This window comes from Lactuca serriola, chromosome 1 (assembly GCF_051521515.1).
Source record: "Lactuca serriola cultivar US96UC23 chromosome 1, Lser_US96UC23_V15, whole genome shotgun sequence".
NCBI lineage: Eukaryota > Viridiplantae > Streptophyta > Magnoliopsida > Asterales > Asteraceae > Lactuca > Lactuca serriola.
Window position 1 is genome coordinate 111,778,587 of NC_136408.1, and position 72,089 is coordinate 111,850,675.

The window sequence follows — 72,089 nt, forward strand, 5'->3', positions numbered from 1 at the left end:
TAAGATTTTCCCAAATTAATAGTAGATCGGTGTGTGGTGGAATGTCTGGTGAATAATGCCCCAGGAAATTTTGGAATTGTGTGGTAGGTGGTGTCGGAATCAGGCCTTAATAGTTTTTCCGGCAAGGTTGATAATGGTGGCGTTGAGCGGTTTACCGGCGAATAGATGGGTAGGGTTTGGTTGGAATTAGGTGGGGAGTAGAGCCGGGGTAGAGCGCCGGCAAAACAAGCAGTGTTGAGGCGGTGTTTGTTGATTTGCAATTTTTCCGGCGGCGATGTGAGGATCGGCGAAATCGGGGAGCAGATGGAGTGTCGTTGTAGGAGAAGGGGCAACCGGTGGTGGGGCTTGGAAGCGGTGGCAGCGGAGGAAGCTGATCGGAAACGGCAGCGACATGAGGAGTTCGTCGGAGTTTGTGGATGAGAGGCACAAGGGGGAAGGGGTGTCCAACGAGTTAAGGGGTTATAAGGGTGGATTAGAAATGGGTCGGATAGCGGGTCTGGAGCAGGTATGGAGCGGATACCGGGTGGGTTTTTGTGCAATTTGGGTGATATTGGCAGGCCGCGCAAAGAAAAGGTAGCATTTGGTTCTTGGCTGCACAAACATCTGCGAGGGTGGATTTCGGCCACGCGCAACTTACAGTTTGCATCCCATGTTGGTGCAATTTGGAACTCGGAACCTGCGCGGTTGGGGTCGGTCGCGCAGAGGTTGCGCGGGTACCTGCTTAAGAGTCAAATTTTTGGAATTTTTCAAACTTCACCATAATCACTGGAAGACTTCTATATGCTTATTTTTAGGCCAACTTCAAGTTTAGAAACACCCAAAACTTCAAGCGGAGATTATTTATTCACAATGCATTTATTTAACGTCTTTGCCAAGACATAGCCCCGCCTCCGTCAATCTTTGTAATTCGGGTTTTCTAATGTTATGTTGTCAAATTCTCCCGTGTCAAAGCCTTCATCAAAAGGTTTCAAGCGGTGTCCATTCACTTTGAATATTTGATTCGTGTCCAAACTCTTAATTTTAACCGCACCATGATCAAACACTTTTATAACAATAAAAGGTCCGTGCCATCGAGATCGCAACTTTCCCGGGAATAGCTTTAAGCGTGAATGATAAAGAAGAAGTTTTTGGCCCGGAATAAAATGCTTACGAGTGATGTGTTTGTCGTGAAACGCTTTTGTCTTATCTTTGTAGATGCTTGCATTTTCATAAGACTCGTTCCTCAACTCCTCGATTTCTTGAAGTTGCATTTTTCAGTGCTTTCTACTTTCTTCAAGATTGAAATTGCATTTTTTTAACCGCCCAATATGCCTTGTGTTCCAATTCCACCGATAAATGACAAGACTTTCCATAGACGAGGCGGAATGGAGACATACCAATTGGAGTTTTGTAGGCGGTCCGATACACCCATAATGCATCTTCTAACTTCAAGCTCCAATATTTCGTGTAGTGTTGACCGTCTTCTCAAGAATTTGTTTGACTTATCGATTTGACACTTCGGCTTGGCCGTTTGTTTGTGGATGATAAGCGGTCGATATCCTGTGTGTGACACCATATCTCTTTGTCATGGCTTCCATCATTTTATTGCAAAAATGAGTGCCCCTATCACTCACCAAAGCTCTTGGTACACCATATCTTGCGAAAATGTTGGATTTCAAGAAGTCAATTACCATTTTAGAATCATCATGCCTTGTAGCTTTTGCTTCAACCCATTTTGAGACGTAATCAACTGCCAAGAGTATATAAGTATATCCAACAGAAATGGGGAATGGGCCCATGAAATCAATTCCCCATACATCAAAGATCTCACAAATGAGGATGGGGTTTTGAGTCATTTCAATCTTCATGGATATTGTTCCCATTCTTTGACATCTATCACAACTCTTGCAAAATAGATAAGTATCTCTTGACATTGTGGGCCAAAAGAGTCCGTATTCGAGCACCTTTCGCATGGTTTTGTTTTGACCAAAATGTCCTCCGCATGCATACTCGTTGTTACGACGAAAATTTTTAAACAAATTTTTCATTTCAAAATAAAGTGTTTTTATCCAAAACAAGGCATAACATTCAACGTGTCATATCATAATACAAATCATATAAATTCCAAGATCATAAATCATCTATCAGTGTATACAGATCACGTCGGCGCCTTCCCACGGTCCTCGCTAGTACCTGAAACACATACACAACAACTGTAAGCATAATTGCTTAGTGAGTTCCCAAAAATACAACTTACGCACATATGTCTTTCCAGACCCTGACCTTCCGGTCCATGTGTCTCAGGGGACTTCCGTCCCTGCTGGGTAAACCTTCCGGTCCTACCCACGCCGACCCTTCGGTCCACATTACAACGCCTTCCGGCCCATAACATAATGCCTTCCGGCCCACATTAAGCATATCATACATAGCACATATAACAATTAAATTATCACATATAGCACATATGTCTCATATCATATCCGACCTTCCGGTCACACAGTCAAACCCTTCCGGGTACAGTATAGTGAGAAGACTCACCTCGTGAATATCGATAGCTAGCAAATCCCGAAATCACTCGTGCTCGATCCACCAGGCTACAATCTCCCTATATCATCATACATCTCTTATTAACACTTTTACCACTAAGGTTGACTTCCCTATTTAAGTCAACACTAGTCAACTCTTGGTCAACGGTCAACGGTCAACTTTGACCGGACTCGGCGAGTGCACTAGGCGACTCGGCGAGTCTAGACGTTTTCACCAACTCTCTAGAATTCCCTTCTTACACGTCGAGTACTTCCCCTGACTCGACGAGTTCCACCTGGGAGAATCGCGGGGCCACCCCGACTCAACTCGCCGAGTCTCAAGAACAACTCGGCGAGTCCCAGCTCGACTCAATCCACTTGACAACCCTCTCTAACTTGCCCTGACTCACTGAGTCGACCCATGACTCGACTGGACCACTCACTGGCCGGTTCAAGGAAATCTTCAAGCTACTCGCCGAGTCTGCTCATCGGACTCGACGAGTCCATGCCATGCAATCACTCAAACTCGCTTCTAAGGTCAGATCTGCTCCAACAATTCATAGATCTGGCCTTTCTAGACTGATTCATCACGTAAAACCCTCATCTTGGTGTTCACAAAACACACCATGTCTCATAAATGGCATTTTGGCCCAAGGCATAAGGATTCCAATCCAAAACCTCCATAGATTCACAGAAAGCTTGGGCAAAGGGACACTCTGGACCCCCAAGGGTCCAGATCTATGGTCTAAAACGCTTAAGGGACCAAGGAAGCACTAGATCTAACCACATGAGGCCTCAATAAGCCCTAAATCAAAGAAAACATCAACATAGAAGAGGATAGCTCGAAGATATTACCACAATAACGATGCTCTGGACTCCAAACCCTCAGAAATGGCTCCTCTTGCTTTCCCCTTAGCTGATCCTCCCTTTCCTTTGCAAGATGACACTTCCAAGATCAATAATGGCCTCCTTCTTTGTTCCAAACGCTCACACTCGATTAGGGTTTCACTCAAGGGACTGGTGAGCACAAATGACGGCCATAAGGCCCCTTAAATAGGTCCTAAACCCGAGCAATTAGGGTTTCATTAAACAGCGCGGACTCGCCGAGTCCAGACGAATCCCGCGTCCAGAATCGCGACCCTACTCGGCGAGTCTGAGCTCCAACTCGCCGAGTCCCCTCTCAAAACACCAAAAAAAATCAAAGCAATAAAGGTACCTGGAAATTCGGGCTGTTACAATTCTCCCCCACTAGAACTAGACTTCGCCCTCGAAGTCTCGCTCTGAAAATAGCTCCGGATGCTGCTCCCGCATCTCGCGCTCCGGCTCCCAGGTCATCTCCGATCCTTTCCGGTGTTGCCACTGAACCAACACCAGAGGTACCTCCTTGTTCCTCAGAACCTTGATCTTCCGATCCCTGATGGCCACTGGCCTCTCGGCATAATTCAGGCTCGCATCCACCTGAATATCCTCTAATGGAACCACTGTCGACTCATCGGCTATACACTTCCTCAACTGTGACACATGAAAAGTGTTGTGGATCTGCCCCAACTCTGCTGGCAACTCCAAACGATAGGCTACCCGGCCTACCCTCGCAATCACACGAAATGGTCCAATATACCGGGGCCCCAACTTGCCCCTCTTCCTGAATCGAATCACTCCTTTCCAAGGAGAGACCTTCAGGAGAACGAAGTCGCCGACCTGAAACTCAAGCTCGGACCGACGTCTGTCTGCATAACTCTTCTGTCGGCTCTGGGCGGTCAATAGCCTCTGTCTGACCTGCTGAATTTGCTCTGTCGTCTGAAGCACGATCTCTGTACTGCCCATCACTCTCTGCCCAACCTCTCCCCAGCAAATGGGGGTCCGACACCTCCTACCATACAACAGCTCAAAGGGTGGCATACCAATGCTCGAATGATGGCTGTTGTTGTAGGAAAACTCTGCCAAGGGTAAATACGCATCCCAGCTACGACTGAAATCTAACACACATGCTCGAAGCATGTCCTCAAGCGTCTGAATCGTCCTCTCGCTCTGGCCGTCTGTCTGGGGATGATATGCGGCACTAAAATGCAACCTAGTACCTAACTCCTCATGAAATTTCTTCCAGAATCTGGAAGTGAAACGCACATCACGGTCCGAAACAATCGAGATCGGCACCCCATGTCGAGATACCACTTCTCTCACATAAATCTCCTCCAACTTCTCCGCTGAAGAACTCTCACTGATGGTAAGGAAGTGAGCGCTCTTCGTCAACCTATCCACAATCACCCAAATGGCATCAGCTCCTCTGGCAGTTCTCGGCAATTTGGTGATGAAATCCATAGTGATCTGTTCCCACTTCCATTCAGGAACCTCCAATGGCTGCAACTTGCCATGCGGTCTCTGGTGCTCGGCCTTAACCCTGCGGCAGGTCAAACACCTCTCAACAAACCAGGCTACGTCCCTCTTCATACAGGGCCACCAATACTCTCTCCTCAAATCCAAATACATCTTCGTGCCCCCCGGATGGATCGAAAATTTCGACCGATGAGCCTCCTCCATCAAAGTAGTACGCGTATTGCCCACAAAACGGTACCCAAATCCGACCCTGAAAAGTCATAAGCCCTCGACCATCCATAACGAACTCTGAAACCAAACCAACGACCCGTTCCCTCTTCTGCATCTCCGGTCGCACAGCCTCGGCCTGTGCCCCACGAATGGCATCCAATACCGGAGCTATCACGGTCAATCTCAAACATACATCCCGCAGTGGAGTGCTCTCCGCCCTGCGGCTCAACGCATCAACTACCACATTAGCCTTGCCTGGGTGGTACAGGATCTCACAATCATAATCCTTGACCACATCCAACCACCTCCTCTGCCGCATATTTAGGTTGGGTTGATCCATCAAGTACCTCAAACTCTTATGGCCCGTGTATATTGTACATCGAACCCCATACAAGTAGTGACGCCAAATCTAGAGAGCGAACACTACTGCCCCCAACTCTAGATCATGCGTGGGATATCTCGTCTCATGAGGCTTCAGCTGCCTCGATGCATATGCTATCACATGACCCCTCTGCATCAACACCGCACCCAGCCCCAAAATCGATGCATCACAATATACCACAAAATCCTCCATCCCTTCCGGGAGAGCTAATACCGAGGCTTCGCACAACCTTTGGCGAAGTGTCTCAAAGGAGGTCTGCTGCTCGGGACCCCATGAGAATGCGACACCCTTCCGGGTCAATCTGGTGAGCGGCACTGCGATCTTGGAGAAATCCTTGATAAATCTCCGATAATACCCTGCCAACCCAAGGAAGCTCCTGATCTCAGATGGTGACTTCGGCACTTCCCAACTCATCACCGCCTCAACCTTGGCCGGATCGACCAATATCCCTTCCTGATTAACAAGATGTCCTAGGAACTGGACCTCTCGCAACCAGAAATCACACTTGGAGAACTTTGCATAAAGCTTCTCCGATCTCAAAACTCCAAGGACCTCCCTCAAATGCTCCTCATGCTGCTCTCTAGATCTCGAATACACCAGAATATCATCGACCAATACAATCACCGACTGATCCAACATCGGCCTGCATACCCTGTTCATGAGATCCATGAACACAGCCGGGGCATTGGTGAGCCCAAAAGGCATCACCACAAACTCATAATGCCCATATCGCGTCCTGAACGCTGTCTTCTGGACGTCCTCATCCCGCACTCTCACCTGATGATATCCCGACCTCAAATCGATCTTGGAAAACCAAGATGCTCCCTGCAACTGATCGAATAAATCGTCGATCCTCGGTAACGGGTAACGGTTCTTGACCGTCAGCTTGTTCAACTCCCGGTAATCAATGCACATCCGGTGTGAACCATCCTTCTTCTTGACGAACAGAATAGGTGCTCCCCACGGCGAGCTGCTCGGCCGAATAAATCCCTTCCCCAGCAACTCCTGGAGCTGCGAGGACAACTCTTGCATCTCTGGAGGTGGAAGGCGATAAGGCACCTTAGCGATAGGCGCGGCCCCCGGAATCAAATCAATACCAAACTCCACTTGCCTCACAGGAGGCACACCCGACAATTCCTCGGGAAAGACATCTGGAAACTCACGCACCACCGGTACCTCCTCAACTGAACTCGGTCTCTCGGAAGTCGCTCGCGTATCCATCACATACGCCACAAAACCCTTACAGCCCTGCTGTAGACACTGCCTCGCCCTAGCGGCCGAACAAAAAGCGGATCCCGAACGTGTACCCTCGCCGTACACTGAAATAACTTCCCCACTAGTGTCTCGTATAGTCACCAGCTGACGCTCACAGTCGATGACTGCGCCGAATCGGCTCAACCAGTCCATGCCCACAATGACACAGATATCACCCATCGCAATAGGAATCAGATCAATTGGAAACTCAACCCCGAAAATCTCTAACACACATCCCCGGAGAACCTCCATGGCACAAATCACTCTCTCGTCAGCTATAGAAACTCTCAGAGGCCGACTCAACGGCTCACGACTAACACTGATATGCTGACTAAAGGCCAAAGATACAAAAGACCGACTCGCACGCAAGTCAAATAACACTAAAGCAGGTACAGAGTTCATAAGGAAAGTACCTACGCATAACATAACATAAGCATAATATCTCAACATCAAAATAAATACATGAAATAAAGCATACCTGCCACAACATCGGGCGCAACGCGGACCTCCTCCGCAGTCAGCTGAAAGGCTCTCCCACGAGCCCTCAGGGCCTCGGCCTTCACTGGTCGAGTCTCAGTAGCCCTGGCAGCAGGTGCAGATCCCTGATGAAGCTGAGGGCACTCGGCCTTCCGATGGTCGGTCTGGTTGCAATGGAAGCAAACCATAAAACCCTTGGGGCAATCCCTAGCGATGTGCCCCTCCTTGCCACACTTGTAGCAAGCACCTGATCGACATGTCCCCTCGTGACCCTTGCCGCACTTTCCGCAAGTGCGGCCCTTCGGACCTCCCGTCCTCGAATCGGCGGACTTAGTCCGCTTGGCTGCCGGCTAAGACTGAGTCGGCCGCCGATCCACCCGTTGAGACTCGGCCTCCTCCCTGGCCTGGGTCTCTAACTCGATCTCGTGCTTCCTGGCATTTGCCTGAAGCTCAGCAAAGGTATGATATGTGGAGTTTGACACGAACTCCCGGATATCCCTCCTCAACACACCCAAATACCGGCTCATCCGAGCCTGCTCTGTGGACACCTGCTCGGGGCAGAACATCGCCCTCTCATGAAACTTCCGCGTGATCACCGTAACCGAATCAGTACCCTGCTTGAGGGTCAAGAACTCCTGAACCAACCGTTCCCTCTCCACTGGGGGAACGTACTCGTGTCTGAACATAGATGTAAACCTCCCCCACGTCACAGCTGAAATCTCTGCCAAAGTGAAGTTCGCCGTCACGAACTTCCACCAATCCTTCGCTCCCAGACGGAGCTGGTTCAAAGCGAACCGTACCCTCAGATGCTCCGGACATGAGCAAGTGTAGAAGCATCCCTCGATATCAGCAATCCACCTCCTCGCAGCGATCAGATCCTGCGTCCCGTCAAACTCAGGTGGCTTCGTGTTGCTGAACTCCTGAAACAGAAACGAGTCACCTCCCTGCGGTCTGGCAGCGGCCACAGCTGCGGTAGCTGCAGCGGTTGCAGCCTCAGTCAATGCGGCGTACCGCTCATCAAAAGTCTCCATCAAAGTGGTCTTAATAGACCCAAACATCTCCGGAATCTCAGCCCGGATCGCCGCAGCCACCTCCTCATGAATCATCTGACGAATCTCCTCGTCACTCACACTGCTCGTACTCGGTCTGTGGCGTGGTCCAACCATGATGCCTCTGAAATACAACATAAAACTATCAGAGACTCTATCGAGTATAATCGTACTCGATAACGCAACCCTACTCAGTCTCCGATATCTAGGGATTCTTACTTGGGTTGCCCACTGACCCGGTGTCTTCGGTAGTACGGGCCCAATACTACCGACCACACCGCATCAGCATTCATCCCAAGTCTTCCTCCCCAAACCCGGATCGTGAGTACTCTACTCTTGTTATGCACTAACTACCCACTCGCTCTCAAAGCATCTCATAGCAACAGACTTCCCTAGACTAAGGCATCACAAATCAGGCCACTCTAGTCCTATCATGAATACCTAGTCTTCTAGCATGCATAACAATTCATATCATATCATATCTCTTAACACAACATTGTAAGGGTACTTTGGGGATCTTTGCCGTTCGGACGCTGGCTGATCGTACACACTGCTTCATTCTTGTTTACCATAAAATCCTTTATAAAAATTTTATGCCTTTGTTTTTAAAAGTTTTCCTCAAATCCTCGGTTTGAGTTCAGTTACGCCCGAAGGTGTACCCGAATCCCTCAAACCAAGGCTCTGATACCAATTTGTTACGACGGAAATTTTTAAACAAAATTTTCATTTCAAAATAAAGTGTTTTTATCCAAAACAAGGCATAACATTCAACGTGTCATATCATAATACAAATCATATAAATCCCAAGATCATAAATCATCTATCAGTGTATACAGATCACGCCGGCGCCTTCCCACGGTCCTCGCTAGTACCTGAAACACATACACAACAACTGTAAGCATAATTGCTTAGTGAGTTCCCCAAAATACAACTTACGCACATATGTCTTTCCAGACCCTGACCTTCCAGTCCATGTGTCTCAGGGGACTTCCGTCCCTGCTGGGTAAACCTTCCGGTCCTACCCACGTCGACCCTTCGGTCCACATTACAACGCCTTCCGGCCCATAACATAATGCCTTCCGGCCCACATTAAGCATATCATACATAACACATATAACAATTAAATTATCACATATAGCACATATGTCTCATATCATATCCGACCTTCCGGTCACACAGTCAAACCCTTCCGGGTACAGTATAGTGAGAAGACTCACCTCGTGAATATCGATAGCTAGCAAAGCCCGAAATCACTCGTGCTCGATCCACCAGGCTACAATCTCCCTATATCATCATACATCTCTTATTAACACTTTTACCACTAAGGTTGACTTCCCTATTTAAGTCAACACTAGTCAACTCTTGGTCAACGGTCAACGGTCAACTTTGACCGGACTCGGCGAGTGCACTAGGCGACTCGGCGAGTCTAGACGTTTTCACCAACTCTCTAGAATTCCCTTCTTACACGTCGAGTACTTCCCCTGACTCGACGAGTTCCACCTGGGAGAATCACGGGGCCACCCCGACTCAACTCGCCGAGTCTCAAGAACAACTCGGCGAGTCCCAGCTCGACTCAATCCACTTGACAACCCTCTCTAACTTGCCCTGACTCACTGAGTCGACCCATGACTCGACTGGACCACTCACTGGCCGGTTCAAGGAAATCTTCAAGCTACTCGCCGAGTCTGCTCATCGGACTCGACGAGTCCATGCCATGCAATCACTCAAACTCGCTTCTAAGGTCAGATCTGCTCCAACAATTCATAGATCTGGCCTTTCTAGACTGATTCATCACGTAAAGCCCTCATCTTGGTGTTCACAAAACACACCATGTCTCATAAATGGCAATTTGGCCCAAGGCATAAGGATTCCAATCCAAAACCTCCATAGATTCACAGAAAGCTTGGGCAAAGGGACACTCTGGATCCCCAAGGGTCCAGATCTATGGTCTAAAACGCTTAAGGGACCAAGGAAGCACTAGATCTAACCACATGAGGCCTCAATAAGCCCTAAATCAAAGAAAACATCAACATAGAAGAGGATAGCTCGAAGATATTACCACAATAACGATGCTCTGGACTCCAAACCCTCAGAAATGGCTCCTCTTGCTTTCCCCTTAGCTGATCCTCCCTTTCCTTTGCAAGATGACACTTCCAAGATCAATAATGGCCTCCTTCTTTGTTCCAAACGCTCACACTCGATTAGGGTTTCACTCAAGGGACTGGTGAGCACAAATGACGGCCATAAGGCCCCTTAAATAGGTCCCAAACCCGAGCAATTAGGGTTTCATTAAACAGCGCGGACTCGCCGAGTCCATATCCTGGACTCGCCGAGTCCAGACGAATCCCGCGTCCAGAATCGCGACCCTACTCGGCGAGTCTGAGCTCCAACTCGCCGAGTCCCCTCTCAAAACACCAAAAAAAATCAAAGCAATAAAGGTACCTGGAAATCCGGGCAGTTACACTCGTGACAAAACTTCAAGATAGACTCGACCTCATTTTGGTGAACACACCTCCGTATTAGTTGAGCCAGACAATGTTTCCAAAGATAAGGGTCGTCCCATACGTAGTATTTGGAATCACTCTTTAACTTGGCCTTTTGGTGCTTGCTAAACGAGTGGGGAATTTCTTTCGCAACCAAGTAATTCATAATATCCGCATACCATGGAATAGTGTTTGAAATGTAGAGGAGGTGTTCATCCGGGAATTCATCAAGGATGGGAGAAGAATAATCACCAATATTCAACCGACTTAAGTGATCCGCAACTAAGTTTTCGGCACCACTTTTGTCTTTTATCTCAAGATCGAATTCTTGTAAGAGAAAAATCCACCGAATCAACCGTGGCTTGGCATCTTTCTTGGTCATGAGGTATTTCAAGGCGGCATGATTGGAGTACACAATTACTTTTGTCCCTAGAAGGTATTGCCAGAATTTCTCCAATGCAAAAACAATATCTAGGAGTTCTTTCTTGGTGGTGGAATACTTGGCTTGAGCATTATCCAAGGTTTTGGAGGCATAGTAGATGATATGTGATGCTTTGCCCTCCTTTTGACCTAAGACCGCTCCAATGGCGAAATTGCTCGCATCGCACATAATTTCAAATGGAAGCTCCCAATTTGGAGGTTGGATTATAGGGGCAGAGGTGAGCAAGTATTTTAGTTTGTCAAAGGCTTCTTGGCATGCAACATTAAAGTCAAAGTCAACATCCTTTTGGAGAAGGAGGCACATCGGTCGAGTGATCTTCGAGAAATCTTTGATAAATCTTCTATAGAATCCCGCATGGCCCAAGAAAGATTGCACTTCTCTAACACATGTTGGGTAAGGAAGGGTTTGGATGACATCAATTTTGGATTTATTAACTTAAATTCCCTTTTTGGAGACAATATGACCCAAGATGATGCCTTGATTGACCATAAAGTGACACTTCTCAAAGTTTAACACTAACTTTTTCTCAATGCACCTTTTCAAAATCTTCTTAAGATTATCCAAGCATTCGTCAAACGAATTTCCATACACTGTGAAGTCGTCCATAAATACCTCAATTATATTCTCTACATACTCGGAAAAAATGCTCACCATGTATCTTTGGAATGTGGCGGGGGCATTGCATAATCCAAATGGCATCCGCTTGTAGGCAAACGTACCAAAGGGACATGTGAAGGTCGTCTTGTCTTGATCTTCGGGTGCAACGGGTATTTGATGAAAACCCGAGTATCCATCGAGGCAACAATAATGTGATTTTCCCACCAATCTCTCGAGCATTTGGTCGATGAAAGGAAGAGGGAAATGATCTTTTCGTGTGCTTGAATTTAACTTTCTATAATCAATGCATACCCTCCATCTGTTTTGAACTCGAGTGGGTACCATTACGCCCTTGTTAGTCTCTACAACTGTGATTCCCGTTTTCATGGGAACCACTTGGACCGGACTAACCCATTTGGAGTCGGAAATCGGGTAAATCATGTCCGCATCAAGGAGTTTGATGATTTCTTTCTTAAAAACTTCCATCATGGGAGGATTTAATCGTCTTTGAGCTTCTCTTCTAGGTTTACAATCATCTTCCATGAGGATCTTGTGAGTGCAAATATTAGGACTTATCCCCTTGATATCCGCTATCGTCCATCCCATTGCCTCTTTATGTTCCTTCAATACTTCAACCAATTGATTTTCTTCAAATTCTTTCAATTGAGAGGAGATGATCACCGGAAGGGATTTGTCTTGACCTAGATAAACATACTTTAAATGGCTAGGCAAAACTTTCAATTCAAGTGTGGGTGGTTGGATTATTGAAGGGGGCATCTTGTTTGGAGAATGAGATAAGGAAACTTGAGAAACATTCTTCTTTGTGGAACTTTTAACTTATAAAATCTTCACAATCTCTTCAAATCCGGAGTCCAATGTGTACATTGATGGGTTTTAGCCATAAGAACTTTCCTATGTGCGCATGCAAAACCCTAATGCTTGGATCTAGGTTTTCTAATAAACATGCTTTGAATCCAAGTCTTCTAATGACTAATTAGGTTAAATAACAACATTGAAACAGATCTAGAATCATACCTTTGAGTTCCTTGTTGATCTTAAGGTCTTGGAGCTTCTAGAGTCACAAATGTCACTCCTCTAATGGCTTACAAACACCAATAGCAAGGAAGATGATTTAGGAGAGAGGAGAGGGGAGGAAATCGGCCAGGGTTCTCTTGCTTTAGGAGAGGTGCCGATTTCCTTATGCCATGGGGTCTATTTATACTTGTAGACTCCTTAAGGGTTACAACCTAAACCCTAATTGGATAATCTTCTCTTAAGGCTATCCAAATCCATTCCTTAGATATCTATATGGACGATTTTAGCTATCCTAAAACTCTTAGAATTCGTCCATACCATATCCAAATGGATTTACAGTCTAAAGCTTAACTATCAAACAATTGACAGTTTATACCCCTTTATTTAATTAATCTCTTTAAGTCACCAAATTAATTCTAATTAATTCTATGACTTATACTAATCAAATAACAAATATATTATTCATTATATTATTCTCATAATATATTAATAATATTTACTCTCTTGTAATAAATCATCCTATCGAGTTGCTATGGTGAAGGCAACCCAAAAGGACCATGCACAACCGGGTCAAATACTTGCCTAATATAGTTGCAGCCTTAGACACTATTCCAACAGTCTCCCACTTGGATAAGTCTAGTAACTATATTCACAAGTACAATTCGGTTTGCAATTGTAGTTCTCAAAGACGCTGTCAACTCTGATCTAATCAATCTTGTCCTTTAGATAAGGGAACGTACAATCCTCTGTTAGATATCATGCTGACAATCCTATGGAATGGTTAGTCAAGCATTTAGGTTTCTCGATCTCTGATTTATTTGACATAGAACTTAATCGAACACATCAATTCAGTTCTGACCGGGCCCGGCACATAAGTCAAATCAAATCATCGAGCGGCCGAGATATCACTTTTACCTTCTTAGATAAAAGTTACAGATAAACTTCGACTTATATGCATTTACTTATTCATTAACCAACTATACACAACAATACATTTTATAACACCAAGTTACTGATGCGTTTTCGTATTATCAATGTACAATCAATTAACAAATAACAAACCATATATCTAGGTTTTAAGACTATATGATATTATCGTCTTGCGACCACCTTTTATATCGTATTCCATAAGGTGATTCCAGCAAGCACGGGTTTATTCCAATGCTCAAAACTAGTTCATAAGCACTCATGAACGTTGCAGCAATCCTTTGCTATGTCTAACACCATTTAGACATTCTACACACCAATTCATGACAATCTTCATTCATATCTACTCCCAACATATGAACGATTGTGGACCATTTGAACAATTTCTATTATTCTTAATAATCTTAATTATTCTGGAAGTCAAAACATGCAAAATGAAACAATAGTTAAACAATTAACATAAGATAGTAACATTACTCATAAATAAAACTCCTTTATTTAATCATCAAATGTCAATTACATTTATCTATTACACGTTTCTAATACTATCTAATCTATGCTAATATCATCCTTCAGCCCAATACTCCTAGCATGCTGCAAGTGCTTAACCCTACTCAGTCCCTTCGTAAGCGGATCTGCTGGGTTATCTTCTGATGATATCCTCTTTACTACGAGTTGTCCTTCTTCTACACGATGTCTAATGAAGTGATACTTTCTGTCGATATGTCTTGATCTACCATGATCCCTCGGTTCCTTGGTCAAGGCAACCGCACCTTCGTTATCACAGAAAATCTCCATTGGCTCCTTTATGGCAGGTACAACTCCAAGATCACCGATGAAGTTCTTTAGCCATATCGCCTCCTTCGACGCTTCGCTCGCTGTAATGTACTCTGATTCGCACGTTGAATCAGCTACGGTTTCCTGCTTGGAACTCTTCCATGTCACTGCTCCTCCATTTAGGGTAAAGACCCAGCCCGACTGCGAACGGTAGTTGTCCCTGTCGGTCTGAAAACTGGCGTCACTATACCCTCGCACCTTCAAGTCATCACTCCCTCCGAGGACTAAGAACCATTCCTTCGTCCTCCAAAGGTACTTAAGGATGTTTTTCACCGCAATCCAATGTGCCTTGCCAGGATTCCCCTGATATCTGCTAACCATGCTCAAAGCGAAGGCTACATCAGGGCGAGTACAAGTCATAGCGTACATGATTGAGCCAACTGCGGAAGCGTATGGTACTCGGCTCATTTCTGCTATCTCAGCTTCGGTACTCGGACTTTGAGTCTTACTCAATTTGGCATTACTTTGTATCGGTAGTTCTCCCTTCTTTGAGTTTTCCATACTAAAACGTTTTAGTACCTTCTCTAAGTAAGTATTTTGACTAAGTCCAATTAGTCTCTTACTTCTTTCTCTTACTATCCTTATTCCCAAAATGTAAGAAGCCTCTCCGAGGTCCTTCATAGCGAAGCACTTCCCGAGCCAGGACTTAACCTCCTGCAGAGTCGGGATGTCGTTTCCTATGAGTAATATGTCATCGACATATAGAACGAGGAAGCTTACTATACTCCCACTGGCTTTGACATATACACAAGATTCGTCTTCGCTTCGTACAAATCCAAAATATTTGACTTTATCATCGAAGCAGAGATTCCATCTGCGAGACGCTTGCTTAAGTCCATAAATGGACTTCTCAAGCTTACACACTCTATTCGGATGCTTCGGATCCACAAACCCCTCTGGCTGAGCCATGTAAACATCCTCAGCCAACTTTCCATTAAGGAAAGCGGTCTTGACATCCATTTGCCAAATCTCATAATCATGAAATGCGGCAATTGCTAGCATCACTCTAATAGATTTAATCTTCGCAACTGGCGAGAAGGTCTCATCATAGTCAACTCCGGGAGTTTGAGTAAAGCCCTTCGCGACCAATCGCGCTTTATATGTGTGTACGTTTCCATCCATGTCGGTCTTCTTCTTGAAGATCCATTTGCACCCAACGGTCTTACGTCCGGGCACGTAATCAACCAAATTCCAAACTTGGTTATCATACATGGATTGGATCTCGCTATCCATTGCCTCTTTCCACTTTACAGACTCCGGGCCTGCCATGGCTTCCTTATAGCTATTAGGTTCATCAAGGTTTACTAGTGTACCATCACTAATATACGTGTCCCCTTTGGTAGTAATATGAAAGCCATAAAACTGGGGATGAACTCTAACTCTATCGGAACGTCTAAGAGGTAAGGATTCGTCAATCGGTTCAACCGGAGTTTCCTCCTCATGTTGAATGCCAGCAGCAGAGGTTCCTTCATCTATCGACTCTTGAATCTCTTCAAGTTCGATTTGCCTCCCACTGTCTCCTTGGCTCATGAGTTCTCGCTCTCGGAAAACTCCTCTCCTCGCAACGAAGACAACATTGTCCTTCGGTCTATAGAAGAGATATCCAAAGGATGTCTGCGGGTAGCCGATGAAAATACATCGCTCACTTCGAGGTTCAAGCTTGTCGTGAGTATCTCGTCTTACGAAAGCCTCGCAACCCCAAACCTTGATATGTGCCAACGAGGGAGGTTTCCCTGTCCACATCTCGTGAGGTGTTTTGGTAACCTTCTTAGTAGGGACTCGGTTAAGGATATGGGCGGCAGTCTCTAAGGCATACCCCCAAAAAGAGATAGGTAGTGAAGCACGACTCATCATAGAGCGAACCATATCCAATAAGGTTCGATTACGCCTTTCTGCCACACCATTTAACTGCGGTGTCCTAGGAGGCGTCAATTGTGAAACTATTTCACACTCCTTGAGATAATCGTGGAATTCAAGACTTAGGTACTCTCGTCCTCGATCGGATCGAAGCATCTTGATTTTCCTGCCCAATTGATTCTCCACTTCATTCTTGAACTCTTTGAACTTTTCAAAGGTGTCTGACTTTTGCTTGATTAAATAGAAATACCCATATCTACTATAGTCATCGGTAAAAGTCACATAGAAGCGGTTCCCATCCTTCGTGGTTGATCTAAACGGTCCACATACATCGGTATGTATTAGGTCCAATAGACCCTCGCCCCTTTCACATGTACTCATGAAGGGTGACTTAGTCATCTTTCCAAGCAAACAAGACTCGCATGTGTCATCTTCCCTAAGGTCGAATGAATCCAACACTCCATCCTTTTGGAGTTGGGCTATGCGTTTCTTGTTGACATGTCCAAGACGACAATGCCACAAGGATGCTTTATCCATACTAGTGGAAGAATCAATATTCAAAACATCATTTCCTAAGTTATCAACAATCATAACGGTTTCATATATTCCATTACATGGTATAACTTCAAAGTAAAAGACACCATTTAGATAAGCCAAAATAGAACCATTCTCATTATTAAAAGAAAATCTAAATCCTTGTCTATATAAACCATGAAATGAAATGATGTTTCTAGCCATTTCTGGCGAATAGCAACAATTGTTCAAATCTAAAACCAAACTATTCCTAAGAACTAAAGAATACACTCCAATCTTGGTCACAGGCGACGATCTTCTGTTCCCCATGATTAGATTTATCCTTCCTTGCTCCACATCCCTACTTCTTCTTAGTCCTTGCACATTAGAACAAATGTGATAACCACAACCGGTATGAAGAACCCAAGAAATAGCATGATTAGAATCATTAGATTTGATTGTGTATATACCTACGAAAGATGGCTTGATCTTTCCTTCTTTGATTGCTTGCAGGTAATCTGGGCAGCTTCTCTTCCAATGTCCTATCTTGTGGCAGTGGTGGCACTCTGCCTCCTTTGGGTTAGAGCAGGGCTTAGCGGGATCAACTTTGGTCCCACTAGAAGAGGCACCATCTCGGGCTTTCACCTTGCGATAGTTCTTCGATGAAGCTTTCCTATTCTTTCCCTTTCCTTGACCAATAGCCAAGACAGGATTAGCGGGCGGATTGGGAGTAGGTGCAACAGACTTGTCCTTGAAGTTGCTCTCAGCGACCCTCAAGAGACCTTGGAGTTTGCTTAGGGTGACCTCTTCTTTGTTCATGTGGTAGGTCATCCTAAATTGGTTGTACATCGGAGGCAAAGAGTGAAGCATCATATCGATCGCCAAGTCTTCACCGAAGTCAACATTTAACTTGCGAAGGCGGTCGACATACCTTTGCATCTTTTGTAGGTGCACGGTAAGAGATTCTCCATGACCCATCTTAGCGGAAATCATGTTAGTGAAAATCTCATAACGCTCTTGTCTCGCGTTTTGATGGTATCTCTCCAATAAGTCTTGGTGCATCTCGTACGGGTACATGTCCTCGTAGGACTTTTGGAATTCGGAGTTCATGGTAGCGATCATGATGCAATGTACCTTCGTTGCATCTCGCTCATGAGTTTCAAAGGCGGTGATTTCGGCGGGAGTAGCAACTTCGGGGTTGATTTTCTCGAGCTTCTCATCGAGGACATACTCCTTATCCTCATAACGAGCAATGGTGCGAATGTATCTTATCCATTCGCTAAAGTTCGTTCCATCGAAGGTGACCTTTTGGCAAAGGCTCATCAACGTGAAAGAACTAGCAGCAGCGTTGTTTGCGTTCGACATCTACAATTAGAAAGGACAAAGATAGATTAGAATAAGAATCCCTAATTATCACCCAATAAGAAAAATTAGGGCTAGGATCCAACAATAACATTTACATACTAGAAAAGGGATGCCGTAATCTAACATGAAAATAAATTGAAGGTAAGTGAATGACGATTCACTAATTCTCCATCACAAAACTTAAACTATTAGTCCTAAGTGTTTTTGAGAATTCCTAGGTTCGGATGAGATTCATTGAAACTATTCAATGGCATGTTTAAATCTCGATATGCCCCTCTTGTTTGTGACTGGGATGCCGAGGATCACAAAGCGGGTGTGAATTACCATGCAAATTCACATGGTGCCTTCATTGTAACGATCACCTATTCGATGTGCCGGTAAACCACACACGCTCCATCGAACTATGATAAACAATGAATCACCCTTTGCCACCTTCGCTTAGAACCAATTAGTGTGCCGGTAAACCACACACGCTCCACTAACTTCTTAGCAAGGTGCAAAGTGTAATTTCATGGGATTGCATCAATTCACTTTTCTTAAAGTTACTAGGATTGGGAAATTTTAAAATATGTGTAGTTACTTTATATTTCTTATTATACTTTTAATGAGAGGATGAGGTTGCCCTATCCTACCCGTTCGGCTAACGACCCTCCACCAATCAAGCAAGCGGTGGGTGTGAGTGTACACCCATTAAGCGCCATTTTATAGGCCGCAACCTTATACCCACCTTATAGATCGGCTTCGTGAATGAGGCCTACTAACGGTAAGACTAGCATTTAGTTATATATATATATATATATATATATATATATATATATATATATATATTAATCTAGTAATATCATATTAGTATAGGGTTGTATTTTAAAACTTTTAAAATCTAGGGTTTGAAATTTAAGTTGTCTAAATTAAAACTTTTAATCACAAAATAAATTTCAAAACTTGTGGGTAAGTTTCAAACATTTAAAACATGAAGGATCAAATAACAAATAATTCCAATTAACAATCAATATCCTAATTATCTATATTTGATTTTATTCAAGATTTCTTTGAAAGATAATTACCAAAATAAATAAAATAATTAATTAATTATCATATAAGGAAATTAAATATTTTATTAGTTGATAAATACCTTTAACTAGATCAAGATAATAGTCATATATATCAAAAAATCGGATTTAGATTGATCTATTATGATTAAGGTAAGTTTCCATAAGATAATTATGAAAAAATCCCGAATCTGGCCATTTCTGACGCCTGGACTCGCCGAGTGCACAAGGGGACTCGCCGAGTCCACCTTGGAACTCGCCGAGTCCATGACTTAGAAACCTAAAAATCGAATTTTGCAGGTTTGTTTCAGTTGATCAAGCAACAATTTAAAGAAAACCAAGCTAGGCTCTGATACCACTGATGGGTTTTAGCCATAAGAACTTTCCTATGTGCGCATGCAAAACCCTAATGCTTGGATCTAGGTTTTCTAATAAACATGCTTTGAATCCGAGTCTTCTAATGACTAATTAGGTTAAATAACAACATTGAAACAGATCTAGAATCATACCTTTGAGTTCCTTGTTGATCTTGAGGTCTTGGAGCTTCTAGAGTCACAAATGTCACTCCTCTAATGGCTTACAAACACCAATAGCAAGGAAGATGATTTAGGAGAGAGGAGAGGGGAGGAAATCGGCCAGGGTTCTCTTGCTTTAGGAGAGGTGCCGATTTCCTTACGCCATGGGTTCTATTTATACTTGTAGACTCCTTAAGGGTTACAACCTAAACCCTAATTGGATAATCTTCTCTTAAGGCTATCCAAATCCATTCCTTAGATATCTATATGGACGATTTTAGCTATCCTAAAACTCTTAGAATTCGTCCATACCATATCCAAATGGATTTACAGTCTAAAGCTTAACTATCAAACAATTGACAGTTTATACCCCTTTATTTAATTAATCTCTTTAAGTCACCAAATTAATTCTAATTAATTCTATGAATTATACTAATCAAATAACAAATATATTATTCATTATATTATTTTCATAATATATTAATAATATTTACTCTCTTGTAATAAATCATCCTATCAAGTTGCTATGGTGAAGGCAACCCAAAAGGACCATGCACAACCGGGTCAAATGCTTGCCTAATATAGTTGCAGCCTTAGACACTATTCCAACATACATATCCAATGTTTTCTTCAAACTTTAACAATCAAGACTCAAGTTGAGCACCATCTTCAAAATGTCTCCATATGATAACTCGAATAGTTGTTGGGTGATTGGTTCAATCACATCGACCCGATACAATGGAGAAATATTGCTAGGATACCTCATGGCTTCAAAGATGTTGACGTGAATGGTCTCGCCATCGAACTGCATGGCGATCTTCCCATTATGAACATCAATAATCGTGTGAGCGGTATTCATGAAGGGTCTTCCAAGGAGAATCATAGATGACTTGGACGGAGTCTTCTCTTCAAGGTCAATGACATAGAAGTCCGCAGAAAATACTAGTTGATTGACTTGCACTAGTACATCTTCTAACACGCCTCTTGGAAATACACTTGACTTGTCCGCTAATTGAATTATCACTCCGGTTTCTTCCAAAGGTCCAACACTGAGAGATTGAAAAACCGAGTAGGGCATCACATTTATTGAAGCTCCAAGATCTATCATTGCACTTTCAACATGTAAATCACCAATTGTGCATGGAATAGCAAACATTCCTGGGTCCTTGCATTTGGGTGGTAACTTCTTTTGGATAACTGCGGACACATTTGCATTGACTTGAATCTTTTCATTCACCTTAAATGTCCTCTTATTGGTGCATAAATCCTTAAGGAATTTGGTATAGCGTGGTATTTGCTTGATTGCATCCAATAAGGGAATGTTGATTTGGACTTTATGGAAGGTTTCAAGAAATTCCTTTTCATCCTCTTTTTTCTTCGATGAAGCCAAACGGGATGAGAATGGTGGTGGTATAACCAATTGCTTGACATTCTTGCTGGAAGAGTCGGGTTGATCAATGTTTGGCACAACCGGTTCCTTTGCAGGAGTTACAACTTTCGAAAGTTCCAATATAATAACTTCATATTCGTCTTCTCTTGAGACTCTCTTAGGGTTACTTTCTCCAAGTGTTTTCCCACTTCACAAAGTTATTGCACTCACATTGGGGTTCTTCTCGGTTTGAGATGGAAGTTTACCCCTTTGTTCCATCTTGTTGAGAGCGGTGGCCAAGTCTCCAATTTGTGCTTGAATGTTGGAGAAAATGTTCTTGGTTTCTTGTTGAAATTGGGTTTGACTTTGAGCAAGAGAAGTAACAAGTTCTTGAAGGCTCATTTGATGGTTACCACTTGATTGGCCTTGTTGTGGAGGTTGTTGGTTGGTTGGAGGGTGAAAAGAAGGTTGTGGATATGGAGGTTTTTGAGAGGGGTATTGTGGGTGTTGAGGTCTCATCAAAATATTTGGTGGGTTTTGCTTTGGTGGATATGGATTGTGTGGGTTGTTCCTCCAATTTGGGTTGAAATTATTTTGAAATCCCATGGGTCTTGGTTGACCTTGATATCCTCCCATTGCATTCACATCTTCCGGTTCGTTACTAAGTGAGGGACACTTATCCGTATAATGCCCCGTCATTGCACAAATGCCACACACCATCAATTGTTGACCACTTCCCACCACCATTTGACTTAGCATATTAGTCAAATCCAAGAGCTTTGATTCCAAGTGTTGAGTGTTGTTAATTTCACCAACCATTTGTGTAGAATTTCTCTTCATGTCATTTCTAGTCCTAAAGTTCCTTTGATTTTGAGAACTGGTTCCAAAAAGTGATCTTATCTCTTGAGGGGTTTTGTTGAAGATGTCACCACCACTTGAAACATCAATCATCCTTCGATCCTTGTCATTCATTCCCTCATAAAATTGTTGAAGAAGTAGTTGTTTGGGAATGTTGTGTTGAGGGCAACTTGTACACAAGTTGTTGAATCGCTCCCAAAAATCATGAAAAGTCTCATTCTCCCCTTGACAAATCCCTAAAATGTCACTTCTTTGACTTGATATCCGGGAGGTAGGATAGAACTTGTTATTGAAGTCCTTGAGTAACTCTTCCCATGTGTGAATAGATCCCGATGGCAAGTTGAATAACCATTCTCTAGCTCTATCTTCCAAGGTGAGTGGGAAGGTGATTAGCTTGAAATCATCCAATGTCACATTTTCGGGCAACATGCTAACACATATAATGTGAAAGGACTTCAAATGCCTTTGAGGATCTTCTCTATCCAAACCATGGAACTTGGAAAGTTGATGTATGAAACTTGACTTCAATTCAATTCCCCGGCGGTTTGCGGGATAAACAATACCAAGAGGTGTGTGAGTAACATCCGTCTCCATCATTTGTCTAAGTGTCAACTCTTGAGGGGGATTGGGTGGGTTGGGGTGATTGGGATATTGTTGCATGTAATTGGGATATTGTTGGTAGGGTGGGTATTGGTGGTTCATTTGTGGTGGATAAGGCTGGTAGTTAGCGTATTGGTGATAAGGGAGTTGTTGTGGTGGATACATTGGGTTTTGGTACATTGGAGGGTGTTGGTAATTGAGTTGATTTGGGTAATGTACTTGTTGAACTTGAAAAGCATTGTTTTGAGGTTGGTTGTTTTGGTGGAAGTGTTGGTTTTGTGGTTGTGTTGGTGGTTGATAATTGGGTTGGTTTTGAGGAGGGGCTTGATTCCAAGGTGGCATATCAATGAGAGGTTCTTGTGGTTGTTGTCTTGGTTGATGGGGTGGGGTATTAGCATCTTGATTATTTGGGTTTGGGTTGGGATTTTGAGGTGGAGTGTGATTCATGGCTATGTAGTTTTCAAAAGGAATGTCTTCAAAGGATTGACCAACAATTGGAGAATTCGGCTCGGTGTCGGTATCACTTGAAGTATGAACTTGATCTTCTATGTTGATTAGTGGAGAAGAGCAATAAGCTTGAACGAGTTGCTTTTTCTTTGCTTGTTTGGCTAACTTTTTCAATCTTTTTGCTTCTTTTTCAATTTCCGGATTGTAGAGTAGTTCACCGGTTCTTGTAGACCCAGGCATAAACAATCAAATAACAATAACCAATTTCCCCGGCAACGGCGCCAAAACTTGATGGGATGTCAAGTCCACCAAGCAAATTACACCATTTGTTTGCAAATAAAATTTAATATAATGGTAAAAAGGGGTATCGATCCTCGGGAAAATGGTTGTATTCAATCACCAATGCAATCCAAAAGAACTAGTGTAATTAAACTAATTAACTACAATTAGACTAAAAAAAGGGGGAGGGGTGTTTGATTCCTTGAAAACTAAAAAAAAAAACTTGAATAATTAAAAATCTTGCAATTAAGCAAGTTGATGAGATGCTCAAATGTTGGGAATAATTGGTTAACTATGGCAATTCAACACAATTAACATTATGTGTTTATCATTAGGATCTAATACAAAGCTTATCCTTCATCTCAAATTGGTTATAGCAATCATGAAGGTTGGGGAAGCCCACAACACACCTTCTTAATTAAGATCAAGGGTTAATTGAAGCAATGGATCCCAAGAAATCAATTAGCCTTAAGAATGAAGGAATCCCCAATTCCTAGAGGATGTCAAATGCTTACACATCCATAAAGGAGTTATGATTCATAAGCTAGAGATGATTTCTACCATCATAAAGCTTTTGTTCTAGATAAATTCAATGATCCAATGCAAAATCAAAGAAACAAATCAACAATTGCTCATTCAATTACTAAGCTCATGATCAAAGCATCAAATAAGCATAAGAATTGCAAACTAGAATCATAAACATGGAATAAATTGATAATCAACATAAATCCTTCAAAACCCACAAACATTCATTGGTTTTCAACCAAAGTCAACCAAATAAGACTATTAGCCAGTCATGGCAACAAAGTAACAAGAACAATAATCTAATTGCATAAAGAAACTACCTAAGATTTGGAAAGATGAAAAGAAATGGTTTCTAGCTCCCAAAATCGCCTCTTGCAAGTCTCCAATGGTGAAAAATCGTCAATGTGCCTCTAGATCTGACCCCCCCAAGAGTTATGGTGAGCCAAATGACCAAAATGCCCAAAACTGGGCAGTTGCGCGGGTACCCGCGCGACGAAAATTCCACCCGTGCAAACGCTGCTGTGTTGCCATTGGTCCACCATTCCATTACTCCACCCTTCCACTACCAAAGATTCCTTTGGTCCCCCCCCCCCTTGTCCATGTAATTTGAATACACCAATCATCATTTAGCTACCAAATGGATGCCCTAAATCCAAAATTAGAAATTTATGATCCACCTTCACAAGCCCAAATAATCCAAGCCATCAACTTTAAAAGCCCAACAATGCCTCGAGAGCCCACTAAACCTGTCTCCAATCAACCCGCAACCGCAACGAATACCGAAAACCTGCAAAATACCTTATGCAAAATAAAAAACACCCGATACGATCCATAATAAAGAAAATAAAGAATATACAATGCAATACTAATAAAAAAAGCTAAAAATCTAAAATAAACTAATAAAAATAAGGAAATAAAATAAGCTATCATTTATTTACCGCCACTATTACATTGTGAGAACTGCTATTTTAATTTGCAGTCTATGACGGTTAATTTATTTGTGTCATTGATAATAGCTTAGATTACAATACAATCAACTTAATAAATCAAATGAAGATCTTTAATCGATTACGATAATGTTATGTTTGTAGACTTTTGGTATCATATCTATATGAGTTTTTTATTTTATTTTTGTTTTAAAATTTTTAATATATTTGTTATTTATATATATTTTAGTTTAATAATATATAAATATAGTCAAAATTAAAATAAAAGCGAAAAATAAAACCAATCGAGGTTCCTTGTGAAACCAAAATCATGGAATTTAGTTTCCAAATTAAGTGGATAAAAATAAAAATTAAAAACAGAAACAAAATCAAAATAAGGTGAAATCAAGTTTGGAGATTTAGTTTTAATGACTGAATTTTAAAGGGCATAAAAGGAAAAAGAAAAAGATCTGGTTTTAATGACTGAATTTTAAAGGACATAAAAGGAAAAAGAAAATTTTAGTAACTGGATAAATAAAAAAACCAAGTGAGATATCAGCTCCTAAATTCAATATCAATAAATTCTATATCCTTCAAAACCAATATAACTATTCCATTAAACTATTTATAGAATACGAACTAATAAATAGATGCGAGTCTTGATATAAAGCTGATTTTTTTAAACCATAAATTTATTCTATTTTTAAATTACTCTTAAATCTATCTATATCTTTAATAAGACTTTACACTCCACCTTGAAAAGAAAGAACAATCCGGATATCGTTGAACTAAAAGTCATTTGGTTATATAAAACTGAATGGTTGTAAATCGATCATATTAAATAACTAAATACTACTTTTCTAGTCATTTGGTGATATAAAACTGAATGGTTGTAAATAGATCATATTAACTAAATACTACTTTTCTTTTTAAGCCATTTGGTAAATTGATCATATTAGATAACTAAACACTACTCTTCTTCTTAATACAATTATATGATTGACCTTTTTAATATTCATTATACATTATAATCAAGTCCTCTCATCCCCCGTCCAACTTTCTTTAATCTTAGGGCCTTCAGGCCCTTCTTCTCCTAGTAACTCAGCAGGGAGCTTATTCAAAATCCTTAAGATAAGTCGCTTGAACTTATCCGGAAAATGATTTGCTATCTTTATCACCTCCTTTGTAAATGTATAACTAAACTTAGGACCCCATCTACCGGTATAATTCAACCATGGTTCCATATATGAAACATTGTAATCAACACAAACAACTTGATAGCTCGATGCAATATCCATCAAGTTGTTGCTTTTCCCAGTATCATCTCTAACACCAAACCCTAAAATCTTTTCCGCCCTGACGACAGGCAACTTGCTTGAATCCATCTTGAGTACCTCCTCTAACAATTTCATGTCATCCGCATCAATCTCAACAGTCGAATGTAGATGATAACTTGGAGTATTGTAGTGTGAATGCCCATGCAAGGATGCATACACAACTGGTCGAGTTCCATTCATGAACTCAAATTCATGAGGTGTCACCCATACTCCAGCAGCATGGCGAGAGAGATAGATTGATTTTAGAATCCCATTGAAGTTATCAACCCTTAACGTTATATGCTCCCAATCACTAACATGTTCTCCAATCATTCCCAAGCTAATGGTGAAAGGTCCTAGCTGAAACCTCCCTCCACCATTAAAAGGGTAATACAACCATATGGCAAGATCAGTAAACGTTGCTCCTAACGCTGATTTTACATGCACATAAACAGTCGCTTCTGGCAAAAACCCTTTCTTCACCCTTTCTTTCTCAGCTTCATCGGATGGGAGGTCTAGATACAAACCATCCACTGAACTATTGCTTGGAAGATTTACACCATCGTTGATCACTGGCCATGGGATCATGCCACTTCGGTGTAGCTCAGCTCCATTTTGAAAGAACCACAAAACCGAAGACGGGAGGTATTCTTCATCAGGATGTAAATACACCATAGGAGCATAAGCTTCGATCATTTTCTTAATTTGTAAAGAATTCGGCATAGCTGAATAAGTATCATTCCTAACCATCTTCAAACATGCTAACTCTTGCATGTCGGATCCATTAACTCGTGCCAAAAACGTACCTGTAGGAACACTTAGCGCTCCACCATTTGGCTTTGTAGTATAGATATTAATGTCAACCATCTTTAGTCCCCATAACCATTCGTCCACTGTGATCCCATCGGTGAAGTCCTTTCGAACACACCTGACCATATCAAGTGAGGGTTTTTCGGGTGAAGTGGTGACGATGTGGCCAATGGCTTTATAAGCAAAAGGCGGAATAGGCATCCAAATGTAGCCATCGACATCTTTGTTGATATCTAAACCTTTGCTTGTCCATATAAGAGTGTAGTCTATGGGACGACGTAGGGAACCCCAATATAGGTTACCTGTGGTGTCTTTAGCAGTAAGAACTGAGGAAAAGATGGACTTTGAGTTGGGATTGCAATAATGGCCAAGCAAACTGAACCCTAATGGAATGGAAGCAGGTTCGAAAAATGATACACCGAAATCATCTGGTCCACCACTCTTTATAGTCCAGATTTTCTTGAAATATAATGCTTCGTGCACTTCTATTCCTCCAAGATCAATGACTCCTTTTCCGAAGTCTCCACCTAACACAAGAAAATGTTTACATTTATTATAATGGAAAATTTCGGTAACTTAGTTTTATGAAAAAGTGTCAAACTTTATTTTTTTAAGAGAAAAATCTTGATTATCGGGCTAAAAATTTAAATCAACTCTTTTGTCCGGTATTGAATATATACCAAGGAATCTGTCATTTTTGTTAAAAAAATGTAATGAGTTTTATGTAAGTTTATTCAAAATATTAGTAATTTTTTGAAAGATTATGGAGAGTGTGTTATTATATTCGAAAACTCATAATATGCTGACCAAAATTACGAAAAAGTCTTTATAATTTTTTAATAGAAAGATATAGGTTACCGGGCAAAATATGTAAAACCGGACAAAAGGGCCGATTAGAATTTTTTTACCTGTCTGGGATTTTTCTGTTAAAATACAGAAACTTTGGGACTTTTTCTCTAAATTAAGACAAACTAAAGAGATTTTTCTAGAATAACCCTATTATGAACTTAATTTTTTTTGGAAATATGTACAGCTAGCGTCATATTAATCAATATTGGCTTTCTTAAAATCAGATAAAGTTTCAATAATATCAACGTTGACTTTTGATGGTTTTAATACCAATCATAAAACAATAATTACAAAATTTGGTATTTGTAAAATTCAAAATATAAACCTTGACTTTTGATGGTTTTAATACCAATCATAAAACAATTAATACCTGTAGGATACGAGGGTGGATATGAAAAATCAAATGATATGACCCCGGTATCTTTTTGTATGTTGTTGTTAGGATTGAGTGTTGTTGAGAAGTCACTCAATGCATGAGATGCATTAGAAACAATCTGGAATATTATCAGAATTGTTTTGGAAATCTGAAATAAGAACCTACAAGAAGATAAACGATTTTATTACTACTCTTGAAATATAGCAATATTGGTAAAGAACGCTATTCTCCTACTAAAATCACGAACGAACAAACTTAATCAGTTTACAAAAAAAAATGATAGTGAGACCAAATATATTGACATTATTTCGTAAAAAGATGTACTATTCATTTTTAAACTTTTGTAAGAGTTGACTTTTAATATTATAATAATGGAGTCATGAATTATGTAATGACAATTGACAAGTAGAACAAATCATTCAAACTAGAACAATGAAAAAGGAAAAAAATCATGAAATTGATTTTTTTGTATGTCAAAAGGTAGAATTAAATGGAGATAATTCTCGCAAACATGCAAATGCAGAAATCGTAAATTCTGTTGAGTTTATATTTCGTTTCATGTCCAGCCATGGGGACCAATGATAGAAGAATTCATTCTTATATGTAGATATCGACAATGAGAATGAACAAACTGAGGGAATTCTACTACGTACTGATGATAATTAACTAGTTTTCAACTACAATACAAGAGAGGAAACATTGTTTCAAATAACGTACACAAATTAGATTTCAGTTGGGTTGTATACGTACCTCAAGCACAAGTATGATTGTGATAAGCATTTCTCCATTAGTGATGTGAGCGACCTGTAAATGAATAGAATATTGTTTGTGATGCTGGGTCGCAAGTGAATCGTTTGTAAGTTATAGCATTATAATTGGTGAAAATTATGGTAATTCAATACTAAATATAGATAACGTTATATCACGAGAATAATATACTAAAATAAAAATATTTTCTAGATAAATTTTAAATATCCGGTCAAACCTTAATAAAATTTAGCATTACACATTACTTACTTGATATTAATATAGTATACCAAAGAGTTTTTCCTCTAATATGTGTACGGAAAAGTATATGTCATTCTTGAAATGGTTGAGAGTTAAAGTCCTATATATATTTAGAGATGAGCGTAGGCGGGTACCTGTGTTAATTATCTGGAACTGGAATTGGAATCGATAGTTCCCAAAATGTTGGAACCAGAACCAAAACCGGCGGGTAGCGGTTCCCCTAGCGGGTACACAGTTCGTTAAATTTGTTGAATTTTAAAATATTTAAAATTATATCTATGAGTTAGCATTCAAAGAATTGAAATCTGTAGCTAAACATATATTTCTATGAATTGGAATTTAATCTTGGTTTAATTTCAAAGTGAAAATTATATACGGATATTTAAAGGTTAAACAAATTATTTAAATATCTAGAATTCTAAAAGATGTTATTCAAGATGATACTTATATATCGGTTCTGGTGGGTATCCAGTGGGTAGCGGTTTCGATTCCGGAAGTTGGTATCGAGTTCCGTTGTTCATCCCTGTATATATTGAAGAAAATGTCTACATACATACATAAGACTTTTTTTTTTGAATCGGCAAATAAGGGAGCAACATAGAGTTAGAATTCCGTTGTTTGTATCGAAATTTAGACCAACTAAACACCATTGTTATGACATTATTAGCCATTTTGATAGGAGAATGTAACATCTTGTTAAACATTTTGTCGTTCCTTGTCTTCCAAACATTCCATAAAAGACCATAAATTATGTTGTGAGCAATTTCCTTTTCTTCATGATTTCATCCACTTGGGAGTAGGAGATAAGAGGGATACCACACCTTTTAAAGATCATTTTATCATATTTTTAGCAAACAAACACTCCATGTAAAACATGAAGCCTTGAGGAGAGGTAAGCTAACCCACTCGATTTGAATACCCGATGAAGTGGTAATCTTTAAATCCAATAATCTCAACAAGACATCAATGTAAAATCGCCTATCTTAAACTAAGTTGTAGAACTCGTTACTCGGTATCTGTTCGGCCAACTACCGAGTAGTCAGTACTCGGGGAGTACTCAGATTTGGTAATTCATGTAGAAATATTTATAGAGAAATTATATATGTCAAAATCATAAGTTAAAACCATAAGTTGATTGAAATATATAACAAAATTATATAAATGTGAATACACAAAAACTGAAAAACACATAATAGTCTCACTTCGTGAGTAATTACTGAATATTTAGGATATATATATATATATATATATATATATATATATATATATATATATATATATAGTAATAATAGCATGTGTTTGTGTTAAATAATAAATCATTAAGTATATTATACATATTAATCATCGAGTTGATCGAGTTTTCAACATTGCTTACTTTAATAAGAGGCCGATCTAGGAGTATTCGAGATTATGTAACTCGCCTCGGTAAGGGGCCGAGTAGTGAGTACCCGGAGGAGTAATCGGCAAACTCGGTGAATTTTACAACACTAATCTTAGGTAAGGCTAAAGCTCCGATGCATTTTTCCTTTCACCACATTCATTTGAAACTCCCATGACTTTTCAATTTCTTTCTAATAATAATTATAAGTTGGTTAATAAGGTTAAATAAATATCAAACTTAAAATGTAATCATATATAAACTAAATTTCAATATTAAAATAATATCTTTACTTCTACTTATAAAGTGATGCTTTTTAACTTTTAACATATTATACTTAATTTATTAGTTTTAACATATTATTGGATGTAAAACATTATCATTTTAAAGATACAATTTTGAAACAATTTGTATAAAATACTTAAATTATTAATTTGAATATAACGTTACCGCGTCAACTCAAATATAAATCTTAGTTTAACTTAAACAACCCAAATAATATTTTGTAAATAGTTAAAAGTGATTAATCGTAGTGTCTTTCTAATAATGATTATAAGTTGGCTAATAAGGTTAAATAAATATTAAACCTAAAGTGTAATTATAAATATACTAAATTTTAATTTTTAAATAATATCTTTACTTCTACTTATAAAGTTATATATTTAACTTTTAACATATTAGATTTAATATGTTGTTCTATTTAAACCATTATCAGTTTAAAGCTAGAATTTTTGAACAGTTTGGATAAAATACTTAAATTGTTAATTTAAATAGAACATTAGAATGTCAACTTAAATATAAATTTCAGTTACACTTAAAAAGCCGAAGAATATTTTCTAAATAGTTAAAAGTGATAAATTGTAATGATAAATGCAAAAACCAAATTGTAATCTCAATTTAACTAAAATATTTCCTAAAGATATTTTTATAATCATTAAAAGTTTTCTAATAAGTAGCTTAAATAATTTACAACAAAAATAGTTAAAAATAATTCTATATAAATGATTATATTGTTACCTTTAAAATAAAAAAACAATGTTTGATGTTTTAAATAATTATAACGATAGAAATTAAAACATTAAGCAAATACATTTAAAAAAAAATAATTAACAATAACAACAACTATAAATAACATTAAATCTAATATTATATTTAATTTTATTGATGTGTAAGTAGTGGGTAAAAGTCATTCAAACGATTGAGATTATACAGTTATAATAGATGTATATATTATCATATAATTCAAAATAATCAATATATTATATCAATTTAGTATACGAATTATTAATCAAATTTAACAATATTATTGATATATTTAAAAAAAACATATATTTGTAAAGACTTTCAACTATACAGGTGTTTCTGCGCAATGCGGAGACATTCACCTAATTATTATTAATAAATGTGTACTTAGCTATTCTAAAAAAAATTAACAAAAGTTAGTAAAATGTGATTTTTTTATGTAAACATCAAAAAATCCATTAAATGACACAGGGCACACCGTTAGAAAAAAAATTCAATTTTTTCATTAAATGTAAAATTATATTTATATGTGGGTATTACATAGATGACTACCGAAACCAATGAAAATTATGGAAACCACTAATTACTGAGCTACTAAGTAGTTATCGCGGTCAAAAATATTATAGTGGTCACCAACCATTATTTGAAATCGTGGTTCTCACAGCAGTATAACATTTTTTATATTAAGTAGAATATATATATATATATATATATATATATATATATATATATATATATATATATATATATATATTATATTATATTATTAGTCGGTAAATCATTTAATGTTAAACCTAATCCAATTAATTAGTGAATCAGTAAATCTTACTTCACATATCATATTTAGTTAATCAGACTCACATATCACAATTAGTTAATCATATTTCACAGACCGATTACCAATATCACAATTAATCATAATTTAACACAATCAACAAGAAAACATAAGCAATACTTACCATTTTATCATACTTCAACACATTCCCAGTTAGCAAATAAAATGATTAAGTAATTTGATGGTTAATAATAATGTAGTATTTGAAGTCTTCAACACAATTAGCAAGATAGCACATACATAGTTTCAACGGAAGTCATGACAGTCACAAAATCACAATTTTATTCAATGGAATGACACAAAAGTTTTGGTTTGAACTAAGAAAAAACAATTTTATTCAATACTTAGACACAAATATATATATATATATATATATATATATATATATATATATATATATATATTATTAAAATAGCCTAAAAATGAAATTTATTCAAATAACGGTTATAGTGCTGCTATAACGGTGACAAATCGCGGTAAATCACGATGATAATAACGTCACTGTTATTTTGAAATAGAGTTTCGTTGCCTCCGTTAACCGCTATAGCGCCACTATAGCACCATTATTGACTAGCTATGATCCTAAATAACTTTGAAAAAAAAAGATATGATAACATAAAAATGTCGGACCAAATAAAAAGATAATATATAATGCACTAGAAAATAATAAGTTAAAACTGATTATTTTGACAAGACACGTAAAGAAACATTAGGGTGGACAAAATGAAGCTAAGTAGGGGTATAAACGAGCCAAACCGAGCCCGAGCCTGACCAAGCTCGAGCTCGGCTCGTTTAATTTTGAGGAAGCTCGAGCTCGAGCTTGATTCGAGCCTTTAAATGAGGCTCGAGTTCGGCTCGTGAACAATTCACTGGGCTCGCGAGCCTAAACGCGCCTCCATGTATATATGTGTGTGTGTGTATATATATATATATATATATATATATATGTGTGTGTGTGTGTGTGTGTGTTAGTGTGTATATACGTATGTATGTAAATATATATATATATATATATATATATATATATATATATATATATATATATATATATAGGCTCGTTTAAGCTCGTTTAGGCTCGCGAGCCCAATAATTGAAGCTCGGCTCGAGCTCGTTTAATAAACGAGCCTCACAATTAGGCTCGAGATCGGCTCAGGCTCGTTTAATTCGACCTCGAGTCGAGCTTTTAACGAGTTGATTCCGAGTAGCTCACGAGTAGCTCGGCTCACTTACACCTCTAAAGCTAAGTGGCCTTCAGATTACCTTCAGTATTGAGGGTATCGTCAATTTATACTCTAAAAAACCAATACGATAATCACTTACCTTCATAACTCTCCAAATTTCATTCCAATCTTCTTTATTTCATTCCAACCTTTCATATTATATTCCAAATGGATTCTAGTTGTGACAATAAAAAAAATTAACAACAGATAAAACCATTGAAGAAGCGAAAGCAGTTCGCAGGAATTCCCAAATGTCATATTATCCCCAATATGTTGATTAATACCCTACGCAATATGTGTATAGTCTATTTCAAATTTCTCAAGATTAGTCAAATTTTAATCCCTTCCTACAATCCATTCACTAATCCAATTATGTGATACCCAAAACGTGGAATAAATAGATTCAAGCGACGAATCTTAGAGGAGGAGTTACGGTTGATTAAAGAAAGACTAATAGAAAAAGATTGTAAGTCTTTGTGCAACCGCGTTACCATGTGTATGGAGGATTGTTGAATACCAAGCTTGCTAGGGTTACCACGTACATGGATGATTACCAAATACGATGCTTGCTCGAATAGTGATTTGCGATTAAGAGTTGTAGAATTTCTTATTTTATTTTAATTACTAGACGAATATCCGTTTGTTGCGCAAAATACAATAAATATGTATGAAATATTTACAAATATATGCTTTTTTAAATATATTAAGGACGTTATTGTTAGATTGTATACAATAAATTTTATAATAAGTTGGTATAAACATTTTTTTGTTATGAACTGTATAATAATATAGACATCTTTTAAAATTCTGTAATCCCAATTGTCTTAATAACCTCTAACTACGAGTTACTCATGAATAAAATTAAATATAATATATAGTTTAATAATATTATATTTGTTATGATTATTTATTTTTAAAAAGTTTATTTTCTTAAGATTTTAATTTCTATCATTGTAATTATTTAAAACATCAAACATTGTTTTTGTTTTTTAAAATAACAATATATTTTTTTGTATATAATATTACTTTTAACTATTTTTGTTGTAAGTTATTTAAAATAATGTATTTGAAAACTCTTACTTATTTTAATTTGGTTATAGAAGTTTAACTTTTTTAAAATTTATTTCATGAATATTGTTAGTTTCTTTAATTGTAATTATTTAAAACAACAAACATTATTTTTGTTTTTAAAGATAACATTATAATTTTTTTTTATATAATATTGCTTTTAACTATTGTTATTATAAGTTATTTTTAAGTTATTTATTTGAAAATTCTTAATGATTGTAAAAAATTGTTTCATGGTTATTTTTGTTAATTTAATATTATAATTTAGGTTTAACACTATAAATTATAACTTTTAACTATTTATAAAATAGTCTCTCGATTTTTTTCAAGTTTAACTGAAATTTTGATTTAAATTAACCGTTTAACATTTTATTAAACTTAATAATTTAAATGTTTTGAATAAAAATATAAATTATACAAAATTTGTGACTTTAAATTGACAATTGCTCATATACGAGAATATATCTAAACTAATAAGTTAACTATAATATATTAAAAAGTTAAAGTCACAATTTTATAAATATTAGTAAAATATGATATTTTAATATTATAGTTTAGTTCATTTACGATTAGAATTTTGGTTTTGAATTAATTTAACATTATTAACAAATTTATAATAATTATTAGAAAAAAATTGAAAAGTCATCAAGGTTTCAAATAAATGTAATGCAAGTAAAAAAGCCTCTTTTTATAAGTATACCAGGCAAATACATGCACGTTGAGCAAAATACAACCATATATTTGAAATATTTATAAATATATGTTTTCTGAATATATCAATGACATTGTTGTTAGTTATTATATAATAAATTTTACAATAAATTGGTATAAACATAGTTTGTTTTGAATTATATGATAATGTAGACATCTTATAGAATTCTATAATCCAAATTGTTTTAAGGACCTTTACCAACAAGTTATTCAAGAATACAATTAAACATAATATATTATTTAATGATATATATATATATATATATATATATATATATATATATATATATATATAGTTGTTGTTATGATTAATTAATTTTAAAATGTTTATTTGCTTAAGATTTTAATTTCTATCATTGTAATTATTTAAAATATCAAATATTGTCTTTTTAAAGGAAAAAATATAATTTTTATATATAATTTTACTTTTAACTATTGTTATTGTAATTTATTTAAAATAACATATTTGGAAACTCTCAATTATTTTAATTTGATTAAAAAAATTTAACGTTTTTAAAATTTATTTGATTAATATTATTAATTTCTTTAATTTCAATTATTTAAATCAACAAACATTGTTTTTGTATTTAAAGATAACATTATAATTTTTTATATAATATTACTTTTAACTATTCCTATTTTAAGTTATTTTTAAGCTACTTATTTGAAAAATCTTAATAATTATAAAAAATATTGTTTTTATTTTTGTTAATTTAGGATTACAATTTAGGTTTAACACTATTATTTATAACTTTAAACAATCTATAAAATAATCTATTGATTTTTTTTTCAAGTTTAACTGAAATTTTGATTTATAATAACAATTTAAGATTTTATTAAAATTAATAATTTAACTATTTTACATAAAATCATAAATTATACCAAAGTTGTGACTTTAAAATGACAATTGCTTACATACAACAACATATTTAAACTAATAAGTTAACTAAAATATATTAAAAACTTAAAGTGATAATTTTATAAATAGAAGTAAAATATGATATTTTAATATTGTAGTTTTGTTCACTTTTTATTAGAATTTAGTTTTTATATTAATTTAACATTATTAACCAATTTATTATAATTATTAGATAGAAATTAAAAAGTTATGGAGGTTTCTGATGCATGTCGTGCAAGAAAAAATGTCCATTTGATAAGTATTTACTAGGCAAATATTTGCACGTTACACCGAATACAACAATATATTTTATATCTTTACAAATATCTGTTTTCTAATATCTCAATGACGTTGTTGCTAGCACGTATATAATAAATTTTATAATACGTTGATATAAACATTGTTTGTTTTGAATTATATGATAATGTATAATTTTATAATCTCAATTCTATAAATGGTCATTACCTGTGGATTATTCATGTATAAAATTAATTATACTATATGGTTTAATATCTATAGTTGTTGTTATGATTAATTATTTTAAAAAAGTTTATTTGTTTAGGATTCTAATTTCTATCATTATAATTATTTAAACCATCAAATATTGTTTTTATTTTTAAAGGTAACAATATAATTTTTGTATACAATGCCACTTTTAAATATTGTTGTTGTAAATTATTGAAAATAACGTATTTGGAAACTCTTAATTATTTTAATTTGATTTTAGAAATTTAACTTTTTTAAAATTTATTTGATGAATATTGTTAGTTTCTTTGATTGTAATTAGTTAAAACAACAAACATTTTTTTGTTTTTAAAAATAGCATTATAATTGTTTTATATAATATTACTTTTAACTATTCTTAGTATAAGTTATTTTTAAACTACTTATTTGAATATTGTTAATGATTATAAAAAAAAAGTTTATTGCTTTGTTTTTTTGGTTAATTTAGGATTACAATTTAGGTTTAACACTCTAATTTATAACTTTTAACAATTTATAAAACAATCTCTCGATTGTTTTTCACGTTTAACTGAAATTTTGATTTAAGTTAACCATTTAACATTTTATTGAAATTAATAATTTAACTATTTTGCATAAAATAATAAATTATAAAAAAGTTGTGACTTTAAAATGATAATTGCTCACATACGACAATATATTTAAACTAATAAGTCAATTATAATATGTTAAAAACTTAAGATGATAATTTTATAAATATAAGTATAATATGATATTTTAATATTGTAGTTTACTTAATTTTTTATTAGAATTTACTTTTTATATTAATTCAAAATTCTTAACTAATTTATAATAATTATTAGAAAAGAAATTTAAAAGTCATGGAGGTTTTAAATGCATTTGGTGTAAGTAAAATATCTCTTTTATAAGTGTATATAAATATATATAAATTGTTTTGGAAATTTAATTATTATTTTTATGATTTTTATTAACATTTATAGTAGTACATTTTTTAATGAGATGTTAATTTTTACTTTAGTTATACTTTTTTTTTTCTCTTTTACTTTAAACTTCTAAATAAATTAAAAAATAAATGAAAATTGTGTTGGTTGAAAATATTCCATGTGTTTAGTGTTAACGGTAGGCCTCACAATCGGGTTGAGTTTGGGGGTTAACGGGTTACGTGTTGAGGGATTGACGAGTAAGAAAGATAAACTCAACCAAACCCATATGGATTGGCGGGTTGGCAGATCACAGCTTTAAATTTTTTCCAGTTTTGAATTGAAAATCTAACCTAATGCCACACAGTACTAATATAATTTGGAATCACGTACATATGTTTTCGTATCAACTTTATCTTATCTATTAAATGTATATTTTAAGTTTATGTATCTATTCATAAAAATGTATATTTTGTGATATTCATAAAACGTATGTTTTTATATGTAAGAGTTGATTTTTTTTCTTTTTTTGATTTTTGGTAAGTTTTTTTTATTTTCATAAAGATAGTAGTTTTGATTGATTATTATTTTTTATATTTAACGTGTACTCGTGAACCAAACCGTGGTTACCCGTCTTTATATAATTCGAGGTTTTTTAGCAATTCGGTTCTATTTCGGTTAGTGCATGCAAAGTATCTGCCTTAATGTCACGGTTTACTATTTTATTAATATTTGATTTGAACCCCCTCCCCTCGGAACACCCCTACTCATGGTTTTCAAATTCATCACTTCCGGTTCCATTCATAGTTACCATTTACTTTATTCGGTTAGAGCATGTACGTGTGTCTATATATATATATATATATATATATATATATATATATATATATATATATATATATATATATATATATATATATATACACACACACATATAGGGGACGGTTTATTTGAAAAAAAAAGTAGAGATCTTGAGATTCAACCTCAGCCACATACTTATCATTTGCCGCTACGCTCCAGTATACTGGCAACAACGGGGTACGCCTAATCATAAATGATTATATGACAGAGATGTATAATCATACATGAATATACAGGCTTATACGTATATGTCTAATCGTAAATGATTATACATATATGTCTATTCACAGATTGAGTATATGATTATGACAATTGGTGACAAAAGAGGTGGTTGTGGTATAAGTGACGGAGGTGGTAGTGGTGGGGTCGGTTTGTGTCAGAGGTGGTGGTTGTAGTGGTGGCAGTTACGATTGTGTTGGTGGGGATGGTGGCGGAAGAGAAAGGAACGGACGGAGCTATATAATCATTTATGATTATAACAGGCTTGTCGCGACGGTAAATAATCTCATTTATTGTAACCCTAATGTATTGTACGAAAAGGCCTTTTACGATAGGAAATAATAAATCCTTCTCTCTCTCTCATGTTTTTCGTGGACATGGCCGATCATCTAATTATGTGAAAAACATAACTTGATTTTGTCTTATTCTTTTGATTTTTCATTTATTACTCTGGTGAGATCATTTATCATTGTTCAAAGTTTTGTTTTAACCTAACAATTTGTATCAGTGCTATGGTAGAATAAGAGAATGTTAAGATCGATAAATTTTAATGATACGATTTCAGGTTTTTGAAGGATCAAAATAACAAGATACATCAAGTAATAAAGAACTAAGAACAAAGAATAATCAAAAACCAATTTTGATTAAGAACTCTCATAAAGCGAGAATGCATAAAGCGATGTACTTTTACATGCAACGCTTGCGTAACTTATATATTAGGGTAAAGGCTATTCTAGAATGAGATATCTATAAATCAGGGATTCATACACAAAAGATATATACCATACATAAATGATCCAATCACTAAGACAATAGATCTAAGACTTACAGCTTAAGAAAGTAAGACGTTGTAGTGAAAGCTCAGACAACGGTTGATAACGTTGTGTAAACTTAATCATCGTGAAACAAGGTGTTACTTATCATATTATAAGGTTTAACCTTACATTCTAATGATGTGAAAACCTAATCTAGTTAAAAGCCATGAAGATAGACTTTATCAGCTGCAACAATAATCTATTGTTTGGTCCATTAATAATCATAACAAGCAAGCTTTTCTCTTCTTTGATTCATCATATAAGAGATTATCCATCTAGTAAGAATGAGCTTCTGTCTTGTCTTTACACTCAAGCCTTAAGTGGAATAAATGTTAAGTAGGATCTTTGCAAATGTCAATAGATCGTTCAAAACACATTGTGTTGTGATTTTTGGCCTAATCATTGTGTTTTTTTAAGGACATTCGAATGAGATAAACGATTAGTTATGGTGTTAGGAAAGGAAAACTATATTACTTGGACTTGAAACCGAAGAACTTAAATAAGGAGGAGGAAGCACTATTTGTAGAAGAATATTAATGAAATAAAAAGGAAAAAGATATTTGGTTGTATCATCATAGATTTGGTCATACATTTTTGGTTACCTAAGACAATTAATTCCAACTTTATTTAAAAATTGTGATGTTTCAAAGTTTCATTGCGAAGTGGCTAAAAGCGATCGTTCATCTTTTCCATTAAATTTAAATAGAAATACACTTCCATTCATGAATGGATCTCGATGGTTTGTTACATTTATCAATGACTACAATAGAATGACGTGGTTATGTCTCATGAATACAAAAGATGAGGTAAATATGTTGTTCCGAAAATTCCATAAGATGAATAGAACTCTTTATGGTTCAAAAATACATGTTCTCAACAATGACAACGATAGAGAGTATCAAACAATAGTCTTCAAAAATATTTGGAAGATCATGTAATTATTCATCAAATCACATATCCAAACACTCATCAGCAAAATGGAGTGATGGAACGAAAATATAGGCATTTATTAGAAGTTATACAATCCTTGTTAATTACTACTAATATGTCACTTTCATATTGGGGTGAAGCTATTGCCACGACCACCTATTTATTAGCCGTGTTCTGTCTATTACCAATGAGTTTCAAACTCCTATTCAAGTTGTAACCACTAAAGTGATCTTTCCCATGATTCTAGATTTTCCTCTTCGTGTGCTTGTATGTGTTGCTTTTGTATATATTTATAAACAACAACGAAGCAAACTAAACCCCCAAGCCTTATGTTACGTGTTTGTTGGCTATGCTTAAAATAAAAAGGCTACCGTTTCTATCATCGACCAACAAAACACATGTATGTGACCATGGACGTTGTATTTCATGAAGAAAAAATTGTTTTTTCTTTCAAGAGTCTGAATCTCAATAGGAGCACTATCATGAAGTTCATGCTCTTGATTACACATACGAGAAAGTGAATGAATCTCAGGAGGAACACGTTCAGTAAGATAATGAAGTTCCAAGAAGTGGTGAAGAATTGGGTGACAACTCCATTCCAACATAAAGTAATGCACAAAACTGTCATGATTAAAATGAATATGATGTCCAGGAAGATGAAGAGTTGTATACTACCACAACATACCAATCATTGTCTGAAGAGGATGATCGTGTTCTTGAACCTCAAAAAGAAAGAAAACAACTTCCCCATAATTATAATAGAGGTATACCTAAATCTACATATGAACCTGATATATCTTCCAAGGTTAGGTATCCTATGAGTAACTATGTGTATGGTCAAAACCTGTCAAACTTAAATGAAGGCATTTGTGAATCAATTATTTGTTGTAGTTATTCCTAAAAATGTACATGAAGCTTTAGCGTATCTAGAATAGAGAAGGGTCATACGTGAATAAATGGATACATTACTAAAGAATAAGACATATGATCTTGTAGATCTACCACCGGGAAAAAGAATAGTTGGATGTCGATGGATATACACTATACAATATAAGGCCGATAGGAGCATTGAAAGACATAAAATCTTAGCTATTCTACCTTATCAACAACAATTCGGGGTATTTTCAGGAATAAAAAGTTAGGAACATGATAATTTCATAAATTGAATGATACTTATAGGAAAAATGTTCGGGAATAAAAATTCATTTTCTAAGACGTCATGCTTATCATATGAAGTCGGGTTTGACACCTATCAGGTAGTGAACTATTACATGGTTGTACATATTCTTAAAACAATTGTATCTTTCTGTTTTCGACGTTCTTTATGTCCCAATTTTCCTATTTTCATGTACTAGGTGATGAGCCTATTGATACCCCATAATAATGTCTAATACATATATCTCTTTCAATCATATGCATTATTCCATTTGTTATATATACTAAAATTGTTCATTTATTAGGGATTCATATCAATCCAAGACTTGGTTAATATTTTGGATGTATTTCAAAGTATAAAACCCTATAAACAATAAAACCACAACTTTATTACCTATTAGGTATATTACAACAGAGATTAGGTTAACATTGTTCGTTTAACGATGGTCTGGTTTCTACAACTGTCACAGTAGCTTTTTGGCCGAAATAGTAGACCATTTATTTAGTAGTAAATGTTTTTATTAATATATACTTTTATGGGTATTTTGGGATAAGTCCTAAATTTTTGCTAAAAATAGAAAAATCATTAGGAAAGTTTGCGACTATAAACGGATAACATCTAGAAAACACTTACAAACGTGTCGTTAGGATAGCTACATTTTTCTTCATAAGTAAGAAGCGATCCCTTTTTCTTAGAAAAACATCTAGTATTTGATTTATTTAATGAAAACGTCCCCACTTGAAATTTATCGAAAGGCTGTCGCCTGGATAAGATTGAAAACGAGATTTGATTTCAGACCGTCGGACCGAATTCGTTTTAAGCTGTTGGATCAAGTGGAGAGTTATTATAAATAAATAGGAGGCTAACCCTCTAATATGGCTATACTTTAGGTCGAAATTATGTTTTGATTCAACTATTACAAACTTGTGAACTCACCAATTTTTTAGTTGACACTCTTTCAAAACCCATGTGTTTTGAGGTGGTTAGACTATTGAAAGACATACTGCAAGGATAATCATTGGATTTCAATTGTCTTTTATATTCCAATATTTCCCTTGTTGTCAATCTGTTAGGGCTTCTTTTGTACATTTTATTTTATGGTACCTAGACTAAGGGATATTGTAATCTATATTTTCAATGAATAAAAGTATTTATTCTATTATTGTATTGTTGTATGTTCAATGTATGTTTATTATTGTGATCCATGATATTGTCTCATCGCCCGGTATTTTCGACGTTGGTTGGCTGTGTGACACCTACGATTTCATCTTTTTTTTAAACAAAAATACTAACATTTCATTATATATGACATGGTATACAAGCCACAAAAAAAACTACAATCAAACAAAAACAAAACAAAACAAAACAAAACAAAAATTATGAAAACCATAGGTTCAAAAAAAAACCTACGGTGCACAAGTATATAATGCACTTTTTGTGTGTTGGACCAGCCACTACAACCTATAAACAAATAAGAAGGAAAACAAAGAGTTGTTCCTTGTTGTTGTTGTACATGAAAAAGAAAAGAAGAAGGAAAACAGATGGAGACTTGTTGTTTGCTTTCAAAAGCTGCTCTCAAATAAATCGAAAAGTAAATGGGGATATAAATAGCCTACAATATACAATGGAAATTAAAGAAAAACAAACTAAAACCTAGCCACTAGAATAGGACACTATAAGACCAGGTACACCATGTTTTTCTTGCTTTGAACCTAGTCAAATCTCTTTTATTCAAATACTAGATAAAACAAATAAAAACAAAACTTTTTGACTCATATCCATTATTCAAATCAGCCCATCTATGTCAAGATTACCCAACACTCACCCCCTTAATCTTGACAATATTATGATTCTTCAAAGCAGTGCTACAGGTTCATCATCAGCTTGAGTCAAATTAATTTCTTCTTCTTTTATTTCTTTCTTAGGACACTCGGATACATAATTTCCATATTCTTGACAATTATAGCATTTAATTTGTTGCTTGTCTCGATACGTACCTTGCTCCCTTCGATCTTCATAGCTTTGGTACCGACCATCTCGACCTCTACCACGACCTCTTCCTTGACCCAAATCTCTTCTTTGTCTATATTGATCTTGATTGAAGTTACCATGCTTGGTTTTCTCTTCCCATTCCTCTTTTGACAATAAAAGCTTGATCATTATCATCTTTATCAAGAACCTTGATTCTCTCTTCATATGTCTTCAACCTTCCCACAACTTCCTCAAGTGACATGTCCTCTATCTCTGAGTATTGCTTAATAGATGCAACAATCTGCAAAAATTTCTTAGGAATCGAATTTAGTAGTTTTCTTACCACTATCTCATCCTCCAAGCTAGACCCAAGATTCTTGAATTTAGATGCAATCTCACTAACTTTCCCCGGAAACTCATCAATCGTATTACCCTCTTTCATCTTCAACATCTCTAGCTCAGTTCTAAGTGTTTGAAGTCTTGCCTTTTGAACTCTTTCAGCTCCCAAATACCGCACATGAAGCGCTTCCCACACATCTTTTGCATCCTTATGCTTAGCCACTTGAAGCAATATATCTTCAGGTAGAGTTTGAAACACAAATGCACTTGCCATTAGATTTTTCTTTACCTTGACCGCTTTTCCCGTTTCCGGATCAACCGCTTCCCATAAGCCGTGTGCTTGTAAGATCGACTCCACCATAACCAACCAACTTGTATAATTTGTAGCTGTTAACTTGGGGCATTGCAGCAGGATACTTTGACTGGTCACGGGTACAACCTGACTTGATCCTCCTTGATCCTCCCGGGTTTGTTGTTGGCATCTTCCCTAACTTGACCCTTTCTTCTTGTACGAAACCAACCAATACATATCACTCTCTTTCTTCTTGCATAGAACCAACCAATGCTTGAGTTATTTATGATTTTTTTCTCTACAAACCACAGACACACTTACAAGTGCACCAAAACTTTGTTTTATGATCTTTTTCCTCACTTTGACTAGCTTCTTCACATAGATTAGCTTCGCCATACAGGTTCCCTGTCTTATTTGTTCACCCAAACCTTGAATTCAGCACACAACACTTTCTCAGCACACAACACCTTCTTAGGACACACCTTTCTCTTCACACAGATGAATCTTCAAAAGCAAAAAAACCAATCACACAGATTTCTTGTTTTGGAACTCGGCTCACACAGAGCTTCTACTTTCTTTGTACTCTATGGTTCACATAGAACCTCTTCCATAGATCCCACGAGCCTAGGGCTCTGATACCAAATTTTGGACCAACCCCTACAACCTCTAAACAAATAAGAAGGAAAACAAAGAGTTGTTCCATGTTGTTGTTGTACATGAAAAAGAAAAGAAGAAGGAAAACATATGGAGACTTGTTGTTTGCTTTCAAAAGTTGCTCTCACATAAACCCAAAAGTAAATGGGGCTATAAATAGCCTATAATAAACAACAGAAATTAAAGAAAAACAAACTAAAACCTAGCCACTAGAATAGGATACTATAAGATCAGGTAGACCACGTTTTTCTTTCTTTGAACCTGGTCAAATCTCTTTTATTCAAATGCTAGATAAAACAAATAAAAACTAATCTTTTTGATTCATACCTATTATTCAAATCAGCCTATCTATATCAAGATTACCCAACATTGTGCACCAAAGGAACTTATGGTTTTGTTTTATTTTATTTTATCGTTTTCTTTTTTAAAAAACATATCTACTAATTCTCATAGGGATGAGCATCGGAACCAGCCAGAACAGGAACCGGCTTCGGAACCGAACTTGGTAGGAAAATAGGAACCGAACGGGACCACCGATTCTGGTTCCTACCGGTTCTTGTCGTGTCTTCAATGTTAGAACCGGTCCTCGAGAAATAGCAACATACGGTTCTAGTTTTACCGGTTCTACTTGTTTTAGTTTCTATCGGTTCCCGATTCCAAAAATCTACAAGAATATCGTCCCGTTCTCGGCCCAATCGGTTCTATCCGGTTCCGATTCCGGCCGGTTCCCCGGTCCAAATGTTCATCCCTAAACTCGCATATTAAACAAGAAAAAAAGTTCAAGATTCAGAAACACACCTAGTTGTTCTTTGAATGCTCCATAGAGAGATAATTTCAAACTTCAAAAACACACAAAATAAGCAAAACTGAAAATTATCACTTTATATATTCTGGACCGACGGGTCTTGAAAGAGTAGACGACCCACCAAATAGTAGCCCAATGCCTCGAAAGAGTAGTCAACCGACCATTGACCGTAGTCAATGGGGCATTAACCGTAGACGCCTTACTTATTTACATTTTTAAAATCTATTTTAGGATAAATACTATTTTTTGGCTAAAAGCTAATAAATAATTAAAGATTTTGGCTAGTTTTGTAATTACCTCTAAAAATAAATATAAGTACAAGATTCATATTAATTAAAATTTTCGTTAATTAAAACTACCAGTAACATTATATAATAAAAAGAAAAAATCTATCACTTAAAATTTAAAAAAAAAAAAAGCCAAAAACCTAACATAAAAAAGCCAAAAACCTAACATAGTAATTATAAGAAAATGACACAAACGTCCTACGAACTTTCTAGGGTTTACCCTTTGAGTTTCTAAAGTTTTTGCTGGAATTTTTGAGTCCCTAAACTAGAAAATAATATGCTCTTTTAGTCCATGTTCAGTGACCTTTTAGACAAAAAAAAATTACATTATGCTGTTAGAAAACCAAAAAAATAAGTTTAGGGATCATTCGTACAAAAAAAAAAAAAAAAAAAAAAAGAAAAAAAAAACCTCTCCTTTTCCTCTAAAGCCAAGTCACACTCAATTCATATTGATCCCATAACTTATTTTTTTTGGCTTTATGGGGCATAATGTAAGTTTTTTTTGGTCTAAAAGGTCACTGAACCGGTTATTACAGATTGACAGGGATAAAAATAGCAAGTCATATTCTAGTTTAGGGATCCATAAAGCCCGATAAAAACTTTAGGGATTCAATGAGTAAACCCTAGAAAATTCATAGAGCATTTATGTGATTTTTATAAAAATACAAATATTTAATTGGGTAGATGAGATTAGTAAATATCTTCCACCAGATATATGTTTTCCGTTTACGTAATTGCTAAATCTTAACTTCGTTTGTATTGTTGACCATTAATTTCTTATTTTTCATAAGACATTTAAATATCGGTTTCATCAAACTACAAATTTTTTAAAATAATAGTATTATGTAATATGATCCAAACATATTTTAAGCTTTTTTTTTATTGGATGATTTTGCTTGTGTTTGGTTTTTCTACTTGTTTTTGTTTTTTATGACTTTTTATTGGATAATCTTACTTGTGTTTGGTTTTTCTTACTTGTTTTTGTTTTTCATGCTGTGTCGGTTCTTCTTTTTCCGTTTGATGACTTTATCTCGATTCTTCTTTTTTACGTTTGGTTAATTTGTGTCGTTCTTTGGTTCTTCTTTTTCCGATGTCGATTCCTTTTTCATTTGTTATGGTGTATCCTTCTCTTCTTCTTCTTCTTCTTCTTCAAGTTCTTTTTGCTTTCTTTCTAAATGTTTCTATAGTTCCGAGACCACCTATTCCAACATCGCAAAATAATCTCCATGACATCAAATCTTGTCCAAGTTTTTGGGAAAATACAAATAGACACAAATTGAGGGAGCTCTCCGTCCCCTATCTTCCATGTCATATATGTATGTATGTTGCTAGGCAGCACACCAATCCAAACAGTTTTAAACGAAGACCTCCATATCTGTCATATGAATTCCAAACTAAAGTTTCCAGCGTACACAAGTAATCGTATGTAGCAAAATTTTACAATGTGTTACATCTAGAGTAGAAAGTTACTACAGAAAAAACAACTTTGTTGCTTAGAAAATCATAATAAGTTAGAAAAAAAAAAAAAAAAAAAAAAAACCAATGTTGCTCAAAAATAAAACCATTAACTTCCACCAACTTAAAACGAATACTAACCAATGTCAAAGCGATTGAACTCAAATTACTCGAATTGCATGTTTCTAAAATGCAATAAGAGAATAAATATTATAAAATAAATAGAGACAAACGAAATGTTATTCTTGAACGTAAGTAAGGCTGTTGCTTTTATTTAACAACAAATGTTATAAATTGATAATACTGTATATACTTTATATAAAGTAACAACTAGGATTTTGAAACCCAAAAAAAAAATAAAATGATACCTAAACGTAATTTTGACATAAATCTACTCTAATAAATGAAAATGACTTTGCCACATGTCATTCTCTCATAAGATTAGCCAAATGTCATTTTGTCATAATTTGAAATATATTTATTTTCCACTTGTCATTACTTTAATTTTCATTTTTAATATATCATTGATTTACTTTCCATAAATTAAACCTACCATAATGACTATCAAATTTTAAATTTCAAATTCAATTCCAAATAAATTTACAGTTTAAACCTTTATGTTTAATATTTTGTTATAATTAACCCATTTAATACATACTAAACTCATAATTTTAATTAATTTATTCTTTGCATATTTTTTTCTCATAATTTTCACTTATTTCAATTTCAAATTGAAATAAAATTTCTATTTAATCGTTCATACTTAACATTTTGTTTTAATCAACCTGTATATTATACGGGTCTCACAACTAGTATTACAAATAAATAATTAGACATTAACTATGGATAGGATGGATTAAAAGTTTGTGTTAATCTACTTATCAAACACGCCAAATGATTTTTTTTTAATGTGTTCCCTGACAAAATACCCAACTTTAACCCTGAACCTGTTAAGAAATCATCTAATTTTGATATATCAATTTTGAGGAGCATTTGTTAGTTGTCAGGAACACTGACTGCATTGTATCGTTAATTCAATATTACATTAGAAAAAAGTTAATGGACGAAAATAAAAGATTGCAAAAGTTACAGATTGAGGATGAGATATTGTTACCTTGGAGAAGGCTTACGAACCAACAACACGAGAATCAGTGAATACAGGTTCAGAAGGAATTTCGGAGAGAACGAAAAAATAAGGGTTTGGTGAAGATGATGTCGGAAATAAGGAAGGAGCCGGCTACGTCGCATTCTTTAAATACTTGAAAACCTTTCAGTATCAACCCTCAACTTCTATACTTTACGACTTTAGTCCTTCCAGTCCTTTTACTCCTCAGCAACTTTTACATTTTCGTTTAAGTCCTCCATCTACAATTTGTTTTCCAACAAAATCACTTTCACTTAAGACCTTCACTTCAAAATTGTAAATCAATAACTAAGAACAACAAACTAATTCTAACTTTATGTTAAAGTTGTATTGAGATTATAGTCATACTTTTAAGGGTTAAGCCAACAAAAACCATTATATATACATTTTGTTCTATTTTAGCATCACAATTGGTCCCTATGGTTTACAGAATATCGCATTTTGAGGACTTCCTAGCAAAAAGTCACGCGATTGGTCCCTATGGTCTGTAAAATTACATGAAAGGTCCTCATACCGTTAAATCTAACATTTCTGTCGTTAGATTTTAAGGAAAAAGACTATTTTGCCCTTGTACCAATATTGCAATACACTACAATGCTCAAGGACCATTCGTGTAATTTTTTTAATATGAAATTTTCTATATATATATATATATATATATATATATATATATATATATAAATTATAAATATAAATTCCGTGTATATATATATATATATATATATATATATATATATATATATATATATATATATATATTCAACTACTTGATATTTTTTTAATCTTTTTAACATTTTTTTAAATTTTAGTTATGTAAGTTTTTTTTAATGTTTTTATTTATTTTGATTCAAGTAAATAAACTTAAATTCGATAAACCATATCGAAACTTTTTTTTTTCTTAATTATGAAATGAAACGCTAATGTTTTTTTTGTTTTTTTAATTTTATGTTGTTACGGTTTTTTTTACTTTGATGCTTTATAGTTAATATTGTTAGCAACTTTATGTTTGCATTTATCATTATCATTATTTCGCCTTTTATTGTTTTTTTTTATATATATTTAGTTATTTATTATTCTTCTTTTATTTTTATTTATTTTGATTCAAGTAATGAAAAATAGAAAAACAAAAAATAACAAAAAACTCAAACAACAAAGTTGTAAAATACTCTAATATATTGATACATTTTACACATTTCATATTTTTTTGGTTTTTTTTTTGCATTTTTCTTATTAATTTTTGTTATTTATGGTTTTTGTAACTTTTTTTATATTTTGATTTGTGTAAATAAAAAAGTTATGTTTATTTTCTTTATTTATATTTGTAAATATAACTATTTTATTTACGCAAATGAAAATAAAAAAAAAATTACAAAAACCATAAATAACCAAAATTATTAAAAAAAACTAAAAAAAACTCAAACACCAAAATTGTAATATACTCTATTATATTCATACATTTTACACTTTTTGGAAAAGGTCAAAAAAAAGTTATCAAGTTGATTAAAAATAAAACGAAACAAAAAAAATAAAAATAGGAAATAATTAAAAAACAATACAAAAAAATTAAAAAAGGTACGAAAAAACCTAAAAAAGATGAAAATTTAAAATGTATTAATATATTAGAGTATATTAGAATTTGGTGTTTGAGTTTTTGTTTTTTGTGTTTCTAATTTTCATTACTTGAATCAAAACAAATAAAAACAATAGAAGAATAATAAATAGTAAAAATTATAACAAAAATAGAAAACAAAAGGTCAAATAAGGATAATGATAAATGCAAATATAAAGTTGCTAACGATATTAACTATTGAGTGATAAAAAAAAATTAACAGTAACGACATAATATTAAAATAAAATAAAATAATATTAATGCTTCAATTCACAAATTAGAAAAATTAAAGGAAAAAATAATTTCGACATGGTTTATTGAATTTAAGTTTATTTACTTGATTTAAAATAAATAAAAATATAACAAAAAACCATAAATTACTAAAACTATAAAATAAAAATAGAAATCAAAATGTCAAAAAGATAAAAAAAAAAGTTATCAAATTGTTGAAATTATATATTTACATATATATAAAATTTATATTTATAATTTATATATTTACAAAATGCGAAATTTATAATATATATATATATATATATATATATATATATATATATATATATATATATATATATATATATATATAATTTCATATTTAGAAAATTACACGAATGGTCCTTGAGGTTTGTAGTGTATTGCAATATTGGTACAAGGGCAAAATAGTCTTTTTCCTTAAAAGCTAACGGCAAAAAAGTTAGATTTAACGGCAGGAGGACCTTTCATATAATTTTAAAAACCATAGGGTCCAGTCGCGTGACTTTTTGCTAGGAAGTCCTCAAAATGCGATATTCTATAAACCACAGGGACCAATTGTGAAATTTTGTCTATTTTCAATGACTTTTTATTATTGGGCCCTTGCCATTGCTAATAGATTATGATGACTTGTCCTTTGGCTGGTGTGAAAGTTTATTCTTAGTTTTTGCATTTAACTTCAATATTTACATGTGAGTTTGTGTTTAGCACCATTAGGTTTTTTTTTTTTTTTTTTTTTTTTTTTTTTTTTTTTTATTCCCCATTTACTGTTATGTTTTGGAATTTTTTCCATTTTATCCCTTGGTTAATCACTAATAGGTATTTTAAAACGTAATAATTTAAAAAGAAAAAGAAAAAAAGAAAGAGGTGTGGATGGCAAGAATCGAACTCATGATTTCTCCTTGAAGGATGTGTTAGCCGATGAGCCAAGGGCTCTTTTTGTTACCGGTGAGTTAAGGGTTCTCTTTGTTATCATATAAAAACTTATTAAGTTGTGCCAAGTCATATCATTTGAATCAACAATTTACCTGTTGTTATAATACATATATTTAACAAAGTACAAATGTCTGATAGAAATTAATTTAAAAGTGCATACTGTAATAAGAAAATATGAAGTAAATGTTGTACCATGCTGTTTCTTGCATTTAACCTTTAAAAGTCTACGTGCTACATCTCGTGTATTTGGTGTCTCAACAAATATATCATTAGAAATAGCAAATTATTTCTTACATCTCGTGTCTTTGGTGTCTCAACAAATATATCATTAGAAATAGCAAATTATTTCTTAAATGTGTTATGAATAAATTAATAATTTTAATTGACTCAAAGATTAGAATGTCACAATCTTTATTAGATGTCTCGAATTCAAGATTTACATTATATCATTTTCCTTCATTTTAAATTACATTTATAAGTAAAATAAAACAAAAACCGGTAATAGAAAAAAAAAAGTCGTTGGCTTACTAGCTAACACACTCTGTCCCTACAAAGAGAAGTCACAGTTTTAACTATTGCCTGCAACGCCTTTTTACTTTTTTATTTTTTTTTATTTTAAGCTATTACATATTAAAATACTTATTTGTGACATGCCAAGGGCTAAAATGATTTTTTTTCTAAAAAAAAATGGAAAATGGGGAAAAAAATTTGGGGCTAAATGCAAACTAAGAAAAAATTTCATGTGAAGTCCCAAATTTGAACCTAAAATTTTCATTTTTAAAACATAAATAAAACAACTCAAAACCCTTTTCATTAAAATATCATAGCTAACATTCATTTTAAATATCATTAAAATATAATAGAGAGTTTTAGCGAAAGTCTTAAAACATAATTATTTCTTAGATGCGAGTATAGTCACGTTGAAACATTTCCATGATCAAAGAATTATTTGAAAAACATTCAATCTATATCTGTAAGAACAAAGCCTAGTTGGTTCCATAAAATAACATATATCACAATACATATACAATACATACAAACAATGGTTCACGATCTCTCGTCATTTCCACCAATAATGTGTGTATCTAGACTCACGGTTTGTTGGCGTTCTGTCGTCAACACAAGTCTATAGGATACATTTGTCGTTGTTTCACCATTAGCTCCTCATATAGACCATTTAAACGAACATCCAATCATAAATCAGGTTATATTGGTTTAAATATACAACTCTACTCTAATAGTCCTTATATCCTATCACACACTGTGACGTCGGTTCCAATTAATGATTTTGAAATATGATTGATATATTACAGGAAAAATTATATAATTAAAGACTAAGTTTTATAAGTTTGTCAAAATAAGTAATTAAATAAATAATATATAATAATAATAATAAAAATAATAATAATATAAATAAATCAGTTTAGTTAACTAATTAGGATTTATAAGTCCAAAGGTGTCTTATGCAATTTTCCAAATCAGTTTTGAATGGATAATTCGAATTTAGGGTATAAGATGTCATTAGACTGAATCTTAGGGACGAAAGTTACCAAGACTCAAAAGCTGGTGTCTTCTTCCCCAACAAAGGACGTAAATCACAGGTTGTCATTTTTCTCAAATTGGGACCTTCATATCGGGATCCTTTCGAAAGCTAATCAATTCCAATCTTTTTATACTCATATTTATACAACTAATGAAGATTTTAGGGTTGGGGAGAGTAAGAAAGAGCCGCACGTGGGATGCAGTACTGTGTGATGTGAACCTCGGTTCACTCCGATGATTTCCAATGTATATGTTTGTTTATCGGCTCCGGCAACAACAACCTCAGTTTAGGGATGAATCGATGTGAGGAGATAGATACACAAGCAGTAAAGGATGGAACGTTTGATCGATGTTGGTTGATGAAGCTTGGTAACCGGAAAACGAGCCCCACAAGTCCTAGAGATCGACTAAAGAAGAACAGTCATCAGGGAGAGGCAGTGTGTAGAGTCGGCGCTCCAAGTTTCACGAATGGACTAGGTAATTTCTCAATGTCAGCCTTCCTTTCTTTGGGCTTTAACTAAAACAAGATAAATGGACAAGAATTTCTTCAATGGCCTGATTCCAAGATGATTGTAGGTACATGGCTTCTAGTTCTCGATCAGCAAATAAGAATTGCAATAAGGCATGCACATTTTTTGAGTTTAAATTTATGAAGTGCATATTTCTCCGTTCAAGATTAAATAATCCATGTTTAAGTCGTGACTTGGTTGTAGGATTATAGTTATAATTAAAACTAAATTAAGCTGACAAGTTAAATTAATTAACTAAATAATATACCAATTCATAGTCATTCTTTATAAATTATATTGTTTTTTCTATGAGGGCTTCTTCTCCTTCACATTCGAAGATCATTATAACATGCATGTTTGTCTTCTTCTACGTTGCCACTCTTCTTAAACATATAAAGTAATCTTAAACATATAAAGTAATGACGAAAAGGGTGACGAAGCACCATCGATCACTATTGATTTGGGAAAGACGGTATGTTTTGATGTATTCAAACACAATCGAATCGAGATCATAACGATTGGACAACCATTCAAAAGACACCAACAACCATATTACAGTAATCAGACAAAACGTAAAGTTGTAATCTCCAAACCTTTAAATATAGATGTTCTCATGAGCATTTAGCAAGTAGAAATTATGAATCATGTACGGAACCTTACACTAGGAAAGATCATAACATTATTACTCGCAAGGAAAATGGTTTCTCGCTAACAAGTATCGACCCTTGTTAGGTGGGGACGTCAACTCTTTTATATATATTCATCGCAAAGAATAAACTATACCCGTGAAAGTTTAGTAGATTGCACTTCATGTAAATTGCTTGAGTCGCAGATTTATTTTTGTAGGATTGTTGGCTATTTTTTTTAAAGTCGAAAAATTATGATCATGTAATGATAAAAAAACTTTCAATATGGTCATTTGAATTAATAACTCTTTAATAATTTATATTAGACGTTTCATTTATAATTAAATAAAAATGACACAATCCAAAGAACCGTAGAAAAATATGTATACGGAAAATGCTAAACTCTTCAATTGTCATCATAAGTTAATGGGGAAAGAGATGAACGGTGCCTTAAACATTCTCCAAAGCCGACGTCACCCATTCTAGATTCTTACCGTCGTAGTTGTTTAATAACCCATGGTGGATCAAATGGTCTAAGCCAAAGGGCTTCACCCGTACTCCTATGCTTAAAATCCGATTGTTTTGGATTGATCTTGGATTTTCTTAAATCTCTCCATTCATATGGATTTGTGAAGAACATTTGCCACAAACCAAGGAGTTTGCTATGTTTTTCTACAACCGATTCAACTTTACATGAGGGAGTGGTAGGATTATAATGATATAACACACATTAGTTATAAGTTATATGGAAAAATACAAAAAACCAAGGAATCTACCTTGTATATGCTTGGTATTTTATTGTTACTTGCAACATAATTTATTTCTTTCACGATAACCTACAATGAGTTCAAAGTAAGAAAATGTTTATATGGAGAGATATCTCTTGGTATGATATAAATGTTCTGTTTTTGTAATGCTCCATTACTTCCACAATTGGAATCACACCTTTAAATGATTTTGGCAAACTGTAGGAAGCTAAAAGTTATGTTAATGTCCCCAAGTTTCACAAGAAGTTGTTTCCCAAAATAAGAGTATTTCTTGGTGTGAGGTAAAGATTATGTTCAATTTTACATCTATGGAAGCTTAATGCGAAGGGAAGATGAAGACATCAATTATCATAAGAGTTGGAATTAGTGAAATGCAATGATAGTCATAGTTTAACACAACAGTACCGATCAATGAATGACACAAAACCTAAAATCCAATAGATGCATAGGGAAATAAAATCTAGGTTAGTATGAATTCTCATATAAGAAACCTGTTGGGGTCGATGGAGATTCGACTTTGAGATGAGTATGAGCAAAGAGTAAACAGCCGCTCGTGGTGAACTTTTTTTAAAGAGGGGAATTGACTTTGCCAATGAAGCTTGCATGATTTTCCAACTCCTTTTGCCACCGAATAGTGGGAGGTTGTTGAGTTTTGAGAGTGTGTCAGTAGACGTTACTTCATATGCTCCATTTTTCTGATTCACCGGAGAATAACGAACGACTCCGACAGCTTTGGTAATCGGAGGATGAAGAAAAGAGTCGGTGTGCTTGAAGAAGGCGAGAATATGGTGAAGATATAAACTGTCGCACCATTGTCTGGGAGTTTCGCTTCTGGTGTTTTGAGGTTATGAACTTATAGTTATGGGCTTGGATTTGGTTAGGTCAATTTTGAACTTTTGATTAATGTTTTAGTCTGAAATGAAACAATAACCCATGCATTACATCTAGAGTACAACATTCTATGTGAAATCTTCAAAAAATTCCCATACTTTTGGGAAAAGTTACACTTTTTCCCTTGAAGGGTCTAGTTAGTGGTTTGGTCTAGACTTTTATTGTAATAAGTTCTTTTGAGTCTTTATGAGGTTTTGGTTGGTTGTTTGTGAGTTTACGGCCAAGTGGTGAGTTTACGGCCGTAAGCCTGTTTACGACCGTAAACCCAGTGTCCTGCCCAAGTCCACTATATATAGGGGTCATGTAGGTCATTAATAGTTGTTGATGCCACAAGAGTTCACGGTCTTAGAGAGCAAGTTGTACTATTCATATTAGATTTTAACCCCCAAACTCTCAATTATGACTTTCTTACCCCCAAAACCAACGTCTTGCTAAATTATTCCGCATTCTGGGGTACTATTCATATTAATTTTATCTATTTAACAAACGGGATGTTACACTTCGACTCGAAAGTATAGTGAGGAAGAGTCACCTCACAATGTCGAACTACATGAAAACCGCTGACTGCTGACTTACAGAAAATCCCAAACTATCACAATAAAGAAACACCCAATTAAGAGTTGGGATACCATTCTTGATTTAGGATCCATACCTATGGTAAATGTCCACCTTACCCCTTCCCTAACTGGGCCAAGTCCTAAGTCCAAACATTTGATCCAAAAGTCCCAACTTACTTCAAGGACCATCATTGGCCCAATTTTCCATATTGGGCCCAAACCCCTTATTGGTCCTTATCCAAAGGTCCGCTCCTCTATTTAGCCTAAAACCCACTCATCTAGACGATCCATAAGGTTCTTATCAAAGCCCAACAGATTACTTAATACCCGAAGCCCAAAGTTCGAAACACAAACAGAAGGCTTACGCAAGGTGTACCCCTTCAGTACGTTGGGCGTACTTCGGCTTGAAGTGACCTCCGTCGGGGTGGTTGACTCAGTACGCGGGGCGTACATCAACCTACGTAGGGCGTAATGTCGCAGGTCTTAAAATCCTTATAAGCGTTTAATGGATTAAGCATCTAAGCTTAGACTTCAGATCCATTACTAAAAAGTACTCTTGAACCATAAAGTCTCAAACTTTAAGACTTTGGTCGTCCAAAAAAGGCTTAATGCATGGTCTTAATCCATTAACACCTCCTACAAAGTACAAAGGACCAAACTAGCTCAAGGGACCTCATTTTTATGCCTTAGGACGCATCCTAGGGTCTGAAAGGACAGCCCAACACGTCCAAAATAAAGCATGCATAATATTGGGACTCTTAGGACAAGAAGAATACCACAAAGCAACCGAAACAAGAACTAAAAATCAAAGCATAAAGGTAGAAACTTTATACCTTCTAGAGCTTCCCAAGAAGATGATAATCCCAGATCTACAAGCTTGCTTCTTTCCTTGACTCCTTTGATGCATTATCTTCTACTTTTGGCAAAAAAAAATCACACTATAAGCTCAAGATGCTCACTTATAGGGGTTAGGTTTCTCTCAAATCGGCTACAGGAATTGGAGGATGAAAGAGTGAGTCAAAATGACCCATAATGGTGCTTAAATACTCCACAAACCCTAAAATTAGGGTTTCATCGGGACACGAGTACGCCCTGCATACATATGTGTATGCCCAGTGTACTAGGGCGCGCCCTAGTACGCTTAGCGTACCCACATGTACGCCCAGCATACAACTCAAGCTCCCACGAATAACCAATTTGCCACTAGGGCTTCTTAGGCTAATTCCAACCAACATCAATGACCAAAATGACATATTTTAATACCAAGGAAAGGATTTTAAAATACTTGAAAACCCAGGATGTTACAACTTTGTCCCCTGACCGTTTAAAAAAAACTAAAAACAAAGGATTAAATGCAAGATATAGAAACATACTTCCATTTAGTTTATTTTAGCATTTTAATTTCATTTGTACATTTTAGGACTTCCTGAATCTATTTAATCTCATATTAAGCCATCGTGCTTTAAAGAATCTACCAAAATTCCAAAGACTTTGCTGGTATTTTGTTGCTGTTTTAGGTAATATTGTTTATACCTAGTAATTTGCCTTATCTCACTTGATTAATCCTTATACTTCGTTTCTGTTTTAGACGTTGGTTAATGAAGCATTTTGCTCTAGATTCTATGTCTTCGAGTCACTTTGGTTTCCACTGAGGTTTTGGGTTGAACTAGATTATAAGTTTTTTTTTGCCATCCTAGAGTGTTCCCTCTCAAACCAGATGCACTTTGCTGTGACTACTCTTTTGTTTTGGCGATAATATGTAATCCTAATAGTGCTTTGCATTGTCATTTTTATATATTTTTTAACAGTTTTCAGAAATTTTTTATTTACTAGAGTAAGAAATTGCAACTTACTTTTCTAATATAAAGTTCATTTTTGTTAAACTTATTACTGTTGGTGTTGGTTTCATTTAATGTGTTATGTATATTTGTAAGTATGTACGATTTTTTGTGATGGATTGGTGTTCTCATTTACCTATTTTACACCCTTTATTTATATTTGAAGTTATTAATTAGAGTATGTTTTAAAGTGTATGTTTCTTCAGCAATTGGATTTTTATAATTTTTTGAAAATCAAATTTAAACAAAAAAAACAAAAACTACATAATATTAGAAAAAATGACATGAAACTTTCCCACATGATAATCGTGCATATAATACATATAAGTTGTTCGAATGGAAAAAACGAAGATGTTACATCTCATCTCATAAATTAACCCTAACTACGAATCCTTTAAATGTGGGAAGTTTTGTTTATCCGGTATAGACATCACATTGATATATAAATAATAACACCTAACACCTATATAATATAGAGCTTGAGTCTAATATATATTAGTACATCATAAAATAGAATTTCATTTTTCTTTTCTGTTTTTATGAGAAAATAAATCGTAGAACAACCAAAAAATTGACCTTTAACACTTTCATGAAATGAAAAAGAACATGTGCAATACTAAGCTAGTTTCAACAGATGAATGTGATTGACAAGTTTCTCAACATTCAAGGAAGATGAGCCATTAGGAGCTGTTGCAATTTCAATCTTTTTCTTCCACTCCATAGCCTTGCTCCTCATTTGCATACCCTTCTCTCCCCCCATCAACTCCTGTATGAGCTTTTCGACTTCATCCCTTTTTACATTATCTCCGATTTCCATGCCAACTTTCCATTCCTTGCAAATTTGCCTACAATTAGTTGGTTGATCCCATATATAAGGCCAACAAATCATCGGGACCCCAGCTGATAAGCTCTCAATGGTGGAACCCCATCCACAATGAGTCAAGAACCCACCAACCGAAGGGTGGTTCAACACTTCTTCCTGGGGACACCAACTTGCCATAAAGCCTTTCTTATTAATCATCTCATTGAGTTCTGGAGGAAACACAAGAGATTCTCCAACAACCAAATTTGGTCTGATGATCCAGAGAAAATAATAGTTGCTATTAGCAAGTCCCCAGCCAAATTCTAGCAATTTTTGTGAAGACATCACTATTAGGCTACCGAAATTAACATAAACCACAGAATTTGGTTCCTTTGATTGCAGCCAGTTAAGGCACTCGGTATCTTCCTTCCACAGACTATAACTCTTTGATTCTTGCTGATTTTGTATGCGATTTAGAAGCAACTGCAATGGTCCGATTGTGTAGAGGTGAGGAAACATGGGTTTGAGAGCTTTGATGATGGTGGACTCTAACTCTTCAAATGTGTGGAGAATTATAGTTGAGACCTTCATCGTTGTTTTAATACTCTCAATGTTAAACTTATAGTCTACTTCGTTTGGGTCTATAGTTCGAACATAACCTGGAAGATCCTTTAAACGGAATGCTTCCAAACCTGGAATCCAATCTATGATGGTGTCAAGATACCCATTGGTGAGGCAACTTTCATCTGAAACATTAGTAAGAATTGGTTACGATGATGAACAAATAAGTAAGCTTTTTCCAAAAGATTAATCCATATTCAGTTAATTTCTTATGTGGAGTACAATAATATTCAAGGTTGAAGAAAATTTTAATCTATTTTAGCCCACTAATATGGCAAGTTCCCTAAAAATTTGCATGTATGTATATATATTAAAGTCAAACTTTTTTCAGAAAAACTATTTGAAAAACCAATGTATATATTGGGATCTACAGTTTTCCAGAAACTCTTTCAAGTACCCGACATGATGAGTTTGACACGTGTTATCTTTAAATATACAGATCTTATAAAGTTAACATAACAAAATCCTATATATAATACATATGTTTGGTCTAGTGTGGTCGTTGGGAAGTTACAAAAATTGGTAAAGACTTTGAAAGAGATAATCCATAAAGATTGTAGTGCGGCCTTCATGACCCTAGTCTCTAATACTCTTTATGTTGATCAATATCGTCTGATTAGTTTGGTCGGGAAAATGTACAAAAATATTAACCAGGGATGACAAAAAAGCCTGAACCCAACGGGAAAACCCGATCATTTTGGGTCGGGCCGGTAAGAGGTCGTTATCGAGTTCGAGGCAGGGAGTTAGTTATCCTCCCCCGACCCGATCCGTCCCGCCCCGATTATATATAATATGTTAGAATCCTTTTGATGTTAATTCCACGTATTCAAACATAAAATACATACTGTGGACAATCTTTTTAGTTATTAACAATCTGGTATTAATCGTTATTTTTTATGTTTTAACGTATTACACTAAACTCAAATCAAATTGTTTTTAATATAACGTCAAGTTTATTTTATTAAAAAGATTCATCATATTTTAATTTAAAATGGAGGCTAGAATATGTATTTTTTATAAAGCATCGGGGTATCCTAAAACGGAATAAATATTTTGTTATGAATTTTTGTAAATCCCACAAGATACCCGAAACCGATGGGTCGTCCCGATAACCATGTCCCGCCCTGTTGCCATTCCTAAAAATTATAGCTAAACTTCTGGCTAATAACACAAAAATGTGATTCATGCTTTTGTGAATGATTATGAAAATCTAGATAACCCCCTTATTATAAACAAAGTTATACCTTGGAGTAAAAAGAAAATGACAAAGATGTTTATTTTCATGCCTAATATGGACAAAGCTTACAATTCTTTAAATTAGAACGATTTGGACAATGTTCTAGATGCAATCTACCCACCTAATAAAATAGTAGTAAATTTGTCACGTGTCAATCAATTAGAGTTTAAAATTAATTATTTGCCACTTGTTAGTCTTTGGTTTTTTTTCATTAATTACATTTCCACTAATTCATTCATTCCTTTAACATAGATGAAACACGTCAGCAAAAAATTAATTTGTAATATTTGTTGCTTAATTTATTATAATAACCCTTAATCAATAAATGTAATTTCAAACAATAATAATAATTAATATAATAATAATAAATAGATAAATAAATCTTAATTTTTGTAATCTTTTAATTTTGTTCAAATACAATGAATTTCGGTTTACCCTTGATAATAATGTAATAACTGGAAAAGGGGCTGGTTCCTTTGTAAATTTGTAATATACAATTTTTTTTGCTTTTTATTTATTTTAATGTTTCCAGTAAATAAAACAAATAATATTATAAATCACTATCTTACCAAATAAAATATTTAATGTTATTCATACAAAAATATATATAATTACAAAATATATATCTTAATTAATAATTTATTTACAATAACTGATTAGTAATTATAAGATTTTTTTATAAATATTTAATTTATTTTATAACAGTGGTCTAACGGGTTATAACCTAGTACGGTTAATAAAAAACTAGAGATGTTGGGTAAGAGCATGTTTGGATTCGGGTTCAAAATCAATTCTTGTTGATGGAACTCCCAGAAAGAAATTTCCCCATAATAGAGTATTCTTCAAACAGATCCTGCTACATCTATCACCCTTTTTATTATACCATCGTTGTCTATCCATGTGTCATTGGAACTTGGAAGAAGCTAAGAACGGACTATAAGATGAGACTACTAAAATTGGAAGGGAGGCATGCGAAGTGTCCTATCTTTACTATACGTGTATGAAATGTAACAAATATGGAGAAAAGTTAATTACTTTACAATGACATGCATGATTTGTGTTGTTCTCCATCTCCAATTTCTTGTTGCACTATTTCACCATTTACAAAATCATACCGATGTTCTAAAATAAATGTAATTATCGAATATCTAAAATTGAAATATTAATAAATTATTTCTCATTAAAATATACTATTTCAACAATCTTCGCGGAACCTTTAAAACCAGTCTCAATATCTTATCCAATTTACTTCAAATAGATTTCGACATTTGTAAAAAAAATAAATACAACGCGAGGTTTGAAAATTTATATTTTATTACCAAATAAGGGAGTAACGAAACTAACCTTTAAGTGGGACAATGTTTTTTTCAATCAGATTTGGAGCTTGGCAATATCCCATGAAAGCACTAGCAGCGAAGGTCCAAAAATGAATGATAGGTAATTTAAGCGTCTCCGCAGCATCAACAGTGAAAGGCATCATACCATCACTAATAATACAAGTAACTGGAATCTCTAGTCTAGCCACGAGATCAAGAAAGTAACCCAAGAAGTTAGTTAGAATAGATTTAGGGAGTTCATAAATGTTCCCTCGTGAACCATCGGGGATACCATCTGGAATGGTCTCAAAATGGAAACCTGGTTTATCATCGAGTGAGTTTGGCCCTCCGGAGTTGAGTAACTGCTGGTGGTTAAACTCAGTGTTTACAAAGGTTATTTGTAAGCCCTTGTGGTGCAGTAACTTTGCTAGTTTCAGCATACACTTGATGTGACTTTGTGCTGGACATGGTATGAACAGCACATGCGGCTTGCTTTTACAGTTTAGTAGCTCTGATTCCATGTGTTCGTGTGTGTGTGTGTGAAGGTTTTATGACATGTATGTTGGATTGATAGATAAGGCTTGTTGTGTTATTAGCTGCAAAATACACACATAGTCTCTCTCTCTCTCTCTCTCTCTCTATATATATATATATATATATATATATATATATATATATATATATATATATATATATATATATATATATATATATTAAGGGTATATAAACTTAGTTATCCAAACACATCATAATTTGTGATTTTGTTTCATATATGCATTACAATGTTCTTAAACTTCAATCGCTAACTTGATTTATTTTAAACATTTTTAAAATTTCATTATTATTTTTCTCTTAGATCACATCTTTCTACCAACACCTTCCAGACTATATATATTATAGTTGAGAATGAAAACTAGGTAAGTGGAAGATAATGATGAAATTTATAAAAATCTTAGAGGTAAATCAAATTAGGAGTTGAATTTGAAAATCTTTGGACGATTACAATGCATTATATGATACAAAACGACGTAATATATTGAGTTTGGGTACCTAAGGTTATATACCTTTAAGGATATAGACACACACACACACATACACACACACACACACACACATATATATATATATATATATATATATATATATATATATATATATAGTTAGGTTATTGTGTTTAAGTAAATATTGTGTGGACAAATAGACCAATGAGAATGCATGAAAAACAAATTTAGACTAAGTAATTTAGATTTTCATAATTAAATTGTAATTAATTAATGAATCAATTTCTAAAAATAATTCTATAAGGGTATTTAAGCCCTTTGTGAGAGAATTATGAAAGAAAAAAATCATATTTGTAGGGATTTTGTAATAATAGATTATAATCTATTTTATTATGTCGGTATGACATTCTGTTAGAATGAAATTCTATTAGAATGACATTCTATTAGAACCAAATTTATGACATATCCTTTAAGAATGCATAAATAAGAAGGAAACATAAATAACTACATTGCGAAAGAATACTCAAAATCAATTCTTGAACTAATAATATATCAAATAATTACATTGTATGATTGTGATACAAAAAAAATATTCTTGAATAATAATGTTATGAAAGAATAACAAATGTAATTCTTAAAAAAAACATGATTTATTTTCAAGATTTTGTTTCATATATGCATTATAGCGTTCTTAAATTTCAATCCCTAACATGATTTACTTTCAAGATTTTTAAAATTTCACTATTATTTTTCTCTTAGATCACATCTTTCTACCAACACCTCCAGACTATATATATTATAGTTGATAATGAAAACTAGGTAAGTGGAAGATAATGATGAAATTTATAAGAATTTTAGAGATGAATCAAGTTAGGAGTTGAATTTGAAGAACTTTGGACGATTATAATGCATTATATGATACAAAACGACGTAGTATATTGAGTTTCGGTACCTAAGGTTATATACATTTAAGGGTATATTCACTATATATATATATATATATATATATATATATATATATATATAATGTAATTAATTAATTAATCAATTTCTAAAAATAATGCTATAAGGGTATTTATGCCTTTTGTGAGAGAATTATAAAAGAAAAAAAAAATCATATTTGTAGGGATTTTATAATAATAATCGATTATAATCTATTTTATTATGTCGGTATGACATTTTATTAGAATGAAATTCTATTAGAACCACATTTATAACATCCTTTAAGAAGGTGTAAATAAGAAGAAAACATGAATAACTACATTATAAAAGAATACTCAAAATCTATTCTTGAACTAATAATATATCAAATGATTACATTGTATGATTGTGATACAAAAAAACATTCTTGAATAATAATATTATGAAAGAATAACAAATGTAACTCTTAAAAAAAACAACATTCTTAAACTGTGAGTGTGATCAATCTTTTTATTCATTAAGTCATTCCTATTAGGTCTTCAAGCCATTCTTCAAACGATTTATCCGTGTCCTTAATCATTTTATGAGAATAACTGCCAATAAATCTTATTTTGTCAGAATAAGTGACATTTCGAGAGAAACAACTATTAAAAAAAAAGAATAATAGGCAAAAAAGATTCTAAGAGAATCATCAAATCTAAAATGCAATTACCATTTAATTTTGACAGAATATATATGACATTTTAAATTTTTGCAGAATGTATACAACATTTTAAATTAACAATGTGGGTTGTAATTCTGATGGAATAATTAGAGCAATAAAATATGATCATAGTATTTAACGACAATTCTAGACCACATGAGTTGCATAAATACTTTTTTAATAGAATAAGCTATATATGATAAGTAGTAAAATACAAAACCAATGACGTGTAATATTGCAGTTTTTTTTAATAAGATTTGCATGATGCGAACAAAGGGTAGCCGGAGGAACCGCACTTAATCTATTGAAAACGTTTTCTTCATTCCTTCTTTGTATATCTGTACACCAACGAACAAAACATGTAGACAACTTTTTTCCTTTTGATAATGCAACTTCAATAATCATGATTTCTCATTTGGTATACAAAGTATAAAAAATTACAACCTCAACAATTAAGCAAAATCATATTTATTTAAAAAATTGTGATTACCAAAACTACAAACCATGGCAGCTTCTAATAGAAATACTGAGATGGCAGAAATCGAGTTTACATTGTCAATTTTACAGATATATAACGAAGGAAAGGAACGACATTTACCATAAATAGGATGATCTCTTGAAGTTTGAAAGAGGTGTTATCGATTTGGAAGAGAGCAATTGCACTGTGTGTTTGGAAAAATATGCTACTAGATTGCTTGGAGGCATGGAACGGTGGAACGGGCTATCGATATTTTTTATATAATGGTGTTGGCGGTGGTGTTCATTTGATGATAATAACGTGCTTCGTCGACCGTGGGACGAATTTGATGAAGAGAGTTTAGGTTTATTGAGATGGAGGTGAGATTTAAGGAACTGATTCCTTAAATAAGGGATATCAGTTGTTAATTTTGGATATTAACTAATACATATATGTAACATTACTAGTTTACCCTTATTAATTTAATTATTTATTAAATTATTGCTAATTCCCATTGGTCCATTCATCCACACAATAGTTGTATAGAACATTTGAACATATCTCTATCTCTATCTCTCTCTCTATATATATATATATGTATATATATATATATATATATATATATATATAGAGAGAGAGAGAGAGAGAGAGAGTTAGGTTCAAATGTTTCCACTATCTATTCTGTGCATGTATGATTAATTTTGGACCAATCATTTTAGTTATTTTAAGAAAGTAATTAATGCATATTAAATGCTGAAGATGTAATTAATATTCATTATATCTTCATCATGTAATATGCATTAATTACTTTCTTAAAATAACTAAAATAATTGGTCCATAATCAATCATACATACACACAATAGATAGTGAAAACAAAATAACCTAACCCTATATATATATATATATATATATATATATATATATATATATATATATATATATATATAATGGTATTGACATGAAAACCGTTTGAAGTTTTGATTCTCTCCTTAATAGTTTATTTTTACACTTTAAGGTCATTTACGTAACTTAATAATGTTTTAAAAAGGTAATTTGGTAATGATAGTTACAACTTCCATTTGGATAAATGATACGTTGACCAAATTAACGCCAGATAGACACATTTTGCTGATTTGGGTGACACCTCTGCCTCTATTTAAGAGAGGGATGTCTTGAGGCCAAAAGCCAAACTTCCTTCCCCTTTTTGCGATCTAAAGCTGTTAGCTCTAGCTCCTATGTGTTCTTCAGGCTCATCCCTTTAAGAATTTCATGGAATCATTGATGATCCCATACTAGACAAGCCTTGTGGCTATAACAATACACCTCCTGCAATGCTACGCGAGTCTTGAAGTGGAAACAACCTACAATACAATTCTTCAACCATGCTTCATCATTGGTTAATGTAGAGTATTTTTTGTCCTTCGTATTGCATTTATATTGTGATTTGTAGCTATTCTGGTGGTTTATTTTACCTTTTGTGTAGTTGATTGTTTAAATTAAATGATTTTGGAGCTCATTTTAGGTATTACTTAGGTTATTGTTTTCTTATTTCCTTTTATTTTGTCTTTGTTTTATAGATCCTTACAAGCTATACTAATTTTTATATAAAACCCTAAAATCATAAAAAAAAACCCTAACTTTTCTTGTATTTGTTTCAGTAATGTAAATTAGGTATCACTATGATCTAGATGGCCATGTTTGGGTAATGTATATGATCCATACGTGTACTTACATTAAAAGCATGATATAGCAATGTACATATATTTAGGGTAATACAAATATAGTAATGTATTTACATTTAGTTGTTACTATAGCATCTTATATGGTATTTGGGTAATTTATGTTGTTATGATCTGTTTGCAGCTAGTAGACCACCTAAAATGCAAATACACTAGGTGGGTTGATCATGAAATGACCAAGCACTACATAATTACCTTGTTAAAGTTGAAATCAATATGTAATTATTTTGAGTTATCTATTTTGAGGATTGATCTTGCAAATGTTGAAGAAGTTGTTATTGAAGAAACAATTAAGAGTTGTTGAGAATGAAGAAGCCACACACAATATGCAAATTTGGAAAGCGCAATCATAAAGTTGAAGAGGCAGTTGAAGTTTAGTAGTGTGTTGTTGATGATGTATGTGGGAATTTCATGGGTTTTGATAAAAAAAAAAATATAAGTCTGTTTTGACAAAAACCGCAACATAAGACTTTTAAAAATAACAAGTTTATTTTTAGATTATAACAAAACCAAACCATCATGGATCAATTTATAGAGGTTAGAATGAAATAAAAACAACCAAAGAGTTTTTAGAATGATAACCTTTGAAGCCTTTGAACCCGCTTGTTTTTGGGGTGTTGATGAAGATAGCAAAAATCAAAGATTATAATTTATGTATCTTTATCCACCATCAAGAGAAAGATACTTGCAATTCTAGATCCTTCTTGTATTCTTGAGTTTCTTAAGCCTTTAAGTGCTTAACTCAAATAAGCACTAAATGAGACAACTCAAGAGACCTTATAATCTTGCAACAATCTTCAAAAGACAACAAAAAGAGCAAGAGTAGAGAGGATTCAACCATAGAGAGAAAAGAAGAGATTTCACTAGAAAACTAGCTAAAAACACATGAAAAACACTCTTATATACCCAAGCAAAGCTAAGGGCATTACATTAAAATACTCTAAAGTAGTGCTAACCGTTAGAAGCATGGGGAGATAAAGCATGGAGGTTGACAAAAAAACAACCTCCATATTTGTTTAATAGCTTCGGTCACGCCTCTTGAAAAGAGGAGGATTCTTTAATTTTTATAAACTTTAAGTTTATAAAATATAAACTTTGTATTTAGGTAAAAGATAAAAGAATCCAACTAGTCCAAAATGTTATACACGACTTAATAATTCATACCATATGAAATAATAACTAGTTATGCTTTCTTATAATTATTTTCACAAAACAATAATTAATTCCCTAATTAAAATATAAGAATTGATATCATTTATTAATAATCATATTAATAATAAATATATATAATGTGTCAACTTGATAAAGGTGTGACCCTAGTCTTACCTCATAGATGCTCCCACAACTATGAATGACTACTGACATTTTGAATAACCCTGTTATTCAAGGATTTAAACATGATAATATAGAACACAACAACTTTCAATGAATGACTCATATCCAATATATCAATTCATTACAATATATGTTGCTTTTATTGTTCCAATATCCAAATACAAAATTTCAATAAGGTACATCTACTTATATCAACAAGGCCCTATAGCAGCAACTTGACTTTCATGCTTTAGCTAATGAAGGATCTTTGTTAAGTAGATTTGACAAACTAGATTTATATAAATTTGCAAATACAAACATATTCAACTTTTTATATATAACTCATATATAAAGAAAAACTATTGAAAATGTATTAGATGCTTAAATATGACTTAGATAACAATACTTACGTAATTTGATTACTCATAGTCATTATGAACTATACATTAAGCATCTTTGCATGTGCTTCTCCAAAACAAAATGTACTCTAACTGTGATTTGTAGCTGTAATTAAAATCTAAATGGAAAAATTATTCATGTAAATTTATCTTCATTAATAATGAGGATATGCCCGATTGTGATTGAGAATCATCACAATCTATTTGAAAGTTTATCTTATGTGTAACACCTTTAAACGTACCTTTCTTTCAGATACCCCGCAGATTAGGAATATTTCTCTTGTTCTTGCAAGTACCTTAGGATGTTCCTATAAGTCACACAATGACTAGTTCTCGGATTATACCGGTATCATTCAACATGCTCTAAGCATAAGATTTATTTGGTCTTCATGCATAATCATGCCATATATCATTAGCCCAATTATAGCAACATATGGAATACAATCATGTTATCTAGTTCAAACATTCGCACTAGGATTTTGCTCAAAATCATATCATGTGGTACTTGATAAAATTAGTCTCTTAGAGTCCTTTATCTTAATCTCTTTAAGATCCTTAACAATTAATGAAATTTTACTTGATCCTTTAAGTTGCAATGATCCATCTATATATATCTTTATTCTAGGTGTTAGTATGTTAACTACATATAAGGCTACGAATGTTACTGTGCTCATACTATCTTTCTATAAACACAAGAGTCTTCTTGATTTATAATTAAATCAATCTATGTAATTTTCTTATAAGAAAGAAGATTCTTACTTTGAGATGTTAGCTTAAATCTGGAAGGATTTTCATTCATGTATGTTTTCTCCTTTGAAAACTTAATTACTGTTTATAGTCAAATTATATCGAGGAATATTGATCAGGTCCATACTTGATAATATACATGAATACATATCAATGTGCTTTATTAGTTTCTGATAAACTATTGAGAAGATTCAACAACAGTTGGAAACCTGCTAGTTAGAAAATATGATGCATTTGGTTTATGGATCTTTATCTCTTAAAGCTCCAAATTGCTCCCCCTTAGAATAAAGATTTTCTAAAAACATATCTTCTAGAATGACAATTAGTGGGATAAGTGTGGACTTCATTTTAAAAAATCTTATTGGATAGTCTACAAAAATTCAATTAGTAGATGCTAGAGTGGTTAAGTTCATTGTCTAACATAAACTCCATAACTCCATACCTTTTAGATAAGGACAAATCATTACATCCTTAGGCTAATGAAAGTATTTAATCCACTTGTTTTGGTAGAAAAATATTTATACATACTCAATATATATTTGTTGCAGTGAGCATAACTCAATAAATTTAACCAATTCTAAGAGCTCTAAGCTACAATTGTTACTAAAGGTGTGGTATCAGTTATTCCTTTGGGTCAGAAATCATATCGAACATGAGATATGGTTCGCTATCAATCTCATTTAGTGTTTAACTTTTAGTAAGGCCCTAGTTGGTTAACCTTATTCCTTTGTGAATGTATTAGATGTTTAAATATGACTTAGATACCAATACTTATATAATGTGATTACTCATAGTCATAATGAACTATACATTAAGCATCTTTGCATGTGCTTCTCCAAATGAAAATGTACTCTAACTGTGATTTTTAGCTGTAACTAAAATCTAAATGGAAACAATATGCATGTAAATTTATCTTCATTCATAATGTGGATACGCCTGATTGTGATTGTGAATCATCTAAATCTATTTGAAACTTTAGCATATGTGTAGCACCTTTAAACATACCTTTCTTTTAAATACTCCGCAGAATAGGAATATTTCTCTAGTTCTCGCAAGTATCTTATAATGTTCCTATAAGTCACATAATGACTTGTTCTTGGATTATATTTGTATCATTCAACATGCTCTAATCAAACGATTTATTTAGTCTTCATGCATAATCATGACATATATGATTACTCCGATGGCAGCAGCATATGGAATACAATCATGTTATCTAGTTTAAACTTTTGCACTAGGATTTTGCTTAAAATCATGTCATGTGGTACTTGACAAGATGACTCTCTTAGAGTCCTTTATCTCAATCTCTTTAAGATCCTTAACAATTAATGCAATGTTACTTAATCCTTTAAGTTTTCATGATCTATCTATATAGATCTTTATTCTAGGTATTACTATGTCAACTACATATATAGCTATGAATGTTACTGTGCTCCCATTATCTTTCTAGAAACATAAAAATCTTCTTGATTTATAATTAAATCACAATGTGTAATTATCTTATAAGAAAGAAGATTCTTACTTTGAGATGTTAGCTTAAATCTGGAAGGAGTTTCATTCATGTATGTTTTCTCCTTTGAAAACTAATTTACTCTTGATAGTTAACTTATATAGAGGAAGATTAATCAAGCCCATTCTTGTTAATCAAACATGAATGCAAATCTATGTGTTTTATTAGTTTCTGCTTAACTATTGATCTGATTCAACAACAGTTGGAAACTTGCTAGTTCCAAAATATGATGCAATTGGTTTGTGGATCTTTAGCTCTTAAAGTTCGAAATTTCTCCCACTTAGAAATAGGATTTTCTAAGAACTATTTTTCTAGAATGAAAATTAGTGGGATTGATGGTGACTTCACCTTAAACAATAATTTAGGATACTCTACAAAAGTACAATTTGTAGATGCTAGAGTGGTTAAGCTCATTGTCTAACATAAGCTCCATATCTCTATAACTTTTAGATAAGGACACACCATTACATCCTTAGTCTAACGAAAGTATTTAATACACTTGTTTGGTGGGAATATATATATATATATATATATATATATATATATATATATATATATATATATGTTACAGTGAGCATATGTCACACCCCCAAACTGAGATGGCGGAAACATTCGAGATGGAGGACGTTATGTACAGTATCATAACAATGCAAAATAGTAAAACAAGCAACAACATCCATTGCATTAGTAAAATAGTTAATACATGTGTGTTCTTTGTAAAGTAGTATGACACCAAAAATGTATATCAAAATAAAAGACGAGTCTGAACATGCTCGGTCTTCTATAAAACTCGCTCGTGTACCTGTCTATTGGTTTCCCGAGGGTCCAAGTTATTTTAAAAGAGAGTATCAACATTTAAGTTGGTGAGTGCATAAGTATTTTAGTGTCAAAAGTTTACTATTGTTTCATGAAATTTTTTTATTTGTTACTTTAAAAATGTTTGTATCTTTCCTAGAAAATCTTATATTTCCTGCCTTAAAATGAAAAGTAGTCTTCTACAAGACCCAACTTTTTGTATGATAACTTCTCTTTGAAAGTAGTGCAAAATGTATGTTTTCACTTGAAATAGTATAAATGTATATATTTTCCATATTTGTAAAACTGTCTTTACTTGAAAATAGTATGCATCTCTCATGTG

The 72,089-nt window shown here is 34.3% G+C and overlaps 3 protein-coding genes across 3 annotated transcripts; all 3 read right to left on the minus strand.

Moving 5' to 3' along the window:
• Positions 1–20,467: 20,467 nt before the first annotated feature.
• On the minus strand, positions 20,468–21,805 carry LOC145060186 (uncharacterized). The gene is made up of 2 exons (XM_079007898.1): positions 21,431–21,805; positions 20,468–21,307 (listed from the first exon to the last, which is right to left on the minus strand). The coding sequence occupies exons 1-2, from the start codon at positions 21,803–21,805 to the stop codon at positions 20,468–20,470; spliced, it is 1,215 nt and encodes a 404-aa protein (XP_078864024.1).
• A 3,968-nt stretch (positions 21,806–25,773) lies between these two features.
• LOC145097371 (hypothetical protein At1g04090-like) lies at positions 25,774–48,721 on the minus strand. Its single transcript, XM_079034918.1, has 5 exons — positions 48,628–48,721; positions 47,034–47,433; positions 28,936–28,989; positions 28,180–28,346; positions 25,774–27,487 (listed from the first exon to the last, which is right to left on the minus strand). The coding sequence occupies exons 2-5, from the start codon at positions 47,048–47,050 to the stop codon at positions 25,866–25,868; spliced, it is 1,860 nt and encodes a 619-aa protein (XP_078891044.1). The 5' UTR covers positions 47,051–47,433; positions 48,628–48,721; the 3' UTR covers positions 25,774–25,865.
• A 9,956-nt stretch (positions 48,722–58,677) lies between these two features.
• Positions 58,678–62,779, minus strand: LOC145097380 (UDP-glycosyltransferase 85C2-like). The gene is made up of 2 exons (XM_079034930.1): positions 62,189–62,779; positions 58,678–59,732 (listed from the first exon to the last, which is right to left on the minus strand). Exons 1-2 carry the CDS (start codon positions 62,679–62,681, stop codon positions 58,801–58,803), a joined length of 1,425 nt encoding a protein of 474 aa, XP_078891056.1. The 5' UTR covers positions 62,682–62,779; the 3' UTR covers positions 58,678–58,800.
• Positions 62,780–72,089: the final 9,310 nt, after the last annotated feature.

Excerpts from the sequence above, each read along its gene's own strand:
- LOC145060186 (XM_079007898.1), bottom strand. The coding sequence starts at position 21,805 with ATGGGATTTCAAAATAATTTCAACCCAAATTGGAGGAACAACCCACAC. Across the intron at positions 21,308-21,430 it reads AAACCGAGAAGAACCCCAAT|GAACCGGTTGTGCCAAACAT; the intron begins GTGAGTGCAATA and ends ACTCCTGCAAAG.
- LOC145097371 (XM_079034918.1), bottom strand. Across the intron at positions 28,347-28,935 it reads CAATCATACTTGTGCTTGAG|GTTCTTATTTCAGATTTCCA; the intron begins GTACGTATACAA and ends ATCTTCTTGTAG. Across the intron at positions 27,488-28,179 it reads TCCACCCTCGTATCCTACAG|GTGGAGACTTCGGAAAAGGA; the intron begins GTATTAATTGTT and ends TTCTTGTGTTAG.
- LOC145097380 (XM_079034930.1), bottom strand. The coding sequence starts at position 62,681 with ATGGAATCAGAGCTACTAAACTGTAAAAGCAAGCCGCATGTGCTGTTC. Across the intron at positions 59,733-62,188 it reads AAACATTGTCCCACTTAAAG|ATGAAAGTTGCCTCACCAAT; the intron begins GTTAGTTTCGTT and ends CTAATGTTTCAG.